Raw genomic sequence first — 72089 nt, 5'->3', positions numbered from 1 at the left:
CCTTAAAACGCTAATTTGTTCTCCTTTTTCTTTATGGTTTTATTATGTATATATGATTGTTGGAAAGCCTGGAAGTTGAACTTACTGGAGATGTGATAGCACCTGAAAGGGGGAGTTTTAAGCAAAAATAAGAAAATTCTAAAATTATGACTAAAGGTACTGTCACACTAAGCGATATCGCTAGCAATATCGCTATAACTTGTGACGTTATAACAAAACCAGGGGAAGAGTCTTGAGGAGATCATTTGCATATTCCCAGTGCCTTCTGGGATAAGTGAAGAGTCTCTGCGAGCTCAACGATCACTGGGTTTTGGCCGTTGCAGCTGAAAAGAGGAAATCGGAAAACCAGGGGAAGAGTCTTGAGGAGATCATTTGCATATTCCCAGTGCCTTCTGGGATAAGTGAAGAGTCTCCGCGAGCTCAACGATCACTGGGTTTTGGCCGTTGCAGCTGAAAAGAGGAAATCGGAAAACCAGGGGAAGAGTCTTGAGGAGATCATTTGCATATTCCCAGTGCCTTCTGGGATAAGTGAAGAGTCTCCGCGAGCTCAACGATCACTGGGTTTTGGCCGTTGCAGCTGAAAAGAGGAAATCGGAAAACCAGGGGAGGAGTCTTGAGGCACTGGGATTTTGGCTCATCTTTCATCGTTTTTAAGAAATCTCAAGATGGAAGAGGCCAGGAGCCATTTGGTGAGCTGCATTTCTTGCTACATGTTCACAGATTTACCAGTGGAAAAGCCAAACTTCACATGCCACAAATGCAAGCTTGTGTCCCTGTTGGAGGAAAAGTTGCAAAATCTCGAAGAGAGGTTAGCTACGTTGAAGATCATTAAGGAAGGTGAAGAGTTCTTGGACAGAGCAGAATTATCTCCTCATGTTACAGAAAGAGAAGAAATTCGAAGTGAACCTGAAGAAATAGAGGAATGGAAACATGTGACCCAGAGAAGCAAGAGGATCAGGAGGCAGTCAGCACCCATACTGCTCAGAAACCAGTACCAGGCTCTCACGCAGGAAAACGATGAAGAAATACATCAGGATAAGACTTTGCCAACAAGCAGCAACCTTGTACGCCTTCAGAGTCCTCCTGGATGGAGAAAGAAAAATGTTGTGAAGAAGAAACGGAGAGTGGTGGTCATGGGGGATTCCCTGTTGAGAGGAACAGAGGCCGCTATCTGCAGACCGGATATAACTTCAAGAGAAATGTGCTGTCTTCCAGGTGCAAAAATTAAAGATGTGTCTGACAGGATATCAGGACTCTTCAGACCTACAGATAACTACCCATTCCTGCTACTACATGTGGGGACAAATGACACCGCAAGAAACGACCTGGAAACCATCTGCAGAGACTTTGAAGACTTAGGCAAGAAAGTGAAAGAACTGGGAGCGATGGTGGTATTCTCTTCCATCCTCCCAGTGGATGGCCATGGAACAAGGAGGTGGAATAAGATTCTGCAGGTGAACAACTGGCTACGTCGATAGTGCCGTCAGCAACGATTTGGATTTCTGGATCACGGCGTGAACTACTTGCTAGAGATGGGGTGCACCTTACGAAGACTGGAAAGCATGTATTTGGAAGTCGCCTTGCTACACTTGTAAGGAGAGCTTTAAACTAGAACATGGGAAGGGAAGCAAAAGACCAGAAAAAGCCATAGACCTGACAAATGCTATTGAGAACTCTGCTATTAGAAGTGGAAAGGAATAACAAAGACGAAAGAATCTAATTAATAAAAATATTGGAGAAAGAGAAACCAATCACAAACTAAAATGTTTCTATACTAATGCACAAAGCATGGGCAACAAACAAGGAGAATTGGAACTACTAACACAGGAAAAGAAATATGATGTCATTGGAATCACTGAAACTTGGTGGGACAATACACATGATTGGAATACAAGACTAGAAGGATACAACTTATTTGCAAGAAACAGACTTGATAAACGAGGAGGGGGTGTCGCATTGTATGTTAGAAACGCGTATATCTGCACAGAGATTGAAGCTTCAGAGACTGGGAGTTCTGTGGAAACTGTTTGGGTAAGAATACAAGGACAGAACAATGGAAAGGACACCATTGTAGGCATTTACTACAGGCCGCCTGTGCAAGCTGAAGATATGGATGAACTCTTTATGCATCAAATGGCCAAGTTCTCCAAAAAATATGACAGTTGTCATGGGAGATTTCAACTATCCAGACATTTGTTGGGAATCTCTCTCAGGCAAAACTAACAGGTCAAGGAAATTCTTATCCTCTCTTGCTGACAACTTTATCTTCCAAAAGGTAGGGGAGAAAACAAGGGGAACTGCTACCTTGGATCTAATCCTTATAAACAGGGAGGAAATGGTTGAGGAGGTAAAAGTGGCTGGGACCCTAGGAGGTAGCGACCATGCTATTTTAGAATTTTGGATAACTAGAGGCGGAAGACCTGTGAAGACTCAGACGTCAAGGTTAGATTTCAGAAAGGCAGATTTTAAGGGATTCAGAAAGAGAATTGGAGGGATCCAATGGCTGGATATCCTTAAAGACAAAAATGTCCAGGAAGGATGGGAAATCTTGAAAAATGAAATTCTCAAAGCACAATAGTTAACAATTCCGAAAAGTGGGAAGAATAGGAAGCATTTAAGGAAACCAGGATGGATGAACACAGAACTTAAGCACATGCTAAAAAGGAAGAAAAAAAATGTTTATAAAATGGAAAGAGGGAGGCATATCTAAAGAAGAATATAATGCTGTCTGCAGAACCTGCAGGGCACAAATCAGATTATCTAAAGCTGAAAATGAATTGAGGCTTGCAAGAGATGTCAAAAGCAATAATAAAGGATTTTGGGGATATGTCAAAAGTAAAAGAAAAGTCAAAGATGCTATAGGATTTTTACAGGATGAAAATGATGAAATGGTAAGACAGGATGTTGAGAAGGCTGAACTTTTAAATTCCTATTTTGCATCTGTTTTCTCTCAGAAAGGAAATGTAACATCAACTGTTATTCACTGTCCTATTAAGGGAATAGAAGAATCCAGGATATCTATAAACAGAAAGATAGTGAGGAAACACTTAGCTAACCTAAATGAATTCAAGTCTCCAGGTCCAGATGAATTACACCCCAGAGTACTGAAGGAGATAGCAGAAGAAATTTTTGAACCCCTCTCCATAATCTTTGAAAATTCTTGGAGAACAGGAGAAGTGCCAGAAGACTGGAGAAGAGCAAATGTTGTTCCTATCTTCAAAAAGGGGAAGAAGGTGGACCCAGGCAACTATAGGCCGGTGAGTCTGACTTCTATACCAGGAAAGATCTTTGAACAAATTATTAAACAACATGTATGTCAATACCTGGATAAGAATGAAGTGATTAAACAGAGTCAGCATGGGTTTGTAAATAATAAGTCATGTCAGACTAACTTAATTTCCTTCTATGACGGTATCACTGATTGGGTAGATCAAGGAAATGCTGTAGATATAGTATATCTTGACTTCAGCAAAGCATTTGACAAAGTCTCTCATACAATCCTTATTGAAAAAATGACTAAGTATGGAATGGACAAGGCAACTGTTAGGTGGATTCATAACTGGCTTAGTGATCGGACCCAAAGAGTGGTCATAAATGGCTGCACATCCAGTTGGAAGAATGTCTCAAGTGGGGTACCACAGGGCTCTGTCCTGGGCCCTGTATTGTTCAACATCTTTATCAACGATTTAGATGAAGGAATTGAGGGTAAACTGATTAAATTTGCTGATGACACAAAGCTAGGAGGGATAGCTAATACTAGAGAAGAGAGAGCGAGGATTCAAAAAGATTTAAATAAACTGGAGAAGTGGGCAGCAACTAACAGAATGGTTTTTAACAAGGAGAAATGGAAAGTACTACATCTGGGCAATAAAAATGAAAAAAGCATATACAGAATGGGAGGAATAGGGCTAAGTGACAGCACATGTGAAAAAGACTTGGGTATACTAATAGATCACAGACTGAATATGAGTCAACAGTGTGATGCAGCAGCAAAAAAGGCAAATGCAATTCTAGGATGTATTAACAGAAGCATACAGTCTAGATCACGTGAAGTCATTATTTCCCTCTACTCCTCTTTGGTCAGACCTCATCTAGAATATTGTGTCCAGTTTTGGGCACCACATTTAAAAAAACACATCAACAAACTGGAGCAAGTTCAGAAAAGAGCGACCAGAATGGTGACCGGTCTGCAAACCCTGTCTTATGAGGAAAGGTTGCAGGATTTGGGAATGTTTAGTTTGCAAAAGAGAAGACTGAGAGGAGACTTAGTAGCTGTCTACAAATATCTAAAGGGCTGTCACATTGTAGAAGGATCAACTTTATTCTCATTTGCACAAGGAAAGACTAGAAGCAATGGGATGAAACTGAATGGGAGGAGACACAGATTAGATATTAGAAAAAACTTCTTGACAGTTAGAGTGATCAATGAGTGGAACAGGCTGCCACGAGAAGTGGAGAGTTCTCCTTCAATGGAAGTCTTCAAACAGAGGCTGGACAGACCTCTGACTGGGATGATTTAGCGAATCCTGCTTTGAGCAGGGGGTTGGACCAGATGGCCCAGGAGGTCCCTTCCAACTCTACGATTCTATGATATCGCTGTGTCTGATACTTACCTACGACCCGCTCCCCCGCTGGTTATCGCTGATCACGCGAGAACGTCCAGGACTGTTTCTCGTCGTCCGCTTCCTGTGGAGAGACGAGCGACAAGCGTGGAGCTGGGCGGGAGGACGCAGGATCGCCTCGTCTGACAGGTAAGTAGCGACTCCCCGTCCCCAGCAATGTAGCTGGTGAGATCTGCCTGTGTGGCAGCTCACTAGCGACCACTTAGCTATGTACCACTTATCCTGACCGCGTCATATCGCTGGTCGGGATCGCTGGTGCATCGCTAAGCGTGACAGTACCTTTAGTCTCAGTATTTTTTTTACTGGTTTTTGCCTTCCACCTTGTTTTCCTGGTTTGAATAGGCCTTTGAGGGGTCCGAAGGTGTAAACTATTTGCTTACCTCCTCCTCCTCTGTATGTGAGCCAAGCCCCAATTAGCACATCAACAATGAGTGTACACATGACTACTATGATGCTAAATGGGCCTGGACTGGTATTCAAGGAGGAGATATGCCAAGCCCAATTTACCACATGAATGGGGACCAGGAGGGAGTCTGAAATACTAAAGTGTAACAAGTCAAGGCCCATAATAAAACTTCTATGATCTCAGGCAATCACTGGCTTCATATAGCAATAATCAATACATACTTTACATTTTTAAGCTATTTATATTTTTTAATTGCTGGAAAAGCCCTTATGTTTAGAGAACTAGGAAAGAATTAACGGGACCTTAGATCTGTGGAGAAAATACATTTCACATAGTACACAATGAAGAGGTCCCCTCCCCCCCATTTAATAAAATATCAGAAATCAATTTCCACGGTTGTTGTTAATTTAACCTTTATTTTTGTTTCTTCCACAACAAACTTTGATGAAAATATCCAAACATAAGCAATTCTCTCGCATTCCTGGAGCAGATTACATTGCACTTCATAAGAACGCACTGTCCAGCGTCAATAAAACAGAACAACTCAAAATCTTCTACTTTTACTCAATGTAGTAATACTGTAAAACCATATGGCAAATGCAATTTTTTGCCTACAGAATTTATTAGGCACAACAGACAAAATGGCTGCTACGTGACCTATAAATCTGAGAATTGTACACCATTTACCCTTTGCAATAAATAGTGTTTTATCACTATATAAAGTTATTAAAAAAAATAAAAATAGCAGATTGCATAAAGTACGGTAAATGGTCAGGTAAATATTCCCCAACAAACCCTCCGTTTGGGAGCCAAAAGGTGAAGGCACCGACTAGCACACAGATGGTATCCGACATCTATGTCACCAACCTAATAAAGGCAAAGCCCGGACTGGATAATATATAATGTAGAAGCCTTCGGTACTTCCACACGGGTTGGTAAATCCACAGTGGTAAAGTCTGGAACAAATAATGGAGATTTTTCAACAGATCACACAGTTTGCATGAGTTTTTCATGGCTTTTTTATAATTGCTTTAGTGACATTTTTTATATTGGTTAAAAAAATCTTAAGTTAATTTATCTGTGCATCATAACTCCGGTATAAAAAAAAAAAAAAAAAAATCATCCCAAAATTCCTAATATTCAGAACAACTTTAGTTAACTGGAGTGATTATATAAAGAAATGCTGGAAGATGGCCAATTACTTGATTACGGTACTTGAAGGATGGTAAGTTGAACATAATTTTTTAATTTATGATACAAGGGTCCTGACCAAATTTGGAGGATGCTGCATATAATGACCAAAAAAAAGAAAACAAACCCTCCAATAGTAAACTCAGATATTATATGGCTAAAAGCAAGTCACATCAAAACAGCCCGTTTTAAGCCTGTACTACAGAGCTAGTTAACCTTTCCAGTCATTCACATGAGCATATACAATACGTGCGTCTTTTAATAATGCAGCTCTACCACTTTGTGCATGAAAAATGCCCATTTATAGATCGGATGTAACACTGATACATAGTCGCTCAGAACGTCAGTGTTAATCATGTTGAAGTCATTTTCCTCCCTAATAGACAGCCCATCTATACAACTAATGTGGAATACTGTTTTAATGACATAGTGATGAAGGATGACTTGATATTGAGGGTCCATGCTACACACGATTAATACATTGCTGTGAAGCTGGCCTAAACTGAACTCCAATCTTCTACATAGATAACACCTCTTAAGAATGAAATTTAAAGCTAACAGTAAATTTACATTTTGGGGTAGAGATTTATTTTTATTGAATTTAATTAATGAAAGTCATACTCCTCTTCCAGCACTCCCTAGGATCCAGCGCATTCCTCTCGAATTCGGAGCTGGATATGGAAGCAGTGTTGGTGATTGTCTGAGGCGGTCAGTTGAGGATCACGTTATCAGAGGTGCGTCTCCAATGCCGCACTCCTGTATTAATCTGACCGCTGCGGCCATTTACAGACTGTCAGGAGTCACACCACTGTTACAGACACTGCTTTCGTAGCTGGTACAGATCTCCGGACCGGCCTGCTCCGGAAAGAGAGTATGCCTCATTTTTTTTTTTTAATCAATTCATGCAAAAAAATAAAATGATTGGCAGGCAACGACATTTAAAGTTTACTTTTAACGTTAGAAACATGACATTGAATGAAACTGAATTCAGACGGCTATGCTTGTGGACCACAATGCCCCATCTGACCACAAAACTCCTAACCTGAACTTCCAGTCTCACCTAGGCTTCGGTAAGTTTGGGTCAGGAGACCTGCTGTCAGTCTAGGCATTGCTGTCTGTGTATGGATCATGAAATTGGACTGTCTGAACCCTGCACCTCAATAGCAATATTTCTCTAAACATAACCATTATTAGGAACTGTCTTCTGAAGAATACAGCAAAGGAATTCTATGCAATACTTGGCCAAGCAGAGTAGGCCGGAGTGAGTGACAATCTTACATAGAAGATGCCTGTTGGCATGTTTATACACAAGAATTTAGTGATATGTCTGTATTGGCCCTGTCCCCCCAAAAAATAATTATTCTTAGAGATTAGATTTACCAGTCATGAGAAATCTAGCATGATGTGTGTATGACTCCTACACTAGAAGTTCACCTGAAGGCAGCAGTCCAAGCACACAAACCGGACACATCCCAAAATGCAGTAACACCTTGATTTGCATATGACTTTTAGGGTATATTTCTCATGACTGGTACATCGGATCACTACAAAAGGTGTTCTTTGTATTGGGAGACGATGCTTTGACCAGGACCTCTTTATGTCCTATAATACACAATAACAAGTTATGCAACTTTCTCAAGCTTTATTTTACTCCTTTTGGTGTAAACCATCACCTCTCAATCTCTGATTTGCCCCTATTTGTTGTTGAGATTGAGCTAGATGCATTTTGATGGAAATCAATGAGTATTCAAACCTCTGGTGTGAGATCCTTACTTAACATTTTAAAGAAATCAGCTTCCAAAAAATTTTGGAAAAACACTGATCAAGGACAAGGCCCTGGCACCTCCCTGTTTTGGCTGATTAGGACAAAGAAAAATTAAACTGTGGCGCAGACAGTACTACAAAGTCAGGCTCCATTTATATCACATACAGGAGAGACATCTCACTTTCCATCCTACTTTTCATTAAAAGGGAGGGGAGAAGGACAAATCCAATAACAACAACCTATGGTCATGTTATAAAATTGCTTTATTAAATGTCAGGGCAAGGAACAAATAAAACATGCTAAAACACTGGTTAATCATTGCCAAAAATAGGGACACAATGGATCATGTTTGCCAATTATATAGGAGTATAATCATGCAAAGACATATGCCACATAAAGGGTATATAATCAGGACCTAATCAGCAGGTGTATATAACAATAGAGGTGCCCAAAGGCCCTATCTTCACACAAGCCGATAGATGAAAAGATCAAAGATCAAAAACAACTAGCACATTTATATTACCTGAAAACCGCAAGTGCAAGCAAACAGAGGGTCCACGTGTCCGCCCCAACGCACGTTTCGGAACACCTTCGTTGTTATATACACCTGCTGATTAGGTCCTGATTATATACCCTTTATGTGGCATATGTCTTTGCATGACTATACTCCTATATAATTGGCAAACATGATCCATTGTGTCCCTATTTTTGGCAATGATTAACCAGCGTTTTAGCATGTTTTATTTGTTCCTTGCCCTGACATTTAATAAAGCAATTTTATAACATAACCATAGGTTGTTGTTTTTGGATTTGTCCTTCTCCCCTCCTTTAATGTGAATTTTGACAACCGGTCATTTACAGTCCATGGTATTTCACTGCGGTGGGACGTATTACAATTTTGGTTTGATATGACAGTTATTATATTGTCCCACATGACCAATATACCTCTTTCCACTACCTTCTTTGTGTTTTGATTAAATGAGACATGTTTCCTTCATGAGCTTTTTACATTCCAGTACAACTGCCTTTTTGGGATAAATGGAGTGTGGAATAGCCCTTTCTGGCCACTACCACTATACAACTTGTAGCATCTAGTGACTGCAGGAATGCAGGATACAGCCATTGCATTTGCCTATAATCTGCCATTTTTTACTGCCAGCTGGTCACCCCTTCCCATTTTCAGGCTTTTACAGTCAGAAGCTGTCATTTGATCTCTCCATAAAGAGACAGAAAATGTAGACAGATTGGAGTTGCTTTTCAGAATGATCGATTGGCACCAGTTCTGGGGGGGGTCGGTGAGGAGAGAAAAAACTGATTAGTGAAAAAAAAGCAGTTTGTCTCTAAGGGCCCCGTCACACATAGATACTCACCAGCGATCCCAACAAAGATATGAACTTGTCAGGATTGCTGGTGTGTCGCTAGTGACCTGCCAAACAGGCAGCTTCACCAGCGATCAGCACCAGTGACGACAGGCGCACGCGTCGTTGTATACCTTAGATACCAGCAGGCTGGTGCAGGGAGCTGGTAACCAAGGTAAACAGCGGTTTTCCAAGCGCCGCACGGCACTTAGAAACCCACTGTTTACCTTGGTTACCAGCTCCCTGGTAACTAAGGTACACAGAGGGTTTCTAAGGGCCGCGCGGCCCTTAAAAATCCGATGTTTACCTTGGATACGAGCTGGGAGCTCGCTGGTCGTTGCACTCCCGCCTGCCACACGCAGCGATGCGTGCTGGCCAGCCGGAGACTAACGACCCAAAAAAAGTCCAGAGCTTTCAAGAACGATCAGCGATACCGGCAGGGGGGCCGGTCGCTGATAGCTGTCACACACAGCGATCTCGCTGGTGAGATCGCTGTTGTGTCACAAAACTTGTGACTCAGCAGCGATCTCGCTATCGAGATCGCTGTGTGTGACGGGGGCTTAATGAGATAGTAAAGATTTCCTTATACTTTTTTTTTTTTTTTAAATTAAGTAACAGTACAAGTAGGTGCACATTTTCCCCACTAATTGATACGAGAAGCATCATTGTTTTTGCACATGAGAAAATGTGATGAAACTGATGGTGAAAAGGTGACACTGATCAAATACTAATGAAAATCTGATCCAAAACACTGATGAAAAAAAAAAGAAAAAAAAAAAAAAAAATTACATCTGAATGAAGCCTTCTTGGTACAAAAATTGGACAGTAATGTACATTTTATTTCATTTTCAACTTTTCTTCTATTAGAAAGTTGCATAACTTATTGTAGAATAGTAAAGCTTAACTAAAATAACAGTGGATAGGTCATCAAATCCTTCTAACTCAGTCATTTACATTTACCAGTATACAGCTCTGGCAAAAATTAAGAGAGAAACCTTGTCATGGGTAGCTCAATCTCCAGACCTGAACCCCATTGAAAACCTCTGGAATGTAATCAAGAGGATGATGGATAGTCACAAGACATCAAACACAGAAGAACTGCTTAAATTTTTGCACCTGGAGCAGTGTGAAAGCTGTGATTAAAAATCGTGGTTATTTCACAAAATATAGATTTCTGAACTCTTCCTGAGTTAAAGCATTAGTATTGTTGTTTCTAAATGATTATGAACTTGTTTTCTTTGCATTATTCGAGGTCTGAAAGCACTGGCTTTTTTTGTAATTTTGACCATTTCTCATTTTCAGAAAAAAATACAAAATTTATTGCTTGGAAATTCAGAGACAGTAGATTATAGAATAAAAGAACAGTTTATATTTTACTCAAAAATATACCTGTAATCAGACAAACTGAACATTTTAAAGTGGTCTTTTAATTTTTGCCAGAGCTGTATTTCCTCCACTGGAAGAGCCCGTGTATATTATAAAAGACCCTTTGGCACAACTGTTACACGAGGCAAACAATCATTTCTTTCCATCGGCTGAAGTTCTTGACACATCTAATACGTTGTCCAACATGGAGACAAGACACAAAAGTATATCTATCCAATTCATTATCAGATCTTTCATCTATCACTTTCAGTGGTCGTGTCCAAGATCCATTAAACTTAAGGTCCTTTTGCACAGACCGACCGGTGGCACGATGCAACCACTAATAAGTGAAATTTTACCGATCAACAGTGGACCAAAGGACATGTTGCGCACTGAGCCATCTAGCCTACAGATCACGCCCAAACTGCCATTGTTCTCAGCAGAGCAACTGCGGTTTACACAGGACAACAATCTTACGCTGCACAAAAGATCAATTCACCCGATGAGCGACAGTTTTGCTCGTCCACTGGGTGATCGCCAGCCTGTTTACACACCAAGATAAATCATAAAGCGATTGTTTAGCAATGCACGCTCACGATTTTCTTGCAGCGTAAATGCCCCCTTAGTTTTTTCACAGTTTGGGATTATTATCTTAAGTCTATAAATTTATTATATAGTCTCTGGATGAAGATGAAAATAGAAATGCTTCATAAAAGATGTAACAAGTAGCAAAAAAGCGACAATCTCTAGTGCAAACATAGTTTGTAACAAGTAGTGGATAATTGTGATAAGTGGTACACAGAACAAAAACATACTGGCAACTCTTAGCAGCCAAACTTCCTTTTTTACAGTACCCCTCTGAGCTCATCATTACAACACAAGGAGATTTGTTCCAGTTTTTATTCAACCTCAATTTATAGCTCAGATATAGAGAATTGGAAGACTCTCAGCCGTGAAGTTTTTCATCCCTAAAAAGTCATCTATGGTTCTGTAGAGTGATCCCGTCAGGACTTGCATGCTGCGGGTGACCAATGGTCCAGAATATAGGTCAAACCTCTGCGTAATCTAGAGTAAGTTTACACTGCAGGTGTGAGGAGAAGGACTATTCAGTCTGAAGAGAAAAAAAAATAAAAATATCTTGTGCTTCCGTTTTATTAACAGTACTCCTATGCAGCTTTCCTTACACCGTTAATCATAAAGGACAGAATTTTACTAAGTGCCAAACAAAACTATTGCATACCATTTTCTCTAGTGCAGTAGCCTCAGATTAGGATCTGGTTTATGTGGTCACAGATAAATGGAGTCTTATAGGGGTACTCAAGTTTGGAGGTTTTCTCCCTATCCATGAGACTAGGAATAACTTCCCATTCGCTGAGGATCAGACAGTTGTGTCCCCCACCCAGCAATCCAGAGGACCGGGGCTCTGAGTGGCTCTATGGGAATGTAGTGGTGGAACATGCCCACTTACGCTCCATTCTTTGTTATGGGAATGCCCAAGATAGCTGAGGCACAGCGCTTGGCCACCTTTGGTGGTCACATTTAAAAAAAAAAATAAACAAAAGAATGGAGTGGAAGTGCGCATAATTGACATCCACTCCATCTACAAGGGCTCTTTAGAGCGCCGGGTCTCAGAATTCATGGGTGGCCCAGCGGTCGGACCCCCAACAGTCAGGAAGTCATTAGTTAGGACACACGTACGCCGATTATATTTTGGTGTAAACATGCCAGCAATCAGATGAATGACCGAAACACTCGTTTATCAGTTGACTGTCGTTCATACCGGTATTAAAAGCCTAAAGATGAGGTCTGCTGCCGACAATATGTTCTACTCAGAAGAACAATCTTGTTGGCAAATAAATGACCGCCGATCGGCTTAAATATATACAATCGGCAATTATTTAAAGAGATATTCTCGAGATTGGAAGTTAACCAGTTTCCAAAGGATAAGGATGACTTCTAGTGAGGAGTGAACGTGCTCGTATGACATCTTATCTGATAACACAAAGTGTGCTTGGATAAAACGTTATACAAGCACGTTCACTCATCACTAAGTCATCCTTATTCTTTGGACACGGGTTAGCTCCCAATCTGGAGAATACCCCTTTAAACAATTGCCGATTGTATATATTTAAGCCGGTAGGCTGTAATTTAATTGCCGACAAGATCGTTCTTCTGAACAGAACATATCATTATCGGCAGCAGACCTCATCTTTAGGATTTTAGTCACCTGATAAACAAGTGTTTTGCTTATTCATCCGATCGCTGGCAAGTTTACACCAAAATGTAATAGACGAAGGTGTGTCCTAACCAACCCTTGTTCTCGATCATCATCTTGAACCCTTCCGTATCCACACGTAACATTCTTCTACCTTACATGTAGCTGGATCCATTTTAGACGCTTTTCCAGCAAGCATATTTTAAAGCACACCCATTACCTACATACAGTTAGGCTGGTAGCATTACTTCCGCAAGCTATAAAAGCATGGCTTAGTGTGGTCTTCATCTGTGTACACAGATCTGAAGACACCAAACATTCTAAGAATGGAGAGGACTTCCATAAGACATCAATGAAATGCGGCAGGCACTGTATTTTTTAATATTAATTAGAAAGCTATGCCAGCTGTCTGTAGGTACAAGTTGCTACACAGAACAGTAACCAAGCCTTACTACTCCAGACTCAGAGCAGTTTTCCCTGCACTTGTCATACAAACAAGCCACCAGAAAGTAACCGGGTTACTAGGTTAATCCTCCATGCAGTGCACAGGCATCCCCGGATTAGGTATAGTTATGGTGCGGTGAAATATTTTCAGGCATGTAACGCAGAACGAAAACTTCAGCGGCTGCGTGTGCTCATGTATGGTCTAGTCACATGTGCTGTAAAGCTTCTTGTCCCTGCTCTGTGTATCCGTCGTCTCTGTTGTAATCTGCCCAGACACCAAAGGATTCCTGAAAGGTGACGTTTTTCTGCGTCATGGGCATCCGCTTCTTATCCCGTGAGAAAAAGCTAAACCTAAAAGAAAAAGGATAAACATGATCACATATACGGACAAGTTCTCAGCGTACTAGGGCAAGTTTACATAAGGCAGATCGGTTAACGAGCGGCTGGAAATTAATTCTATACTTTTGAATGTTTTTCTCCTGCAGCACATGCATGGATTGCTGCAAAACCCCATTCAGATTTATGGGACATGAGCAGCCATTGCTGCAACAAATCTGCCAAGTGTGCATTTACCCTTACACAGAAACATGTTAGTTCAGGTAGTGCGTTGCCAGTTACCGTAGGTTGATTTTCCAAAAAAAAAAAAAAAAAAAAAACACCCCTGGAAAACAATAAGGCAATGTATACAAGAGGCTTTTTTTTGCAGTCTTTTCTGCAGCTAAAACCTTCCCCTTTCCTATTTCATGGAAATTACATGTGACTTGACTACAGTATATGTTTAATAATGTTAGTTTATTACAGTGTTTTTGAACTGTCTAATTGCTTTCTATAGGTGGGAAAAAAAAAAACAAAAAACAAAAAAAAAAAAAAACAGTGCAAGAATGCTGAAAGCGTTGACGTACTGAAGAGATTGAAAGTGCTGCAGTGCCCAAATCAAAAACCAAGTGTGTGCAATTGGTTTCTGAAATATTATTGCTTTTGCTGGTACAAAACAAAAAAACGCAGCTTTGCTGCAGAAAAAAAAAAAAAAAAGCAACAAAAACTATATGCACACAGTCAAAACAAACTAACAAAACATTATAAAAAAAAAAAAAAAATAAAAAATAAAACACACACACACACACACACACACACACACACACACACACACACAGGAAAGGTTCCAAAAAAACGGCGGCGGCCAAAACAATTGGAAAAATGCTTACTAAAACGACCAGAAGAAAAAACAAAAAAAACAAAACAAAAAAAAAACAAAAAAAGCTTCTCACTGAAAAACTTTTAGAGTTCACCCGAGTTTAAAAGGCATCATGTGCACATAACCCAAGATATTTTATGGCTTTTGGAGCAGATTTGCTCCAAAATAACTCCATGTGCATACCTAAAAGGCTTGTGTACACCGTTTGACATGGATTTTTCTGGCTCACAAATCCACATAAAAACTGCTTAAAAACAGTGGAAAAACAAAACATGCATTCTTGCCAAAAAAGCAAGGGTCTATTAGGGTATGTGCAGATGTTCCGTAATTGCCAGCGCTTTGGATGAAGCACATGTCCACTGCGTCCAAAACACTGCAGGCGATTCCTCTGTGATAACTGAACCATGCGGAATCACTGTTTCCTATACATTGTATGGCTGAGATTTTTCTAGCGGAGATTAGTATCTCTGCAAGTTAAATTGACAGGCTGCGGTCTGGAGAGACGTGCTGCATGTCAGACTCGGCGTGTGATCCGCGGGCGCCAGTGCACGCATAGTGGACATGGCATTTCATGAAATCCCATCCACTATGCTGTAACATCTGACGGTGCAGAAGTCCAACCCGCAGCGTTTACTAACGGTGCACCTACGGTGCAAATCACAATGAGGTGATTATTATGGGGGACTTCAACTACCCCGACAGACTGGGAAACTGAAACCTGCGTTTCTCAGAAAGGAAACCAATTTCTGTCAGTGACCAAGGATAATTATCTGTCACAACTTGTGCAGGGCCCAACTAGAGGGACAGCCCTTCTGGACTTAATTTTAAGCAACAGGCCAGATAGAATAACAGAAGTACGAGTCGATGGGCACCTAGGGAACAGTGACCACAATATAATACAATTCCACTTGTCCTTCAGTAAGGTGCCCTGGAAGGGAGTTACAAAAACGCTGAATTTCAGGATAGTAAAGTTTGATCAGCTTAGAGAGGACCTTCACCGAATTGATTGGGACAATGTCCTCAAAAATAGGAGCACAGAAAATAAATGGGAAACCAGTTTTACACACCCACTGCGAGCTAGCCATCCTGTACAGAAATAAAAGGGCTAGGAACAGGAGAACACCAATGTGGCTAAATAAGGATGTAAAAAGGGCAATAAAAAGAACAAGGCACTTAGGAAGCTAAAACAAGAAGGCAATGAAGAAGCGTTAAAAAGTTATAGAGAAAAAAATAAAATGTGTAAAAAACAAATACATTTAGCAAAAGTGGAAACTGAGAGACTCATTGCTAAGGAAAGTAAAACAAACCCCAAACTATTCTTTAATTATATAAATAGTAAAAAGATTCAAATTAATGGTGTCAGCCCTTTAAAGAACAATGAGGGTGAAATCATAGAGAGCGATGTGGGAAAAGCAAATGTTTTAAATACTTTTTTCTCAACAGTGCTCACACAGGAAAAGGATTTGCCAGGGGAAATGCAGAGTGATAATGTAAACTCCCCATTAAGTATTACCTGCCTAACCCAGGAAGAAGTGCAGAGCCGCCTTAGTAAGATTAAAATTGACAAATCACCAGGCCCTGATGGCATTCACCCTCAGGTATTAAGGGAGTTAAGTAATGTGATAGACAGGCCTCTATTCCTTACATTTAAAGACTCTATAGAAACAGGGTCTGTTCCTTTTGATTGGCGGCAAGCAAATGTGGTACCAATATTCAAAAAGGGGTGTAAAAGGGAACCTGGAAACTATAGGTCGGTAAGCTTAACATCTGTTGTGGGTAAAATTTTTGAAGGGTTTCTAAGGGATACCATTATGGAATATCTCAATGTTAATAAATGTTTAACTCCATATCAACATGGACTTATGAAGGATCGCTCCTGTCAAACTAACCTGATCAGCTTCTATGAGGATGTAAGCTCTCAAATGGACCAAGGAGAATCATTGGATGTCATTTATCTCGACTTCTCTAAAGCAGGGTTCCCCAACTCCAGTCCTCAAGGCCCACTAACAGATCATGTTTTCAGGATTTCCCTTGTATTGCACAGGTGAAGCAATTAACACCTGAACAATACTAAGAAAATCCTGAAAACATGATCTCTTGGTGGGCCTTGAGGACTGGAGTTGGGGAACCCTGCTCTAAAGCATTTGACACTGTCCCACAAAAAAGATTGGTAAGTAAGATGAGAAAGCTTGGGCTAGGGGAAAATGTGTGTAGATGGGTAGGTAGCTGGCTTAGTGATAGAAAACAAAGAGTGGTTATTAATGGGGCATACTCAGATTGGGCCAGGGTTACTAGTGGGGTACCACAGGGTTCTGTATTGGGCCCCCTACTATTTAATATATTTATTAATGATCGAGTGGATGGCTTACACAGTAAAATATCAGTATTTGCAGATGATACAAAACTATGTAAGGTAGTTAACACAAAGGAGGACAGTTTGCAACTACAGACAGATTTGAGTAAATTGGAGAATTGGGCTGAAAAATGGCAAATGAGGTTTAACACAGATAAGTGTAAGGTTATGCACATGGGAAGGAGAAACAGATGCTACAATTACTCATTAAACAGGAAACTGCTGGGGAAATCAGACATGGAAAAAGACTTAGGCATCTTAGTCAACAAGAAGCTAAATTGGAGTGCCCAGTGTCAGGCAGCTGCCACCAAAGCAAATAGGGTCATGGGATGCGTTAGAAGAGGTCTGGGGACACGAGATGAAAACATAATTCTCCCTCTCTACAAATCACTTGTCAGACCACACTTTGAGTAGTGTGTGCAATTTTGGACGCCGGTGCTCAAGAAAGACATTACTGAACTTGAAAGGGTTCAAAGGCGGGCTACTAAAATTATAAATGGAGTTGGTTCACTACAATACCCAGAAAAGTTATCAAAATTAGGTCTATTTACTCTAGAAAAGAGAAGACTTAGGGGAGACTTAATATATATGTACAAGTATATCAGAGGGCAATACAGAGATCTCTCCAATGAACTGTGTACCAAGGACTGTGACAAGAACAAGGGGGCATTCTCTTCGTTTGGAGGAAAGACAATTTCTGCACCAGCATAGAAGAGGGTTCTTCACGGTAAGCAGTGAGGCTCTGGAATTCTCTTCCTGAGGAAGTGGTGATGGCCAACTCACTGAATGAATTTAAGAAAGGAATGGATGCTTTTCTTGTGAGTAACAGTATAGAAGGTTACGAATAACAGAATATTATAGGTAGATGGTTGACTCAGCTTAGGGGAAGGAATTTTTTTCCCTATGGAGAAAATTGGCTTCTACTCTTGGGTTTTTTGCCTTCCCCAGGATCAACAATGCAGAACAGCTGCACTAAAAATAGGCTGAACTAGATGGACATAAGGTCTTCCTTCAGCCTTCAAAACTATGTTACCCTTAGAACCTGATTTTAGATGTGTATTTCCAGCATTGTTTGTAATTTTAAAAAAATGTGGGTATAACAATAGCCTGTGTTTATTGGCACATTTCATCTGCAAAAGTCTTAAGCTGCAACAAATATGTTTTTTCCAAAATTTGAACATGAAAAAAGTAACAATGTTTTATAATACATTAAAAATTCAAGTAGTAAAAAGACCCACAGGTGCACTATAGGCATTTTTTTATTATTCAAACAAATGTGAAGCTAGTAGCAAAAATAAATATTATACATACAGTATATATAATTTATTAGTAGAGGTTTTTCTTGCCATAGATTCCATATACCGTATATACTCGCGTATAAGCCGAGATTTTCAGCCCATTTTTTGGGCTGAAAGTCCCCCTCTCGGCTTATACGCGAGTCATATACGCCAGGAGTCGGCAGGGGAGCAGGGGTGTCAGATCATACTTACCCCCCCCCCCCCCCCCCGCTTCTCCCACGGTCTCAGACTCCTTCCTTCAGCGGTCACGTGGTACCGCTCATTAAAGTCATGAATAAGCACATATTCATGACTAATGAGCGGTACTACGTGACCGCTGAAGGCAGGAGCCTGAGACCGTGGGAGAAGCGGGGCTGCAGAGATTGCGCCAGGAGGGGGTAAGTATATTCACCTGTCCCCGGTCCACCGCTGTGTGCCGCTCTGTCCTCCGTGTCCTCTGGCTGTGATGTTCAGGTCAGAGGGCGCGGTGATGTAGTTATTGTGCGCCGCGCCCTCTGCTGCCTGAACGTCACTGACAGAGGACCCGGAAGACAGAGCGGCAGTGGTAGAACGGGGACAGGTGAATATCTAAGGTGCCGGGTCCCTGAGACAGTGGTGACACCGGCACCTGGCCCCCATAGAACGTCGGTGTCCCTGCCTGCTCAGGACACCGGCACCTGGCCCCCAGCGATAAGAGGTGAGATGTCATTTTTTTTTATATGCAGAAGCAGCGGCAGCATATGGGGCCTATTCTATGGAGCATCTTATGGGGGTAAAATCTATAGAGCATCTTATGGGGCAGCATATGGGGCCATAACCTTTATGGAGCAGCATTTGGGGCATATTATTCTATGGAGCATCTTATGGTGCCATTATTAACCTTTGTGCAGCATTATATGGGGTGTAATTTGTATGGAGCATCTTATGGGGCCATCATGAACTGTATGAAGCATTATATGGGGCTCCTGATTCAATATGGATATTCAAAAACATCTAACCTACTGATGTCTCATTTAATTTTACTTTTATTGGTATCTATTTTTATGTTTGAAATTTACCAGTAGCTGCTGCATTTTCCACCCTAGTCAATAAGTTTTCCCAGTTTTTTTGTGGCAAAATTAGGGGGGGGGGGGTCGGCTTATACACAAGTATATACGGTATATTTAGCCCAGAATCCATGCCAAAAAAACTGTACTGAACATAACTAAAAACAGCATCAGGAACAATCAGAGGAAAAGTATAATAGAAACCCGTCACCACTTCTGGATTTATCACCCACTCCTGGTTTTAGCTCAAATCGTGAGGTAAAAACACTCAAATATTGAATGTGAACGTGGCCTAAGTTTGTTCTTTCACATTTAACGAGTATACAATTGATATATTAATACCAAAAGGGGATATATGACCCAATGGCATAAACAGCAAACAAAAAAAACAAACCTTCCATTACCTATATATTGTAATATGGCAACTATAATAACAATCAATTGCAGGGATATTTATAAAACTGTATAGTCGTCTACCCATTGCTAGGTAGACTAGTTGTATATACATATATTTCTACATTTAAATCCCAAGAAAGACACTCCAGATTTTCTGCCTAATATTATTGATTCGCAGCTAGATTACAGTTCATTAAAGAAATCACAGCCTACTAAAGGGAAGACTAGTCCAATGATGTATCACTTAGTTTACTGGGGTGCAGCAGTTGTGCTAAGATCACAGTGCAGATCTAGCAGAGCTCAGGAATGCTGCGCCGTGCATCACACACAGCACTGACCGACAGAACGGTAGGAGCTGGGTTACACAGAGCAGTTGACTAAGAGGCACAAGGCATTTAGTCCTGTAGTGATAATCTCCTGCTGATAAAACACTTATTTTATAGACCCCACAAAGCCCAGTAAGGCTGGTTTCACATTAGCGCTTTTTAAGCGTACGCACGGCCGGGGGTAGCTCCGCCACCGAGCTGGCTCTCTGCCCGGCGTGCCCGCCCCTTGCTTGTAGCGCCGCCTCCTAGCGCACAGCGGCGCCTGCGATCGGCGCACCCTATCTTTAGCATAGGGTGCGCAGATCGTGCGCAGGCCGTGCGCTAGTTGCGCTTTGACCTGCGCTGCGCACTTTTGACGGTGCGCCGTGCGCGCCAAAATCAAACTTTTCGGATTTCGGCGTGCTCGGCGCACCGTCAAAAGTGCGCAGCGCAGGTCAAAGCGCAACTAGCGCACAGCCCGCGCACGATCTGCGCACCCTATGCTAAAGATAGGGTGCGCCGATCGCAGGCGCCGCTGTGCGCTAGGAGGCGGCGCTACAAGCAAGGGGCGGGCACGCCGGGCAGAGAGCCAGCTCGGGGGCGGAGCTACCCCCGGCCGTGCGTGCGCTTAAAAAGCGCTAATGTGAAACCAGCCTAAGTGACACATCAAGGGAATCAGGCTCCCAACACCTACAGAATGCTGCTCTCAAATTATAACCCTAAAATAGCACAAAAAGGGGACTTAAAAATCCTCCAATAATACAAGAACACAGCAAAAAAAAGCAGAGAAGTTTACCCATCTAGGCCTCCAGACAAATTCATCAGGATGCTGTGGACCCATATAATTAAGATAGCAACACAGGTGCAAGAATACCGATAAAACAACCGCCAACCAATACATGGAAGGGGTGGTTGCTTGGTATATTAATGCACAATAAAAACTTGTATGCGGCGCTGTTCACACTATGGCCATGCACAGCATCCAGGTTAACAGCCTAGTAGTGACACCCTTCTATTAGCTCAGGCGGGCTGGCCCAGCACTATCAAAATGCATGCCATGTGAACAGACACCGCAGTCTACAAGACCAAATGGGCCCAACTGCACCCTGAATAAAAAAGTGCAAAAAACCCAAAAAATGTGAGGTATTAGCTGATATTTTGGTCAAAATATGTGAGCCCGTAACCTGCGCCAAAGGTCCCCATGTTTACGGGTCCTAAGTTCCTAACACTAAATCCTAACACTGAAATAGCACAAAGAGAATCCTGGACGGGTAAACGTCTCTGCTTTTTTGCGGTGTTCTTGCTCTCAAATTATATAGTAATGGCCTGTTGACAGATTCCCTTTAAAAGAGAACCTGCAGAACAATTTTGTAATCAAAAGTAAAGACTTGGCTGCAATACCGATTAATTTAATACCTTTGATGAAGAAATCCACTTTGTTGTGGTTCTTTAATCGTCATTTGGAGTTTTTAGCCAATGAGATTAAGGTGCACAGGGGCCGGAATGTATACGGGGTCTTCTCCCTTTGTGACTGCCCGGCACCCCCGCCTGCCTCCTGTCTATGTATAACCTGCCTGCTCTATATGAAATCTCAGCAATATCCTGTCATTCACAGACCGAAGGCCGGCAAAAGAAACTGGGGAAATAGACAGGAGGACAAGACCTCGTGCACAGGCCGGCCCCTGTGCACCGAAATCTCATCAGCAGAAAACATCAAATAGCAATTAAAGAACGATACAGTGGACTTCTTGACCAAAAGGTATCAATTTAATCTAGATTACAGCCATGTCTTTACATAAAATTGTGCTGGCAGGTTCTCTTTAAGGACTACCGTACTGATATAAGTATGCTTAAGATTTTCACAACTTTATGAATATGCATGTCAACGTTTAATTTTATATTTCCAGAAAAAAACAAAACACTCCAACATACTATAAAAAAGAGGTTGTTGACCTTGGAGCACCAACATAGGTTTACTATACAGATATAATAGACATGGATCAGTAGAGTGAAGAAGGGACATTTTATATGTTACAAATAACTGGCTGTACTAGAACAGAGGAAAATATTGGTTAAATGGCATCTGTAAAGTTCTTTAAAGCACGGCATCAATCCAGGCACGGTGTAAAGCATGCAGTCAGTGCCACACTACAGCATAGTGCACATATTAGCACCGCACAGCATGCAAGGCAGTAGCAATTTTTACATAAGTCTACCTAAAATCTTAATGTCCAAAAATATCCCTTCCCTAAACTCAACTAGCCACCATTTTATTCAATGTCCCTTTTTGATTTGTTTATTGTAGCCTAAAAAAAATATGTAATTTTGTACTTGTGGGCTTCATAGCAGGAAGAGGCACCAAACAAGAGGAAGAACTGTTGCTACTATCATTTATCCATGTCTGGGCGTAAAAAAAGGCCACTAAACACCATATACAAAATGTTTGAATTCCGGAGATTTTTTTTTTTTTTATAAGCATTTACAATGTGCCTTATGCTGAAGAATAAAGAGATGATACTTTGTATGTAACCCCCTTCTCATGTACAGCACCATGGAATTAATGGCGCTATATAAATTAATAATTGTAAATGATTTTCTGTTCACATCATGTATAGGCCTATAGTGGAAACATCACAGAAAGGCTTTTGTTGTGAAGAAAAAAAAAAAAAAAAAAAAAAAGTATAACTTGCCCCTTGAAGAAGCTGGGGTGAAACACTTTGCGTTCAAATGAAGGCAATACCTTTCATTGGCCCATATTTCCTACTGAATGGGCTGTGTCTATATAGGCCCTTCATGTTTTTGGGTTTACTTTCCCCACCACCTAATTTTTTTTTTTTACATGGATTACTGTCCAGATTCTATGAAGCCAATGTGTTTTTTCCTCACTTATTTTTTTTCCTATTGGTGGAACACAGTGGATTTTTTTTTAGCAAAATGATCCTACTGTGTAAGGTGGGGGAGGGTGGAAAGGTATACCACTCTTTTGGCCTCTGTATTCTGAATAAAGCCTTCCGAATGTGTTCTGTATGTGAACCCTGCATAACCTGGATGTCCATTCTAATGCTCCGATTTATTCGATACCTTCATATTCTTGTTAACTGTTATACGGTAATCTAGACATGTTTAATGGCCGACCTCATCATGAATCTGCGTGAAGACACTGAATGGCCATTCTGATTGGCAGCCGGATGCACGATTTTCATTTCAACAATCCCACAATCAGCCAGTCAGAACGGCAGCAGATTAGACACACGATGGCAGCACACAACCACTCCATGCACAAAAGTGACAAGCGCAATACAAAGGCAATGAAAATGGGTCCTACAAGAGAGATAAGCCTGCTGATTGGCTGCAATGTGGGATCATCTGCAATCAATCCTGCTGCTACCATGGGCATTATGGCCGTAAACATCCTGATGAAAACAGACACAACAGACAGCAAAAACATTATGTAAGGTCAGTATAGTATGTGAAACATAATATACAATATGCACTACAAATGGTATAACATGTATGATAGCTAAGGAAATACTACTCACAAAAGGTGAATTAGACCATCAGATGCATATACACATTCATATCAGGTTTGGGATCCAGACAGATCGAGAAATAGGAGTATTTTTCGGACTATAAGATGCACTTTTTTCTGCCACAATTTTGGAGGAAAATGGTGGGTGCATCTTATAGTCTGGATGTACCTGCTATGGCTAGGTGTGTGGGGGAAGAGGGAGTTCGGCAACGGCCAATAATAATGTTTATATAGCGCCAATATATTCCATAATGCTTCACAGTTTACCAATGAGCCGGCTGATGAGGCTAAAGCCTGTGCCCACGGCAACGGCCAATAATAATGTTTATATAGCGCCAACATATTCCATAATGCTTCACAGTTTACCAATGAGCCGGCTGATGAGGCTAAAGCCTGTGCCCACTGTTAGAAGAGAAATGAATAGTCGCTCCCCATGCCCTTAATCCCTCCCATCTGTATGCACTGAAGCCAGCGCTGAGGGGTGGGAGGGACTATGGGCGCGGGGAACAGTGACTATTCATTTCTCCTTTATAGTGGGCACCGTGTGCCCGCTAAGAAAGAAGATGAATATTCACTGCTACCCACGCCCATAGTCCTGGGAGTGGGGAGCGGTGAGTATTCTGGCAGCTGACCTCACTGCCATGTGCTGCTGACAAGTATAAATCAGCTGCTGACATCAGAACAGGACGCTGCGAGCGAGCGCATGTGAATGCAAGTAGAATAGTTTATGGGAAATTTTTTTTTTCTATTGGTGGAACACATAATGAGAAGAAAACCATTTCAAGCATTCAAAATTTGCATGTGGCTGAGCCATTCATTCCTAAATGTATAGTCTGGCATTTATTTATGTAACAGATTCATCATTGGATCAGAATTTAGTCTAGAACTGACCAGCACCAAGACCTCTGATTAAATAAATCACATATCATTGCCTGTCCATTATGGCAGCATTGAAATGTCTTGGAGCGGACAGAAGTGGTCCAGCATGTGTAGCCACACGATGGCTCAAGAGGTATAGGGGCCACATTTAGCTCCAAGGCAGGTGGAATTGTGCGTTATGAGCAGGGCTGTGGAGTCGGAGTCGGAGTCGGTGCTCATTTTGGTGGAGTTGGAGTCGGAGTTGGAGTCGGTATAAAATGGACCGACTCCTAAAATATATAATAAATTGGGTACAGTAATTCAATGCAGGATGTGCTGAATATTTTTTCATAGGAGTTTGGGAAAGTTATGAAATGTCCTATAAATGGCTGTTCTATTCCTGATCTAAGGCTACATTCACACACAGCGTTTTTCCTGTGTTTTTTGAGGATACGTTTTTCAGCTGCAAAAGTTGATCATCTTTTTAAAAAACTGCATCACCTGAAAGGTTTTTGAGCTCATAGATAATGTTACTCAATAGCAAAAGCAGATTAGAAATCTGCTCTATCTATCCATATCTGTCTATCCATATCGTATCTGTACCAAAAAGAATGAAAACCGGGTAGTACACCAATATATATTCTGTTCTATCTAAATATCTTGATTATTGGATCATAAAAATGATTAAATGTCTGAGGTTCACATTGTACTACAATAAATTTTTCACTTAAATATAAGCAATATGTGTGGGAGTCGGAGTCGTGGAGTCGGAGTCGGAGTAAGGGAAATTGAGGAGTCGGAGTCGCAGGTTTGGTTTACCGACTCCACAGCCCTGGTTATGAGGAGCTGTTGGACTGTAAAGGGCTCATATGTTATTTTTGCACAGGGGCCCTCTTCAGTTTGGGTCCACTCCTGCTTTTTGGGTAGGTGTACATGAGCATTTTATTTTAGAATTCTGACAAAATCTGCCACGTGTAACCCGGACGTGGTTGCAATTTTGACCAATGCGTCACTGAAAGGGTGAAAGCCTCATTAAGGGCATGTTTACACGTAGCAGATTTGGTTACCTTTTTTCCATTCTTTTTATGTGCAGAACATCAGCGTTTAAGTAGTAGCTAAATAAGATTTCTAAAACCTCATTCACGCGATGTGCTGTGCACTCTCATTTTTTAACTGATGTGCATTGTTTTATTTTTTTTGTTTTTTTTAGCACATCAATTCTTTCAGCATTTTTTTTTTTTTTTTAAAGGGTTTCTCACCCATTCAAAATGAATGGCTAAAAAACAAAAAACGTGTAATGGACTGTTTTTACTGCCAACAGTTACGTTGTAAATGTAGATTTCAGCCCAAAAGAGGATCCATATCAGATAGGTTCCCAGCAACGAGAATCGACTTATCATGGCTGCCGGGTACACATTGTAAGGTAGCGCTGTCATTCAGATAGGGGACACTCGCTTGGCAGTCACATCCGGCACAGGTTTTCCATAAAACAATCACAGTCCATGCGGTTTATTTAGGCATCAAACCATGAACCAGCAACATAAAGTTCATATAAGCAGCATAGCGTCCATGACAGAGCTTCCCTTTGTTATCCCTGTGGTCACACAGGTTTTTGCAATGTTCCATACGCAAGCTCTTCAGCCTCACAGATATATCCCCTCTCCTGGTTTACCTCATGACCGCTACAGCTTACTGCAGACGTCCATTCCCTCCAGGGAACTATCAGGCACGTGCAGCCATTAAACACAGCGTTCACTTGCTCTTAGGAAGACAGCCCCATCTGGGACCTTCCAAAATGGACCAACCAGGTCCAAGCATTCACTCACGTGACCTACCCTGGCCACCTTATATGGTCCGTAGCCACGCCCACCGGGTCACATGGCTATGACCTCATCACAGGTCCTTCAACCACTCATACACACTTTACAATAGTGTTCTTAAACACACCCCTGGGTGGGTTTGTAGGTAACTGGTCCAGCCCATCTCACCAGTTACCAGAAGACTTCCCAAAGACATTGAGACAGCACCTCAGCAGTATCACTGCTGATCCACACACGTCTCCATCCCAAGGCCACCCACCTTGAGATACATAACGGTCATTCAGTATTCTGCCACTCATCCTCTCTCCTGGGACATCCACACAGCGCCCCCTAGCGGACACAGTGGTCACTACACCACAACATGTACACAATTTTTCAGATTTTCTACAGCAGTAATGCAATTCAATTTTCATATTTCATCTTTGCATGCTATAGCACTACAGAGTGCAGCTTTATTTGTTGGTAACACTTGTGTTTGAAGAAAAAGTGTGGTTGGCAGTATGAGGGCAAGGTGTGAGGAGGCACAACATGGATATAGAGAGTGGGGCACAGTATGGAGCGTTAGCATCGTGAAGGACACTGTAGAGATATATTTGGTACTTTTGGAGATTGCCAGGTATTGAAGTCTATCGCCTCATGCAATCCAGAGGTCCCATTTTTGGCATGAAACTATAGATATCTGTTATTCTGACGCATGGTTTTGAATGCCCATGTTTTCTTCTGTTGGGGTAAAAACAGTCACCATCTCATCTCCCATACTGCTGGACATATACAGTAGAAGCTAGAAGTGCTCCTCAATGTTCCAGGACCACCACCAATTTAGGTTGCTCTCCCTCTCCTATGTATGGGCAATGACTTTGGGACCTACATGGTTATTGGACAAGTGATAAGTTGCAGATGAACAACACTTTTACACATTATCGTGTAAAACTGTTAAGAGAACGTGACGAAAAGGATGACACTGATGAGACATCAGGATCGTGGAGTTGTTCACTACATGCTCAATTACTTTGGAAACCATGAGGAAGTAATGGATGGACTGGTTACCTGGAAAATGCGATCAGAGAGAGGAAACAGACAAGCCATGATGTGAAAATAAGCAAATAACTGTACATTGTGTGGAACTCATCACTACAAAAAACGAAAACAACTTCACATTATAATCGGACATATGTTAAGTCGTTCAAGCTTAAAAGGAAAAAAATAAAGTTTGCTAGGTTCAGTGGTATGGAACATTAGAAAAGGAAAGGGGGCCAAAGCAACAGCATATGGATCCATACATAATCTTGCCAAAGTAACGGATTACCAGGATAATATCTCTTGCTTCTTCTCAAATATTGTAGCTATATGGTGACCTGGTCATCCTCATGTTCTGACCTATAGTGTGATGCAATGGATGGGTATGGTTACTTAAAGATCTCACAAAGGGCAGCATAGTGACTCCGAGTTTACAATCGAGTTTTTTTTTACTCAAATCCCACCAGAGACCACATCAGCATGGAGTCTGTATGTTTTCCACATGTTTTCATAGGTTTCCTCCAGGTACTCCAGTTTCCTCCCACAAGCCAAAAGAGAAATTAGATTGTGAGCCCCAATAGGGACAGTGATGATGGATGTCTGTAAAGTGCAGTGGAATTAATGGACTTCTATAAAAGTGAGAAAATAAATCTCAACAAAAAAAATTGCTTTCCTTTACACATGGTAATACTTCTAACAAACACATACTGAACGTAGCAAATCATATACATCAACTTAAAGGGAATAAATGAACCACTGTGGGGGGAGAGGGAAGGGACATTTATTAAGCCCCCTTCACACATAGCGAGATCGCTAGCGATATCGCTAAAGTGTCACCGACTTTGTGACGCAACAGCGATATCGCTACATGTGACACTTACCTCCGACCCGGCTCCCCACTGGATATCGCTGATCACATGAGAACGGGATGGTCCATTTCTCGTCGTCGGCTTCCTGCTGGCGCCGGCGAGCGACTCCATGGACGCCGGCGGAAGAAGTCACCCTCGCTGCATGTGACAGGTAACTGACGACCGTCGCATCGCTCGGGAGATCTGCCTGTTTGGCAGCTCACTAGCAACCATTTAGCAATGCACCAGCGATCCTGACCGGGTCGTATCGTTGTCGGGATCGCTGGTGCATCGCTAAATGTAACGGGACCTTTAGAAGGTGACTGGCAGACCATTCGGAATAGAACTGAAAACCCAAAAGGAGAACACAACATATGGTAAAAGAAAGATCTGGAACACAAGTCAGAAGGAGAAAAAAAGAATTAGAGTTACCGGTAATTCGGTTTCTAGGAACCTTCCACGACAGCTACATCGGAGGATGTCTTCCCCGCCCTAATAGGGGACAGGAACACCTTAGAGGTTAAATACCCCTCCCCTTCCTGCAACCACCAGTGTTTTCCTGGACACCAGTATGAATAGTTACCACCAAAGTGCAGGAATCATCCAATAGGAATATCAGATAGGGAGGGAAATTAGTGCTGTTGTGGAAGGTTCCTAGAAACTGAATTACCAGTAAGTCTAATTCTATTTTCTCCAGTCACCTTCCACGACAGCTAAATCGGAGTAATACCAACAGCTAATTTCTCTGGGGGGGGGGGGGGGTAGATCACGGCCTGCAGCACTCGTCTGCCAAATGTTAAATCCCCATTGAAATTTAGCCTGTAACGCCTGGTGAACGTGTGGATGGATGACCAGGTGGCGGTTCTGCATATCCGCTCTGACGAAGCATTCCCCTTTTCTGTCCATGATGTTGCTATCGCATGGGTAGAATGTGCCCTCAGTGAGGCGGGTGGGGCCAGCTTCTGTGATACGTAGGTCAGGCAGATAGATTGAGTGATCCAATTCGCGATAGTGTTCTTTGACGCCTTCTTGCCCTTATTTCGTCCCAAGAACTGGATGAATAAATTCTGGTGAATCCGCTAGGCTTCACTCTATTGTCGGTAGACAGGACCACTCTGCAAATGTCGAGAGTGTGGAAGGTTTCTTCCTTAGGGTTGGAAGAGCTTGGGCCGAATGAGGACTGTACAATGTCCTGATCCCTATGAAAGTTTGAGTAGAAAGGCGTGAGCTAATCTCAAGATAATATTATCTGTAATGATTACAAGGTAAGCTTCTTGAATTGACAGGGCCTGCAATTCTCCTATACGTCTAGCCTCAGTAATTGCAACTAAGGACGGTTAAAGGGTTAGGATTTCATGGTCATGGAATCTAGAGGCTCAAATGGATCTTAGGTTAGGGTGTTGAGCATGGTGTTGAGATCCCAAGGAGGCCCCTGACTGCGGAGTTTAGGACGAATCCTGGCTGCTGAAGCCATAAAATAGTTTGATCCAGCAGTGGCTGGCCAGGTCAAGATCAAAAAAGGTGCTAAGAGCTGATATTTATACCTTTAGTGTGCTGGGGATAAGGCCCTGTTCTAGACCTTTTGTAAACATCTAGGGTCTGTGCTGCACTGGTATGGAAGGGATCAGGGGTGCCTGGAGAGCACCAGAGCATAAACCTTTTCCAAGACCTTGGCACAGATGGCCTTGGTTATTGGTTTTTAGCTTTCCTGAAGGGTTTGGATTACCCTATCCGAGAGCCATTTTGCTCTTAAGCCTCAATAACCATGCTGTCAGGTTCCATTTGCCTACATCCGGGTGTAGCAGAGGACCTTGGTGAAGGAGGTCGCCCTTTTTGGGGTAGAAGCCAGGGACTTCCTGGGCCATGGCAAGTAGGGCACTGTACCAACTTCTTCCGGGCCACAGAGGGGCGATTAGTATTGTGGGAACTCGGTCCGTCTGGATTTCCTGAGATGTTTTTTGCCCGCATCGGTATGGGTGGGCAGGTATATGCGAGGTTGGAATCCCACCATTGGGTGAAGGGCATCTATTCCTTGCACTCCGTCCATGTGGTTGAGGGAGACGAATACCCTTGTCTTCGCATTTTGCCTGTTGGCGACTAGGTCCACCTCCGCCCCATCTTGAGGCTAGGGACACGAATACCGTCTGGTCCAGGCGCCACTCCTTCGCATGAACGTCTTCTCGACTGAGGAAAATCTGCCTGGGTGTTGTCTGATCCTTTCAGATGCACTGACCAGGAGAAGATCCTTGCTGCTATTGCCTTCAGGCTGGCGTACTTCGTACCCCCTTGGCTGGAGATAGGCCACTGTGGTCATGTTGTCCGAGTAGATGCAGACGTGGCGATTTTAGATTACCGATGACGTCTTTTAGCGCTTTTCCTACCGCCTTCAGTTCTCTCAGATTTGAGGAACTGGTGCTGATGATCGGCAGCCATCGCCCCTGAAAATAGGATCTCTCTACTACTGCGCCCCAGCATCGTTGGCTGGCATCTGAGCGGAGTGTTTTCAGGGTTAGATGAATCCGGCTGACTCCCTTCAGAAGATTTCGGTAGTTCAACCACCACCTTAGGGCCGGTTTAACCTGACCAGGGAGGGGAATCCGTAAGGACAATGGCGTAGGCCAGGCAGATCCTGGAATGTAAAAGCACGTGGCTTTGTAGAATTTGGGTGTGGGCCTGAGCCCAAGAAACCGCCTGGGTGCATGTGGTCAGAGATCCTAGAGCATACGTTGACTCTGAGGGTCGGTGCCCGCTAGTCCTGAACCAGGTTCTTTTGTGGACAAGGTTGACCTGACAAACCTGAGGTAGGAAGGATGTCTTTCTCCTTGAGTCCGAGAGAACTCCCAGAAGCTTTCTTCACGTGGAGGGATAGACCAGGTTCGGTATCCAACCCAGGGATCTTAATATCCCAGGGGTCTTTCCCACGTCCATCTCCTGACATGAGATAGATGGTACAGAGAGGAGGAAGTTGTCCAGATATGGGATAACGCCTATCCCCTGGCGCCGGATGAAAATCACTGCTTCCGCCATGATCTTGGAGAGATACATGGTCGGATGGATTGGCACATGGTAATATGCACCCTTCAGATCTACAGTTGCCATTACCCAGTTCTGTCCGATGAGCGGGACTGCCCCTGATTGACTCCATTTTGAATTGCCTGTACCGGACCGATTTGTTTAATGGCTTCAGGTTTATGATGATTCGGTTTTTCTCTGATGGCTTCGTCACCAGGAAGGGACGTGCGTAATGGCCGTGTCCTTCTCCCGCTTTGGCACCCGCGCGTTCTACTGGAGCAGATCTCTTGTAAGGAGCCCTGAAGGTGTGGAGGCTGTAGGGAGGTTACCCCTAAGCATTACGGGGAAGGACTCCCGAACCCAATTTTTAGTCCATCTTGTATGGTACGGTGGACCCACTGATATGTGGAGATGGACTGCCAGCGGGTGAAAAAAAGAGCGAGACACGACCCCCAACCGGGCGTCACTGCTTATCTGGGGTCTGTTGATGGTTAGGGACAAGGATGTTCCTGCCCTTGCCCCCCTATACTCTTCCTGAGTATGTCAACAGGACCAGGGATTCCCAGCCAGTCTCTCATGCCAGTACTGGCCCAGCCTCAAGCTGCTTAGCGGCTGTGATCTGACCATGGCATGCAAATTCAGCTTAGGATAGCTGTTGACAGAGGTTTGGAGACGGGAAGGACGAAAAATCCGTCTCCTAGGATTTCTATGTTCCGGAAGAGATCCTTTTGTCTGAAGCTTTGTCCAGGATGTTATCCAGGACAAGCTTGAACACATAGTGGCCCTGGAAGGGGATGGTGCACCATTTGGAGATAAGTCGCCTCCCTTAGGATTTTAACCAGGGCACTCCTCTAGAGGAGTTAGAAAGGACGGCCGCTTTTGTGGCTACCCGGACCTGGCGAGAGCAGTCACGCTCAGCCTAGAAGAGCCGGTGCATTAAAGAATTACCTGAGACCTGCGAATTACTGGTCCCGGCCTGGTCTCAAGTTGCTTAGCGACAGCCAGCGGAAGCATCGGCTAGGATCCTCATTGCTTTCTGCAGTAGGGGTAGGGCGTCAGGCATCTTTTCCCCTGAGGTGCCCTGAGTCTGTGCGTAATCATAGAGACAGGGCATGTGGAAGCTATATTAGCTTCTAGCAGATTTGTAGAGGTGTCCCAGGACTTCCCTGATAAGCTCAAAAAAATAAATATATATATATTTAGATATATATATATATATATTCTATTATATATATATATATATATATATATATATATATATATATATATATATATTTATTTATTTTTTTTTTTTTTTTTCTCAATCCATTGGATCTTTGAGCTGGGAGGAGCCCTCAAAAGGGATAGGCGCTTTTTTTTTTTTTCAGGGAGGCCTCCTTTTATGGAGGATCAGATTCTGTACCGTGTATTTAACTTCTTCCTCCTCCACCCCTATGGTGCTCTTAACCATACTGATTAGCTCACCCATATTCTCGGAACCAAGTGATATTTTTTGTTCCCTGGTTTTAGGGGTGGACGTGGAAGAGGAACCCTCAATCTCCCGAGCGTCCTCTGAATCCGAGGACTGAATTTCGCCTGAGTCAGATTCTATCGGAGCTTTCTTTCGCCTCCTAGAGGGAGGCGGTCTGGAAGAAGGGAGCCATGGAGGAGTGAACCTCCTGTATTATTAGGGATTTGATGCTATCCAGGAAAGAGGGCTGCTCAGCGCGAAGGACCGCCCCGTACAGGACGGGCAGAGCTTTCCCCATATGTCGAGGGAGTCTGGCAGCACACATTTTACACTTGTGGCTGGTCCTCTTGGGGTCAGAGACCTTTTCTCCCCATATTAGAGAGGTATGCTACGCCATTTTAGTAAATAAATGCTGGGTAGCCAGGGCCGACGCCTGCTACTTACAGTAGGAGGAGGTACGCTGGGCTCCGCCAACGCAGAGAGAGAGGGCTTGTCACTGTCCATGTCGTCTACAGTCAGTGTCAGACAGGTGTCTTACCTGGTGATCCCCTCACCCGGACCTTGAAAGATCGAGGGTCCAGTGTTGTTTGTGCACCTCCTCCTCCCTTTGGCCCAATGGGGGAGAACCACATGAGGACGCCCCAGAATGTGACCACCGGTCCCAGGAGTAACGTGCCCCTCTGCGCGCGTGTGTGCTCCACCGTGGAACGCATAGGGACAGACCGGAAGTGACGCGCGGCCCTAAGCGACGCGCGCCCCAGTGGAAAGCCCAGTAACTCCCGAAATGGAGGAACGCCACCCCCGGCCAGTGCGAGCCCCCAGGAACCGGCGAGCTATCTGGAGGACCCCGGCGTGCACACCACCGCCTCGCTTTACCCCCGAAGGAGGCGCAGGAGAGGCAGGAGAGTCCCGAGTCCCACCATGCAGGAGGAGACGGGAGCAGCCACCGGAGGAGGAGAGCAAGGCCCCCGACCTCGGCTGCCCGGCATCTGACAGGTATCCCAGCTGGTACTGGACGTGTGGTGCTCCCGATCGCCGGCCACGGCAGCACCATCGTAGACCTCTTCATGCCCCATAGAGGACAGGAAAACAATGGTGGTTGCAGGAAGGGGAGGGGTATTTAACCTCTTTGTGTTCCTGTCCCCTATTAGGGCGGGGAAGACATCCTCCGATGTAGCTGTTGTGGAAGGTGACTGGAGAAATATCCTTATTAGGCCGGGGTCACACTTGGGTGTGCAATGCGAGAAACTCGCGCGTGTCTCTCGCCTTAATACGTCAGCGGTTCGGACCGGAGCGTTCAGCTGCATAGAAAGACATGCAGCCGCACAGTCCGGTCCAGAGTGCTGGCAGCAGTGCCGGGTATCGAGGCGAGAGACACGCGCGAGTTTCTCTCATTGCACATGCAAGAGTGAACCCGGCCTTAGACAGTATATGGCGGCACTAGAAAAAAAAAGTGGCTGCACTTGCATAAAAAAAAAAAAAATAATAATTTATACAGACATTATAAGTCAGTCAAAGATCACATAAGAAAAATCCATATACATAGTAATTCATATATCCTGTAATGGCTTGGAGGGTCCACAATATAATGAATCCATCAGGGGAACAGTGAGAGGGATGGCTGTATAGATAACAGTTATCCTCCATGACAGATCCCACTATGAGGTAGATAACAAAAAGAGCCATCAAGGCTAAAAAACTGGGGAATTCCACAAAATAGACATAAGGTTGGATAGCAACCACAATAGTGTGCCTGATAGTACCAGCGCAACCACACCAAAGGGGAACTCCGACAACAGTCACATGCCTGTACTTGGAAAGCTATAATAAAGTGGACAGTGCCAGATAATATAATTAGCAAGATAGGCAGAAAATACAAATTTCCATGCGCTATAGGAGATGGTAGCCCCCCACATGAGCTCCTAGTTGGTGGAAAGAGCCATCTATACAGTGAAGCTACCAGAAATTCCACAAAATGGTAGTGGAATATGTGTAATAAAGATATATACAGCTCTGGCAAAAATTAAGAGACCACCACATCAAAACCCTGTCATGGGCAGCCCATTCTCCAGTCCCATTGAAAACCTCTGGAATGTAATCAAGAGGATGATGGATAGTCACAAGCCATCAAACAAAGAAGAACTGCTTACATTTTTGGGCCAGAAGCAGTGTGAGACTAGTGGAAAGCATGCCAAGATGCATGAAAGCTGTAATTAAAAATCATGGTTATTCCACAAAATATTGATTTCTGAACTCTCCCTGAGTTAAAACATTAGTATTGTTTCTAAACGATTATGAACTTGTTTACTTTGCATTATGTGAGGTCTGAAAGCACCGTTTTGTCTTTGTTTTTTTAATTTGGACCACTTTTCAGAATAAAAAAAAAACAAAACAATTAAGGCTGGTTTCAGACTAGCGCATTTTACATGCAGCGCACGGCGCCGCTAAGCCCCGCCCCGTCCGGTCATTTCCTCCTACTATCGCACACGGCTGCATGCGATCTGCGCACCCTATCTTTAGCATAGGGTGCGTAGACTGTGCGCTAGTAGGATTTTTGCGTGCGCTGGTTGTATATGCTGTGTTTGGCAGTATGTTACCATGACGCTGATGATGTAACTTCCGGGGGGCGTTACCGGTATGCGCTGTGACTTGCTTTAGGTTACTGTGACGCTGATGATGTAACTTCCGGGGGGGCGTTACTGGTGGTATGTGCTGTGACTGGCATTATGTTACTATGACGATTGTGATGTAGCTTCCGGGGCTTTACTGGTTGTATGGTTGTGACTGGCATGTTGCCATGACGCTGATGATGTAACTTCCGGGGGGCGTGACTGATTGTATGCGCTGTGTCTGGCATTCTGTCATTATGATGCTGATGATGTAACTTCCGGGGGGCGTTACCATTGACATACGCTGTGATTCGTAGATTGTGAAATGGAGGGATATAAAAATCGGCCTGGTGTGACACAGTACGGCACCTTGAAAAAGAGCAGCGAAACGCGCGTCGGTGGCGTGGGGCTTTGGTCTTGATTCATATCGCTTATGGGTAAGCACTTGGGGCATTTATTTATGATGCATATTTAATTGTATTTTGGCCGGTTCCAACAGTGGGGGATTTAGTACATATACTGGCCAGTACTTTTATAATCTATTCCCATGGTGGTATAATGCACTTTGGCATTTTTTACATGGTATTTAATCTGTGACCTTGCCTTCATTACCTGATCCTTTTGTATGTATTCATGTTTGTGACAATTATGTCTAATAAAATTATATATATTTTATATTCTTTGGACTTTGTACTCCTTATGGTGTCTTTGGTTATCAAGTTCTAATGTGGAGTGTCCTGTGGAAGCCCTCTATTACCTATCACTGATATGGGTCAAGTGAGTGTTCTATCATACATTGTGCTTTGGATGGTTTGTTAGAAAGTAGTCCAGTAAGTGACACATCAGGGGAATCAGAGGCTCTATCTCTACGTTATGCTGCTCTCAGATTGGGTGGCAAAAACCTGGTGACAGACTCCCTTACACTGATTAGCAAAAACAGGATATTTTATGTCAGAATGCCATCAGTTCAGCCTTAGCCTTGTCACAGGTATAGCTAAAATATCAAAGGTCTTTAAAAAAAAAATTAAAAAAGAAAAAAAGAATCTCATGTCTTATAAAGCACATTGACCATTCTCCAGCCAGTATATGGATTCATTCTCATGGCCATTCACTGCTGCCAAGGACTAAGGACAAGCACCACTGCCATCCTGATCTAAACAATATACTATACAATATAGTCCATTAAATAAGTTTCCGGTAGGTTTTTTTTTTTAGCACAAACCATGGTTTAAAACTTTAAATATTGTTAGATCTTGGTGATCACAGTAATAAACTACTGCAAAGATTGTTAACAAAATAACATATCAACTAACTCACAAGAGCTTTACTTACAGCCTTTTGATACCAGACTCCTGAGGGTTGGGAGGTTTGGGGTTGATTACAGGGGATGACTGCGGAAGCTTGTTTTCCTCATCGGCTTCCTCGCTAGAGACAGACACAAAATTAAGTGATAATAATTTATCAGACTATGAAAACATAATTTAAATTCTAAAGAAAAAGCATAAAAAACCTCTGCTCTTAACAATACAAACATGTGGCAAGTACTAATAAAAAATATAATTTTGGTTGTTATAGGGGTTGATCAGTTTAGAAAATCCGTTTAATGTATACCCTACTAGAGAGTTGTGACAGTGGTGCTGATCAAAAAAAAAAAAAAAAAAATCCCAGACAACACCTTTCAAAATGTTAAGTGAGTAAATTGTTGATATAAATTGCAAAAAAGAAATAATGCAAATAAAATGCGTATAGAAGCATCTCTGGTCACGTGGAGCTGGAACGTTCGTTGCCCAGAACTCAATCATTAATCCTATTAATTTTACCTTACCTTTTATAATATGCAAGTTCTTCCTGCAGCATAAAGACTTTGGCTTTCAGCTCGTTCCTTTCATGCAAGACGTCCCTCAGTTCTTGCAATGTGAATCTGGGCCGATTGGCGTCTTTAAGGTCCATAGATAATTTCTCTGAGTCAAAAATACAATCTTCATTTATGGCTTCAGTCTAAAAAAAAAAAGATCAAAACGCTCAAGTTTATAACTTTAATTGGACTTTCCCTTGTCCTGTCTTGCAGGTGTGCTCTGATCATCCTGTGCAGACACGTTACATCCCCCCTCCTTTCTGCATTACTGTTGTCACCCTTTCCTGCTAGAACAGGGAACCTGTGGCCCCCATAACACCTCCAGGAGAGAAAAGGAGCAGCCGGCTGTTCATGCGCCACTCCAGACTGACTTTGCTGAAGAAATCAGAGTGCAATTATTGGCTATCCTCAGCTCTCTTCAGCGTGAGACTTGATTGGTGCATTCGGGAACATGCTCGACAGGCCAGCCCTTTCAACTCTTTCTGGCATTCATGAGTGAATCTGGGAGTGAAAGGGGTGGGGGCACAACAAGTTTACCCTTCTGAAGACTGGGGAGTCTGAACTGTGAATGGAACCACCCCAATATAAGTCAGCTCCCATGCACAATATAAGAACAAACAAAACAAAGCCCACCACACATTTTAGCGACAGATGCTCTGGACAGTATTTCCAGGAAATAAGCCGGATTACTTACCGGTAATGCTCTTTTAATGAGTCCACGACAGCACCCACTTGGAGAGAGGGATCCGCCCATAGGAACAGGAAACCTACAGAGATAAAAGAGGGCGGTCCACCTCTCCCCCTCAGTTGGATTTCAGAGTACCCGGAGGACCGCCAATTATTAGGCCATTATATTATCAAATATTCTAAATTTATTAACTTTACAACTAAGGTGTATATACATTATGTTAACTTCTAGGGAGGGTTAGTGAACGGGTGCTGTCGTGGACTCATTAAAAGAGCATTACCGGTAAGTAATCCGGCTTTTTACTCTTCGCCACGACAGCACCCACTTGGAGAGACTTACAGAGACCTTCACCTGGGAGGGACCACCGTGCCGAGGACCGCTCTACCAAAGGCTAGGTCGGATGAGCATGATAAATCAAGTCTATAGTGGTTATAAAAGGTAGAGGGCGTAGACCAAGTTGCAGCCTTACATATAGACTCGATTGCGACGTCTCCCCTTTCTGCCCAAGAGGAAGCCATAGATCTGGCGGAATGTGCTTTGATACCCTCCGGAGGATTCTCATTGCTCTGAGTATGCCAGCCTAATCGCGTCTCTGATCCATCGAGACAGGGTACCCAGTGTGACTTCACATCCCTTCTTTTGGCCCTGAAAGGAAACAAATAGAGCCCTACTCTTCCTCCAGCTGCTAGACCTCTCAATGTATTGGAATACTGCTCTTCTAACGTCTAGTGTATGGAATCTTTCTTCCTCTGGAGTAGAAGGGTTACTAAAGAAAGAAGGGAGATGGATTTCTTGTAACCTATGAAATTTCCCTGCTACTTTTGGTAAGTATGAGGGATCTGGTTTTAGTATTAGCTGATCCTGGAATGTCACTAGAAAAGGGGGTTCTATTGAAAGTGCTTGTATGTCGCTAACTCTTCTGGCTGAGGTTAGTGCAACTAGCAGTGCTGTTTTGAAGGATAGGTGTTTAAGGGATATTGAATCTAAGGGTTCAAAGGGCGGATGTGTTAAGGCCTCCAGAACCAGGTTCAGATCCCAAGGAGGAACTCTAGGTATGTGTACTGGCTCGGTCCGCTCACAGGCCGAGATGAATCTGCTTATCCATTTATTGCCTGCCACATTATAGCTATAGAGGGCCCCTAGAGCTGACACCTGGACTTTTAGTGTGTTGACAGCTAGCCCTAATTCCTTTCCTTTCTGTAGGAATTCTAGGATCGCCGTAATCGGGATTTCTCCAGACTCAGGGCCTGTGTGGGACTCTAGGAATTTTCTCCATACTCTGGTGTAAATTCTTGTCGTTATTTTCCGACTTTGTAGGAGTGTATTGACTAGTCCCTCCGAGAATCCTCTTGATCTCAACATTTCCCTTTCAAGTTCCAGGCCGTCAAGTGGAGACTGTCCACTTGAGGACGGAAGAAAGGCCCCTGTGAGAGAAGCCTGGGGGTTGAGGGAAGCACCCACGGGTCTGTCACTGACATCGCTTGTAGGCATGAAAACCACGGCCTCCTGGGCCAGAATGGTGCTATTAGGATTATCCGTGCTTCTTCAGCTCTGATTTTCCTGATCACCTGCGGTAGTAGTATGATTGGTGGGAACGCATATGCCAGTTTGAATTGCCACGGGGCCTGGAGGGCATCCAGAATTTCCGGACTGTCTGACATATTTAGAGAGGCGAACCTTCGCACTTGCCTGTTTTTTTTGGTGGCGAAGAGATCTATTTGGGGAAGACCCCAAAGTGACACGATGTGTGTGAATATTTCCCGGTTTAGACACCACTCCCCTTGCCGTAGTGTATGGCGGCTTAGGAAATCTGCCTCTACATTGTCTCTTCCCCTTATGTGGAGGGCTGAGAGAGACAACAAATGTTCTTCTGCTAGGGATAAAATTCTTCTTGCGGAAGACATTAAGGTGACCGATCTAGTTCCGCCTTGTCTGTTCAGATATGCGACAACGGTGGTGTTGTCCGAAAGGATTCGCACGTCCTCCCCTTGTAACTGTGGAAGAAAGTGAAATAATGCATGATAGACTGCCTTTAGTTCTTTTAAATTTGACGAATCCTTATCTTCACCTACACTCACTGGCCACTTTATTAGGTACACCATGCTAGTAACGGGTTGGACCCCCTTTTGCCTTCAGAACTGCCTCAATTCTTCGTGGCAGAGATTCAACAAGGTGCTGGAAGCATTCCTCAGAGATTTTGGACCATATTGACATGATGGCATCACACAGTTGGCGCAGATTTGTCGGCTGCACATCCCTGATGCGAATCTCCCGTTCCACCACATCCCAAAGATGCTCTATTGGATTGAGATCTGGTGACTGAGGAGGCCATTTGAGTACAGTGAACTCATTGTCATGTTCAAGAAACCAATCTGAGATGATTCGAGCTTTATGACATGGCGCATTATCCTGCTGAAAGTAGCCATCAGATGCCTGTTCTTAGCTGAGAGGAGTGGTACCCAGTGTGGTCTTCTGCTGCTGTAGCCCATCTGCCTCAAAGTTCGACGCACTGTGCGTTCAGAGATGCTCTTCTGCCTACCTTGGTTGTAACGGGTGGCAATTTGAGTCACTGTTGCCTTTCTATCAGCTCGAACCAGTATGCCCATTCTCCTCTGACCTCTGGCATCAACAAGGCATTTCCGGCCACAGAACTGCCGCTCACTGGATTTTTTTTCTTTTTCGGACCATTCTCTGTAAACCCTAGAGATGGTTGTGCGTGAAAATCCCAGTAGATCAGCAGTTTCTGAAATACTCAGACCAGCCCTTCTGGCACCAACAATCATGCCACGTTCAAAGGCACTCAAATCACCTTTCTTCCCCATACTGATGCTCGGTTTGAACTGCAGGAGATTGTCTTGACCATGTCTACATGCCTAAATGCACTGAGTTGCCGCCATGTGATTGGCTGATTAGAAATTAAGTCTTAACACACAGTTGGACAGGTGTACCTAATAAAGTGGCCAGTGAGTGTATATCCCATAGGCCTTGGGCAAAATTATTCCCCATATGGGCTCCCCATCCTGTGGGGCTAGCGTCCGTGATAATTATACGGGAGGGTGTTATAACCCAAGGTACTCCTGCCGTTAGGTTATCGTCCTTTAGCCACCACGCAAGGGAGGTTAGGACCTCCTGGGACAGCGTGATTTTCTTTGTCAGATTCCCTCGATCACGGGACTCCTCTAAAAGAATTTGGTATTGTAGCGTCCTCGTGTGGAACTGGGCCCACTGAACTGCCGGGATGCAGGCAGTAAGGGATCCCAGGAGGGACATTGCTTCCCTTAAAGATATATGTGGCCGACGTATCGCCCTCCTAACCTTTTTAATTGCTGAAATTTTTACCTGCGACAGACACCTTTGGCTTATGGAGTCTAGCTCGAGGCCCAAGAAGGACTGAACAGACTGCGGCTCGATTCTGGACTTTTTGAAGTTCATTATCCACCCTAGGGCCTGTAAGGACAAGATTGTATCAGCAACTCGATCACTACATTGTCGGATTGAATTTCCCACTATCAGAAAATCATCCAGATAGGGTACCATTAGTGTGTCCTTCTGGCGTAAAAAAGCCATCACTTCCAGCATCACCTTTGTAAATACTCGTGGTGCGATGGAAATGCCGAATGGCATGGCCGTGAACTGGAGATGCTGTATCTTGCCATCGAGGAGGACCGCCACTCTGAGGTATTTCTGATATCTGGAATGGATGGGAATATGATAATAAGCATCCTTCAGATCCAAGACTGCCATCATACAATTGGGGAAGAGGAGCTTCGTGGATCTTATGGATTCCATCTTAAATTTATGATTTATTAAAGGAATTTAATTTCTTCAAGTTGATTATCGTCCGGAATGATCCGTCTGGTTTGGAGGGTTAGGGAATCCTTTTTTCCTTTCTTTTGCCTTCGTAAGGATTTCATCTAAGGCTCTTCCAAATAAGAACTCACCCTCGCAAGGAATGGTACACAGCTTTGCTTTGGACTGGGTGTCACCTCTCCAGCTTTTAAGCCACAGGCTACGCCTGGCGTTATTAGCCAACCCCGCTGTTCTGGCTGCCATACGTAAGGAATCAGCCGAAGCATCCGCTATATATGCTGCTGCGCCACGGATTAGTGGTATGGCGGCTCGCAGTTTGTCTCTGGAGATCTTCTGGTCTATTTGCTGGTCTAGTTGATCAATCCAGACCAGCATAGAACGAGCTGTGCAAGTACTAGCTATTGCCGGTTTAAATCTGCCGGTAGCTGCTTCCCATGCCCTCTTCAAAGAGGCGTCAGCTTTGCGGTCAAGTGGGTCTTTTAAACTGCCCGTGTCCTCCACTGGTAAGATCATTTGCTTTGAGGCGGAGGCCACTGCCGCATCTACCTTCGGGACCTTACCTCATGTCGACAACTCTTCGTCGTCAAAGGGGTACCTTCTTTTTGAGGTTGAGGGAAGATACCCTCTCTGGTCCTGTCTCTCCCATTCTTTCTTAACCAGCGCTCTTATTGCTGGAATAACTGGAAAAACTCTCCTCTTTTTGTCTGTCAGACCTGCAAACATGATTTCTCGAGTCGTTTGCGGCTCCTTTGTGTCTGTGCATCCCATTGTATTCCTCACAGATTTAACTAGATTATCCATATGATCTAAAGGAAAACAGCAACGGCCCTCCATATCTGAGGAGGATGCTGATGTGGATGCGTTGGAACTATCTGAGACTACTTCGCCTTCATCGGTTTCTACAACCGCTGGTTTGGTAGTTTCGATATCAGAGGGCCGGAAGTTCTTCCCTAATTATGGCCCTTATATCTACGGCTGATGTTGATGCCTGTTTTGCCGTTTCATTAATGCATCTTTTACGAGAGAGAGAGAGAGAGAGAGAGAGAGAGAGAGAGAGAGAGAGAGAGAGAGAGAGAGAGAGAGAGAGAGAGAGAGAGAGAGAGAGAGAGAGAGAGAGAGAGAGAGAGAGAGAGAGAGAGAGAGACACATTTTAACAGCTTAATAGGCAGAGCGTCGTCCACTCACCCAGTGAAGCTGTAGGTACCGGCTCAGGAGGCTGAGGAGGAGGCTTGTTGGCGTGGCTTCTGTGGCTGCGGTCCGAGGAACCCCGTCTTGCGTGGTCCTTGGCTGCTGCTGTATCGCTTGCCTGGGGATGCGTGTCCTGCCTTGGTGAAGACATGATTGCACGCCAAATTCCTTTGCCCCATGCCTTTTGTAAGCTCCTTCATACCTGGTACCTCCCCCCTCCAGGTTCGCCTATTTGCGGCTATTAGCAAGCGCTTCAGCGCTGATTCCAGCTGCCCGTGCTCTGCAGGCGTTCATTTTTTTTTTTTTTTTCCTGGAGGGGGCGGGGAGCGCCTCTTACTCTGTGGTGCCGCCCAGCTGCGCGTGCGCTGTGAGCCGAGGAACCTCCGGTAACCCGGAAGTTCCTTCTTACCACTTCCTGCTGCTGAATGTGCGTCCTCCTAGACGCTGAAGCCCCATAGGAACGCCGGAGGTTGCCGTTTCTCTCCGGTTCCTGCGCCCCCACATGGACCGGAATGGATTCCCCGCCGGTGTCATGTTCTACGCAGAGGAACTCCCGGTCGGTGCCACCCGGTACCGGCGTTTCTGCATCTCCGCTCCCGCCAGCCGAGGAGGGAGCCGGATTCCAGCACTCCCCCGTCGCTGCTTCTGAAGCCGGAACCCCTGCCGTTCTCGCAGATACTGCACAGGCGGTTCCTTGGCCCAGGTAAGTCTGTAGCGTATCCTGCGGTTCCGTTTAGGAACAGGAAACCAACTGAGGGGGAGAGTTGGACCGCCCTCTTTTATCTCTGTAGGTTTCCTGTTCCTATGGGCGGATCCCTCTCTCCAAGTGGGTGCTGTCGTGGCGAAGAGTAAAATATACTTTTAAAGTGCTTGTCCATTATTTATTCCTCATGTTTGGCCCCATTAAAAAAAAACAACTTACTCACCCTCAGTGCTCTTCCAGCAGTGTCGGCACTCGCGTTCCCCGTTCCCGAGGCTCATGTGAGGTATAGGTCACACAAGCCCTATGGCCAAAATTGGTTATATTTAACATTTAGTGCCCACCTCTCTGCCTGCTGTCCCTCTCTCTCTGCAGAGACATCAGCGTACTCAAAGCCAAGGCTCCTGTCCTGCTCCTTCAGTGTTTGCGGCTGCCTGGGGTGTGTGCACTCCTAGCAGGTGTCCAGGCACTGTGCTTAGAGTGTGCGCACGTGCACACACTTCCTCTTTCTTAAAGGGGCCGCGAGCGTTCCTCTAAAGTGTCTCCAGCCAATAGCTGGAGGTCTCTTACTATGTAAACCACTGCCTCCTCCAACATGGAGGTGCCTGTGCAATGTATGGAGTTTGTTTCTAACACGCTTGCCAGTTCTCAGGTCCCTGTACTTGTGTCCGAGCCAGCTGCACCCGCCAGTGCTCACCTCGACGGCAGCAGAGCCAGCTGCACCCGCCAGTGCTCACCTCGACGGCAGCAGAGCCAGTTGCACCCGCCAGTGCTTATCTCTACGTTAGACTGTCCTGTCTGCACCTGCGGTTCCTCTCATCTTATCCGCCTGTCTGCATCTGTTGGACATTCCCCTGGGCCATTCCAGCTGTCCACTCTTTGGGGGTCAGCCGCCATCTACCCAAAAATCAGTCCTGAAGTAGCACCTGGATCACCTCCTTTGTCTCTCCACAGACTGCGGTGTCGTTAGCTGCTGTGTGTCAGTGGTTGGATTGGGTGAGGCTCCTAGTCACGCCCCTCCAGGTCTTACTTGGGCTTTGTCACAGTGGTTCCACCACCCAGCCCGTTACATAACATCAACAGGAAGCTGGGCCTGCGCCTGCTCTCTGACTTCCTCTTGATGGTCTATTTGTCTGATGGTGGGGACAGGGATGCCAGCGCTGATTGGGTGCAGGGCTCATGTGACCCCCAGAAACGAGAGTGCCAACACCGCAGGAACAGCACCGGCACGGGAGGAGATGTATAGGGGTTTGTATTTTAACAAGGCCAAACATGAGGGGGTTGTCCAATTAGTGGACAACCCATTTAACAACTAGTAACTCGACCCACTTAGCGTTCAGTTTAGGTCACCTACCTGTTCCTTTTTCTCATCACCATTTTGCACTGGTTCTCCCTTCAACCTCTCTCTCAGCTTAGCAATTTCCATCCTCATATTACCAGACTCCTGCTCCTTGGCTTGCAGATATGCCTCCAGCTCCACTTTCTGCTCAATCAGGGATTTGCCCTGTGCCTCTACCACTGTAATGCGATGTCGAAGGTCATGATTAATCTTCATGAGGCGATTCTGCTGCTGCTGCAACTGTAGTTGGCCCAGAAACACATTAGATTGGTATAATCTAGTCACATTTAAAAAGGAGAAGCTAAATTCATTATTTTAATATGCCAAGAGTTAATATATTTGTTAACTGTCACTGACGTGTGAAACCGGCATTATAGGTATCTGCAGCTATGACATGCCATAATGTACCAATTTCCATTTCCTAGAATGAGAATATCTAGATACCCATTGATAGAAGTATTAACTCAAGGACCCACAGGTGTGATTTTCTCCCTTTATACCTTTTTGTTAAATTCTAAAATTGAAACTACTCAGCTCGCGGTAGAAAGTAAATGGCAGCATTTAATCCCCTCTCTCACTGATGACCAATGGCAGGATGCCCTAGAGGCATATACAATGGTATCACCAGCTGCAAATAACAAGCTGATCCACTTGTTCTTCACCAATCTTATTCAACCCAAAGTAGATTACATACTACTGATGAATGTCATAGGTATGGGGAATCGGGAGCGGATTTCTGGCACCTTATTTGGAACTGCAGGGTAATACAAAAGATATTGGAGTGATGTCATGTCTACATTAGCACGGATAATTGGAATACCAATCGAATGTAGTCCGGAGTTGTGTGTTCTGGGTGCCGTGGATGAAGAGATGTGGGTCCACCATGATAGAACTTCCCCAAGAAATATCCCATTTATAGCTAGGAAGGTGACAGCGTTGAGGTGGATGGGGGGGGGGGGGGGGGGGAAATCTCCTTCGATTAATCAATGGAAAAAAATTAGTAAACATAATTCCTTATGAAAATATATTACCGTATATAAAAACAGAAGATGCCCCCAGAAGTTTCATAAGATTTGTGAAAAGTGGTGCAATTCACCCTTAACACACTTGGCTCCAAATGTTATGGTTTCCTGTGATCTTGTGTTGCAGTCCCTGATGTATATCTTTTCCAGATTATGAAGGTGATGATTTGTATAGACTTAAAGGGAATCTGTATTTTACTGTGTTCCGGGATATAGTTAACCAACGCATGCGCAGTAATGCTTTTAGGCTTTGCCCGCAGTTGGGCAAAGCATACTGCGCGTGCGCGAGGCAAGATTGCATTGCGCACGCGTGGACTATGGCGGACACCTACTCCAATTCCAGAAAATATTGCGGATGGTAGCCAAGGATGGGGAGGAGGAATGGATAGGAAACACCGCCCATCGGACCGGACTGAAGTGATTTAAATAGCCCGCCAAATTTAGGTGACAGATTCCCTTTAAGAATATGTGCTTAGTACAAGTTGATCTGGTGTGTGCTCAACACTCTGTTGGGTAGAAGGTGCAATGCTTTGCAGGGTATATTATGCTGAATGCCATGTTTTATTTGTTTTGTTTGTTTACTTTATTATTGAAAGTGTTATGTCATAGCTATATCACTGTAGACTGATTATATGGATCATCTTGACTTTATACTGTATCATCATATGTCTGCTTTTTATTCTGTGGAATCTTTCAATAATAAAAAAAAAAAAATTCAGTATTTTAACATATAAAGTAGACATCACGGCTCTGTTCACACAGACATCATGTGTTCTGAGTTTACTGGATAATGACGGACTGTTTGGGAGGTCCATCACAATATTGTCCATTGTTACTCCGCACTCTCAGAGGTAATGACAGACACATTTTAGCATGGCGTATGTTAGGTCTACTGATGATGTAGTGCGGTTACAAAAAAGACCAAATCTCCAGAAGAGATACAACTTTGATAGTTGGTATGTGGATCACATCCTTTTAAAGGTCACCTTTTTGGGCCACTTTTTGCAATTTGCACAAGGACTAAAGGTACTGTCACACTTAGCGATGCACCAGCGATCCCGACCAGCGATATGACTCGGTCAGGATCGCTGGTGCATCGCTAAGTGGTCGCTAGTGAGCTGCCACACAGGCAGATCTCACCAGCGACACAGCAGGGGTCAGGAGTCGCTACTTACCTGTCAGACGAGGCGATCCTGACGTCCTCCCGCCCGCGTCCACGCGTCGCTCGTCGGCGCCACAGGAAGCCCAGCAGGAAGCTGACGACGAGAAACGGCCCAGGATATTCTCGCGCGATCAGCGATAACCAGCGGGGGAGCCGGTCGGAGGCAAGTATCAGACATACCGATATCGCTAGCAATAATCGCTGCTACGTCACAAAAACCAGTGACGTTATAACGATATCGCTTAGTGTGACAGGCCCTTAAGGGAGGGAGAAGCAGCCAATATGTTATATATCAAGGCTATTTCAGCTTGTGCAGGAGCTTAACACTATGTGTCAAACAATTAACAAAAAGAAAAAAAAAAATCACTCCAAAGCCCATGGTTTACAGACTCAAACATATCAACAATCATTTATTACCAACAGCTTAACCCCTTAATGACCAGAGGTACTTTTGGTTTTGCATTTTCATTTTTTGCTCCCTTCTTCCCAGAGTCATCTTTTGAACGACACCATTGGTTTTACCATGTCGTGTACTAGAGACTGGGAAAAAAATTTCAAGTGAAGTGAAATTGCAAACAAAGTGCAATCCCACAACTGTTTTTTGTTTTGCTTTTTACAAGGTTCACTAAATGCTAAAACTGACCAGCCATTATGATTCTCCAGGTCGTTACAAGTTCATAGACACCAAACATGTCTAGGTTCTTTTCTATCTAAATGGTGGAAAAAATTTCCAAAGATTGTGAAAAAAAATTTTTTTGACATTTTCCAAGACTCGTAGTGTCTTGATTTTTCAGGATCTGGGGCTGGGTGATGGCTATTTTTTGCACGTTGATCTGATGTTTTTATTGATACATGATATTGACACAACCTTTTGATCGCCCGTTATTGCAATGTTGCAGCGACCCAAAAAAAAAAAAAAAAAAATGTAATTCTGGCATTTTGATTTTTTTCCTCGCTACGCCATTTACCAATTGAATTAATTCTATTTTTATATTGATAGACCGGGCAATTCTGAAAGCGGCGATACCAAATATGTGTATGTTTGACTTTATTGTTTTATTTTGAATGGGGTGAAAGGGGGGTGATTTGAACTTTTATATCTTTATTTTTTTAATATTTACATTTTTTTTTTATTTTGCTTTTTACTTGCTTCAATAGTCTCCATGGGAAACTAGAAGCTGCGATCACTTGCGCTACATAGAGCTGGGATGCAGCCTTGCTCTATGTAGCAGATATGCTAACTTGCTATGAACGCCGACCACCAGGCGGCACTCATAGCAATCCAGCAATGACAACAACAAGGGTCTCCTGCTGACCCCGGGTTGTCATGCCAACCCATCGGCAACCCGCGGTCCTGTCACAGGTGCCGATGGGAGGAGGTAATGACGCGCTTTCTGCGCATGCATGTTAAATGCCGCTGTCAGAGTTTGAAAGCAGCATATAACATCATGTTAACAGCCGCAGTTAGATCGTGATTCCACCCGCAGCTGTTCCGGGCACATGTCAGCTGATCAGGCGGAGCTTCTTAAAGAATGACAAATCTATTGCTATAGATTAGTATGGTCAATAGGTTAATATTGAAATAAACTTGATTTACTTAGGAATTGTAAAAGGTTTCACTATTCAGTCAAGATTTTAATCGTTTACACTTATTATTACTAGATAGACCAAGTCCCAAAAATAAACCTCTTAAGTTCATGTGTCCAAGATGTCAATTAATGAGTATTTCACAGAATTGACTAAATTTAACACAGACGACTGAATAATTTTACTAAATAAACAGAAATCTGAAATAAAAAAGAAAAGAAAATGAAATGAAAAATCGTCCCAATACTCACAGCTTCTACGTCTTCATTCTTCAGAACAAGTTCTCGGTCTTTGGCTCTTATTTCATCCCTTTGTTTGTCCACCACTTCCTTCAGCTTTTTCATCACTTGCCTTTCTCTTTCTGACATGCCTAGAATTGCCGAAGACAACAATAGTAAAAGAGGATGACTTAGGAACTGCCATGTTTAAAGAAAATCCCTTTAAAATGAAATATAGACATGGTGTTAAAGAACAACTGCAGTCCATATGTACCTCTCCCTTTTATGTGCCAAAAAAGTCAACGCCTTTAACATATATTCCATACTTTTTCAATATGAAAGCTTTTTACTACCTGCATACTGTATAGCCCACATTGTATCATTTGTCTGTTACATGCACATCAAATTTTTCCTGGCCAGTGACCGTGTCAGTCATAGGTGTTCTCCCTCGATTGTACTGGGATATTTATCTTGCGAGTGTCTCCGCAAGATAAATTGACATGCTGCGGTCTGGAAAGACGCTCCACATGTGCGTATAAGCAGGGAAGCCGTGGGTGCCACAGCACGCATAGTGGAGATGGGATTTCTTCAAATTGCATTCACTATGCTGTAACATCTGGCTGCTGCAGATGTACGCAGCGTTCAACCTGCAGCGTTTACTGACCGTGGGAACATATGCGTTTTTTTTTTTTTTTTTTTTATTGAGAAAAAAATAAAATGAAATTATCCAAAATCACGTCTGTGTGAAGGAAAAAAAAAAAAAAAAAAAAAAAAGGGATTTGTGTACTTACTGTAAAATCCTTTTCTCCGAGCCAATCATTGGGGGACACAGAGATCGTGGGTGTTATGCTGCTGGCCACTAAGAGGACACTAAGTAAACCAGAAAAAAAAAAGTTAGCTCCTCCCCTGCAGCATACACCCTCTCGCTGGCTGAGATTCTCCAGGTCGGTGAAAAAAGCAGTAGGAGCATAAACAGTTAACAATAACCATAACAATATCAACGTCTAAGAATGCTACAGTGAGCCAATAGGCTAAAAAGGGTGGATGCTGTGTCCTCCAATGACTGGCTCGGAGAAAAGGATTTTACGGTGAGTACACAAAAATCCCTATTTCTCCTACGCCTCATTGGGGGACACAGACCGTGGGACGTCCTAAAGCAGTCCCTGGGTGGGGAGCATATATATATGCTAAAACCCCATGTACCACTGAGTGAACACCGTGGTACTGCCGATTGCAGGCAGCGTCTGCCGAGAGCTGCATCCGCAGAAGCCTGATAATGAATTAGGCACTGTTTGTAAAGATACGCAAGCTGGATTAAGTCGCAGCCTTGCGGAGAGGCCTGAGAATGAATTTGGTAACTTTTTGTAAAAGTATGCAGACTGGACAAAAGTTGCAGCCTTGCAGACCTGTTCTGCCGAGGCCTGGTGCCGAAAGATCGAAGAGGCGCTCACTGACCGGGTAGAGCGCGCCTTAATCCCCGCTGGGACAGGCGCGTTCCTGACACGGTAGGATACCCGAATCGCCAAGCGAATCAAACTGGCTAGACCCTTCCTATGCCCGTCTGAAGTATGAACAGGGCATCTGACTGGTGGAAAGGAGCCATCCGCGAGATGTACCGTCTCAGCACCCTAACCACATCCAGGGTGTGGAGGGCCTTCTCAATGCGATGGACTAGCGCTGGAACAAAGGGAAGGCAAACTAATTTCCCCGTTGAGATGGCAAGAGGAAGGACGGAAACGTCCTGAGAACTACCTTTTCCTGATGAAAATTCAGAAACGGAGAACGGCAGGAAAAGGCTGCCAATTCCAAAACTCGTCTGATTGACGTAGTTGCCACTAGAGAGACCACCTTCCAAGAGAGGACGGTCAGAGACACCTCCTGCAGCAGTTCGAAAAGGAACCTCCTGAAAGGCCCCGAGAACTGGGTTAAGGCCCCATGAGTCAAATGGTCTTCTATAAGGAGATGCCACATGGGAAACTCCCTGAATGAACGTCTTGAGCTGAAGCTTGGTGGCAATTTGTGTTGGAAAAGCACTGACAAGGCCGAAATTTTGCCGTTGAGCGAGCTAAGCGCAAGGCCTGATATTAATCCGGATTGAAGGAATTCCAATATGGCCAGAATGGAAAATACCGGAGGTGATAGACCATGAACCTTGCACCACAAAAAAAAGAAGGTTGTCTAGGTGTGATGATAGATGCGCATGGACACAGGCTTCCTGGTACTAATCATGGTGGAAGTCATCATGAGGGAAACCAGCCTGAGCTAAAAACCAGGATTCAAATGGCCACGCCGTCAAAGACAGGACCCCGGAGTTCTGGTGGTAAATCGGGCCCTGCGAGAGTAGATCCATATGATATGAAAGGCGCCAGGAGACGTCGGCGACTAGTTGTATTAGTTCTGCATACCATGCTCAGCGCGGTCAGTCTGGCGCGACTAGGATCACTGGCACTACCTTCACTCTGATCCTCGGAAACAAGGGAAGAGGGGGGGGGGTGGGTGGGAATAAGATGTACAGGAGCCGGAACTATGGCGGAGCTAGAGACCGCACCCCAACTGAGGACACTTGTGTCGGAGGTAACTACCAACCATTTTACTGTGGATAAAGACCTCCCTTGATTCAGGGAGGACCTCGGTGTCTACTCCCTGGCGGCTTGCCTGTCCCGCGAGAACGGGTTCTCGTCCCAAGCTAACAACAATGCATGTTGTAAGGGACGGAGGTGGAACTGTGCAAATGAAACTGCTTCCATCGCTGCCACCATCCTTCCAAGAACTCTCATACTGAAACGAATGGAGAGAGAAACTGGTCGAGAAAGAGGCCGCTCTGCTTGTTGTAAGGCTTGGGTCTCTCCTGGAGGGAGAGTGGTGAATCCGCAGGAAGTGTGAGCCGGTCCTGGGAGAGACTTTTCGCAGTCTATCTTCCGCCCTAGGCGGGAAAGAGTATTTACGGTTATCCACAGATTCCTTGCAGACTGGAAGAGACGGACCCTTGGTGAGCAGGTCGTCCAGATACGGTAACAGTACCAATCCCCGAGGGGAAGAAGGGGCATGACAGCCGCCATGACCTTGGTAAAGACCCTGGGAGCGGTGGTGAGTCTGAAGGGCAAGGCCACGAACTGGAAGTGTTCCTCGTGAGTTGCAAAATGCAGGAACTACTGGAGGGACGGGCAGATCGGAATGTGAAGGCAAGCGTTCTTGACATCGATGGATGCTAGGAACTGTCCCTTTTCCATGGAAGCGACAACTGATCAGAGTTTCCATTTGGAATCGCCGTACCGTGACAAGGTGATTAACAATTGAGATCCAGAGATGGGTTGCATGGACCCGTCCTCTTTTAGAACCACAAAAGGACTGAATAAAATCTCCTGAACCCTTCATGAAGGGGGACCGGAATGATGACTCCGTCCCTTAGAAGAGGCTGAACAGCCCAAAGGAAGGCTCTTGTCTTTCTCTTGGAGGAAGAGGAAAGGAAAACTCAAGTTGGAGGGGGGGGGGGAGAATTGTATATTATATCCGAAGAATACCAGCTTCCTGACCCATTTGTCGTCATTAGGTAGATCTATGAGATCTGGCTCCCCTAGATCCAGAAAGCCCAGGCCTGGGTTTCCAAGAACGGTTAGATCTGTATGAGATCTGGGAGCCTCTGTCTCCACGCGGGGACAGACCTGATCCGGAAGAGAAGGTAGAGGAGGTCCAACTAGAATTGTTGCGAGAAAATCGAAACACGTCGGCTGTTAGAGCGAAAACGGCTGAACAGCCCTCTGTTGAGGAAGGAATTTACTCGTCTTCTCCACCAGTAGTATCAGAAATGAGCTGGTCCAGTCTCTCTCCAAAAAGATGACCCGCTTGAAAAGGAGGGAAAAGTCAACAAACTTTTAGATGTGGCATCCGCCCACCAGCCGCAGAGCCCTGGGGCTCTTCTAATGGAGATCGCATTAGCGGCAGTATGAGCCGCGCAATTGGCGGCCTGAAAAGAAGCGTCTACTACAAAGTTCGCTGCGTGAATCATCTGGCTGGCGACAGAGGTTGTCTCCGGAGGAAGATTGATGCCATGGAAGGCAGTAATCAGGACTTCTGCCCAAGCAGCCATACCTTAGTGACCTAAACTGCGGTCAAGGCTGGGACAAACGCCGTTCCTGAAGCATCCAAAAAAATTGTACGGGCAAGGTAGTCAATTTGATGATCGGAGGGGGGTTTCTGACAGTGGAACCCTCAGAAACAGATAGGCGCGTTGTGGAAGCAAGACGCGGTACAGGAGGGTCCACCGGAAGGATCTGTAATCGATCCTTCATTAGGTCTGGATCAAAAGGGTATTTAACCAGAGTTAAACTTTTGCCCAGTGAACCACTTATGGCTGATCCCTATGATACTGGACGGCTGGTAAATAACCAGCGCACACGCTTATTCCTTAAATGAGGCGTGCTGGAGCGGGAATATTTTCCTCATTCAACCTCGGAATCCTGTTGACTGAATCTATAAGAGAATCAAACAACTCTTGATCAGTTGGGGGATTCTTAGGGGCTGACGTGACAGATACAAAATCAGAGTTATGCTCGCTGTGAACCTCAGCAGAGGGCGAGTGAGAGACAGGAGTCGCTGATGCTGAGGCGCGAACGCGACTAGGGGACGCGGCATGAGCCCGCTTTGGCAGAGACAGTCCTCCCGGAGGGGAAATATAGCCTTGGTCAGAGGCTCCACCGACCGTGACAGGGGCAAAGCCCACTCAGGGGTACCAGAAGCAGGAGGCCAGTGAGCAGCGGCTGCGAGGGGCGCTGGAGCAGGTCGGGGCGCGGTTCGGGCGCAGGCCGGGTCACGGTCCGTGCATAATGGATTAACTTGAGCACTGGAGAGTCATGCTCGCTGTGGTAAGGCCGACTTGCAGATAGTACACACAGTAGGAAAGCGCAGTGTGCATCTTAGCGGCCCGTTAAGCCTCCTGTGAGTGAGGCATAGCGCTCCAGAAAGGGTTAACGGCAGAGTCTGTCTGCAGCTGCAGGGAATGTGCCGTGAAAGGGTTAATGCTTTAATCTGAGGGCAGATGCAGCTTACCCACGGTCCTGTGTTATGTCCCGTGGGAGGAAAACGGTGGCCCTGTGGCGTCACCCGGAATTCGGCTGCTCCTGAAAGGGTTAACTGCATTAGAGGTAACAGACATGGCCCCCGAGATTAGAATTGCGCATCTCGTTTGGAATGAGAGGCGCCAAGAGGAGGGAGCGGTGACGATAGCACGAGCGGCGCTTTTCAAATTGCGGCCTAGCAGGCCGGAAAAGCCAGGGGCTAAATTTCTGGCCTCCACACGGTAAGCGCCGGCCGGGAGTCGCAACCGGGCACCAGTGTACCGGCTAAGTCAGCGCTTATCCGGGCCACAAGGACCCGACCCCATACCTCCACTCCTGTGCTCAGTCAGGTTGTCGCTGTCAAGGGTTCTTCAGTCTCATTCTCCAGGCGATGTAGCAGAGCTGGAGGAGGTTTTACAATTGCACAATCGATCCACCCTCTGGGTAGGGGGACGGAGAGCTCTGGGGCTGATTCAGGGCATTTGCAAAAGCGCTGTTCAAGTCTGCTCCATGCACTCCTGTGCCATGTCCCGTTGCGCTTGCCTTCGTATCCGTGGAGTACCGACCATAAGGGAACCATCGTCAGAGGAATCAGCCCCATTCGTCGCAGGAAAGTGTACGTGAAGGGCTACTCCACGCGCTTGCCTGTTTTTGGTTCGGGGGAGAGCAGGCCGTAGAAAGGAACCGTCGCCCCCTTCACTCCGTTAACCCCATTCACTACCAAGGGTGGTTTGCACGTTAACTCCCGGGCCAATTTTTACAATTCTGACCACTGTCCCTTTATGAGGTAATAACTCTGAAATGCTTCCATGGATCCCGGTGATTCTGACATTGTTTTCTTGTGACATGTTAGTGGTAAAATTTCATCCATATAACTTGCATTTATTTGTGAAAAAAAAAAACGAAATTTGGCAAAAATTTTGAAAATTTCGCAATTTTCCAACTTTGAATTTTTATGCCCTTAAATCACAGAGATATGGCACACAAAAAACTTGATAAGTAACATTTCCCACATGTTTACTTTACATCAGCACAATTTTGGAACCAAAATTTTTTTTGGTTAGGAAGTTATAAGGGTTAAAAGTTGACCAGCGATTTCTCATTTTTGCAACACAATTTTATTTTTATGGACCACGTCACATTTGAAGCCACTTTGAGGGGTCTATATGATAGAAAAATACCTAAAAGTGACACCATTCTAAAAACTGCACCCCTTAAGGTGCTCAAAACCACATTCAAGAAGTTTATTAACCCTTCAGGTGCGTCACAGGAATTTTTTTTGAATATTTAAAAAAAAAAAAAAAATAATGAACATTTAACTTTTTTTCACAAAAAAAATACTTCAGGTTCAATTTTTTTATTTCACCAAGGGTAACAGGAGAAATTGGACGCAAAAGCTATTGTGCAGTTTGTCCTGAGTACGCCGATACCTGATATGTGGGGGGGAACCACTGTTTCGGCGCATGGCAGACCTCAGAAGGGAAGGAGCGCCGTTTGACTTTTTCAATGCAAAATTGGCTGGAATTCAGATCGGGCGCCGTGTCACGTTTGGAGAGCCCCTGATGTACCTAAACAGTGGAAACCCCCCACAAGTGACCCCATTTTGGAAACTAGACCCCCCCAAGAACTTATCTAGATATGTGGTGAGAACTTTGAACCCACAAGGGCTTCACAGAAGTTTATAACGTACAGCGGTACAATTAAAAAAAATCATATTTTTTCCACAAAAATGATCTTTCAACCCCAATTTTTATTTTCCCAAGGGTAACAGGACTCTAAAAGTTATTGTGCAATTTGTCCTGAGTACACTGATACCCCATATGTGGGTATAAACGACTATTTGGGCACATGGCAGAGCTCAAAGGGAAGCAGCGCCATTTGACTTTTTTGGCTGGAATTGAGATCGGACACCATGTCGCGATTGGAAAACCCCTGATGTACCAAAACAGTGAAAACCCCCACATATGACACCATTTTGGAAACTAGACCTCCCAAGGAACTTATCTAGATGTGTGGTGAGCACTTTGAACCCCCCAGTGCTTCACAGAAGTTTATAACGCCCGGGCGTGAAAATAAAAAAAATCGTATTTTTTCCACAAACATGATCTTTTAGTCACCAATTTTTTTTATTTTCCCAAGGGTACCAGGAGAAATTGGACCCCAAAAGTTGTTGTCCAATTTGTCCTGAGTACGCTGATACCCCATATGTGGGAGAAAACTACTGTATGGGCACACGCCGGGGCTCAGAAGGGAACTAGTTACGTTTTGGAATGCAGACTCTGATGGAATGGTCTGCGGGTGTCATGTACGTTTGGAGAGCCCCTGACGTACCTAAACTATTGAAACTCCCCACAAGTGACCCCATTTTGGTAACTAGACCCCCCCATGGAACTTATCTAGATGTGTGGTGAGCACTTTGAACCCCCAAGTGCTTCACAGAAGTTTATAACGCCCGGGCGTGAAAATAAAAAAAATCATTTTTTTCCACAAAAATGATATTTTTGCCCCCAATTTTTTATTTTCCTAAGGGTAACAGGAGAAGTTGGACCCCAAAAGTTGTTTTGCAATTTGTCCCGAGTATGCTGATACCCTACATGTGGGGGTAAAACACTGTTTGGGCACATGGCAGAGCTTGGAAGGGAAGGAGCACCATTTGACTTTTTCAATGCAGAATTGGCTGGAATTGAGATCAGACGCCATGTTGCATTTGGAGAGCACCTGATGTGCCCAAACAGTGGAATCCCCTAACTCCAACCCTAACCCCAATCTCAGCACTAACCCTAAAAGGAAAATGGAAATAAATACATTTTCTTTTAATTTTATTATTTTTCCCTAACTAAGGGGGTGATAACGGGGGGTTTGATTTATTATTTATGGCGGTTTTTATGTTTGGCAGCTGTCGCACGCTAAAAGACGCTTTTTAATTGTAAAAATAGTTTTTGCATCACCACATATTGAGAGCTATAATTTTTCCATATTTTGACCCACCGAGTCATGTGAGGTCTTATTTTTTGCGGGACTAGTTGGCGTTTTTATTGGTATCATTTTTGGGCACGTGAAATCTTTTGATAGCTTTTTATTCCGATTTTTGGGACGCAGAATGAACAAAAACCAGCGTTTCATGAATTTCTTTTGGAGGGTGCGTTTACACCGTTCCATGTGCGGTAAAACTGATAAAGCGGTTTTATTCTTCGGGTCAGTACGGTTACAGCGATACCTCATTTATGTCTTTTTTTATGTTTTAGCACTTTTATGCAATGAAAACAATTTTATATAAAAAAATTATTATTTTTGCATTGCTTTATTCAGCGAGTTATAACTTTATTTTTTTGCTGATGATGCTGTATGACGGCTCGTTTTTGCGGGACAAGATGACATTTTCAGCGGTACCATGGATATTTAAATGCGTCTTTTTGATCGCGCGTTATTGCACTTTTTGTTCAGCGGTATGATAAATCATTATTTTTTGCTTCGTTTTTTATTTTTTAAGGGGTTCGCTAAAGGGGTCAACTAATGGGACAGTCTTATAGGGCGGGTCGTTACGGATGTGGCGATACCAAATATATGTACTTTTATTGTTTGTTTTATTTCCAAAAAATGAATTTATTAGGGAATATTTTTATTTTTTTTTTTCTTTTAATTTATTTAGCGATTTTTTTAAAATTTTTACACTTTTTTTCACTTTATTACATTGTCCCAGGGGGGACATAACTGTCATGTGATTGCTGATCTGTCACATCACAGATCACTGTGACAGATCAGCAATCTGTCACAGGCAGTGTACTTGGCTTCCTGGTGCCTGCGCTTTGCAGGCACTGAGGAAGCCAGCTCCCTGCAGGCCCCCAAAGGTCCCCGTTTCCATCTTGGATCCGGGGACCTGCAGGGTTAGAGACCCCCGGAGCAGCGCTGCACATTGCGCTGCTGTGGGGGGCTCAGGGAAGCACGGAGGGAGCCCCCTCCCTGCCGATGCTCCCTTTAACCCCCGGTACACCGTGATCGTGTTTGATCGCTGTGTGCAAGGGGTTAACTTGTCGGGGGCGGTCCATGACCGCCCCTGACACATTATCACAGCTGACACCCGGCCCCGATCAGCGGCGCTCACCATGTGGGCGCCGCTGATCGCTATGACGTAATATGCCGTCCATGGGAATTAGGTCCAGGGTCACATGGACGGAATATTACGTCCATTGTAGGTAAGGGGTCAATTAAAAAATAAAAATTTACAGAAAGTTCAAAAATAAAATAAAAACGGTGGGATCTGAAACCAGACTCAAGTGCCTCCTATAGACACTAAGTAAGAACTGGAGAATCTCAGCCAGCGAGAGGGTGTATACTGCAGGGGAGGAGCTAACTTTTTTTCTGGTTTACTTAGTGTTCTCCTAGTGGCCAGCAGCATAATACCCACAGTCTCTGTGTCCCCCAATGAGGCGTAGGAGAAAATATATATGTGAACCTCTAGGGTTAGCAGAAAAAATAAAAATAAAAAAACACTCCAAGAATAGGGCATATAATAGTCTGTGAGGTCACAAAGTAACCCAAGATAATCTCTAAGCAACTAAAGGCCTCTGACACATCAGCTAATTGTTATAATTATTATGAGTCCATAATAGGGAGGACAGGGACCAACAATGGTGAGCATGGAAGGTTTGCAAGGAGAAAGCCACAGTTCCAATGTCCTTTTGTATGTAATTATATATGATGTGGGCATGGTTTTCAGTGATTGGACTAGCATTGTAAACCACACTCTTTTAACCTGCTCATCCTGTTTGGATAAAGGCTTCCCTACTGGATAAATACCCATTTCAGGTCAAAATGTCACTGAGGTTCTTAGCAGAATAAACCACATTTGATAGCTTCACCTGGGATTTGGACGCCGTCTATGTTGCATGCATTGGATTTCTTCGAGTGGCATCCTTGGATATTTGGACTTTACGTCACTATGGAGACTGCTGCCAACCGATTGCCTTTATTTGCTTCATAGTTTCACCACTGCCAGCCAATAGACGCAGACAAGTTTGTCTGGAGCCACATGGAACAGCATCAAGGGCCGCAGGTTATACACCCCCGCTCTAAGAAGATCTCCCAAACTACGCTCATTCATAGTTCAGGAAAAATCGTTTTGAGACCTATGAGATAAATGGTGCAGCTCTCGTACATTTCTACATGGATCTGGCCCAATAAAAGCCAAGTCTCAGAAAAAAAAAAATCCATTTGGAAGGTGATGGACATTTATACCATTTTGTTTTGTTTAGATTATTGGTGGACAGCCTGACAAAAAAATGGATTGGAAGATATGCCAGTTAGATGGGGCAATCAATCCAACACGCCGATGACCGATATCAGCAGGGTCATCAGCGCTGCGGAAACACATTTTGTTGATGCTTTAGGGCTCAGCAGGTTGTCACAATGATACAATAAAGAATAAACAATCAAGTTCCAAAAAAGTTGCTCTACATCCGAGATGTGTGGTGTCGGTCATTTACATTTTCAGAAATAGATTTCATGGACACATTTCTTGGCACTGTGGTGTGGCTGGGAATGCAGCATTGAGAATAACTACACTGTACACTTTCACGTCAAGAACAACTTTCAAATGAATAATCCACATCTTACCTAAAAGAAATAATTAAGGAAAAGATTGGTGCCCCCACCCCATACAAGCTCAGCATGCATGTATAGTACTCCAAATGGGGAGAGGAGAGCAAGGCCTCATTCACACGTCAGTATTTGTCCAGCATGCCATCAGTTTTATGTACTAAAGCCAGGAGTGGAACCTGTTTTGGAGACACTTCTGGTTTTGGCATACAAATACTAATGAAATTGTGACGTGTGAATGAGGCCCAAGTGCTGCCAGACCCTTAAGGTCACGTTCAGTATTTTACATCAGTATCTGTAAAATCGCTAAAAAAAAAAAAAAAAAAAAGACACTTGACCAAACTGATGGAAGTCACTGATGAGACTTGGTCAGATTTCTAGCACAAACAGAAAAAAAACCCTGATATCTGAACTAGTTGGTGACAATAAAAGGATCAGATGGACATGAGCAGACCTGGACGCTGGACCAAGTCCAACAAATCGATCAACTCATCTTTAGGATCAGACATGTTAAAATCTAACATGCCGATACTAGATGGTTGGTGGGTTCAGCCACAAATCACCTAATGTATATGGCCACCTAAAGCCTTGTTCACACCTTGCGTTACTACATTTTTTTTTTTTTTATTTAACCACAGGAAAAAAAAAATAAAACACAGCTTTTTACAGACTCTGCAGTGTGAGATTTCTAAAATCTCATGCACACGCCGCTTTTTTTTTTTTTTCCTTCTCCTTTTGAATATGTGAACCTTCAGGCCATGTGCACACGATGCAGATATCCAGCGGATTTTACTGCGCAGAAACGCTGCATATCCGCATTGTGATGTACAGTAGCATGTTAATCAATTGAAAAAAAAACAAAAAAAAAAAAAAAAAAAAAACGCTGTGCAGACACTGCGGATTTTTCTGCGCGGTTTTCTTTTGGTTCAAAATATGCAGCATGTCACTTCTTTTGTGCGGTTTTCCACCTGCTCCATTCTCCAAATCCGCAGGGGAAAACCGCACAAGGAAAAAATCCGCAGGAAAAATGCAGGTCATTTGATCTGCGGATTTCTTAAATTCTGTGTGGAAAAATCCGCAGGGCTAAAAAGTACGTGTGCACTTAGCCTCAAAGCGTTTTTCCAAATCTGCAGCAGGTCAGTCCTTCCAGAGTTTTTTTTTTTGGTGTTTTTCACCTATACAAAATGAATGAATAAATAAAATTAATAATTGTGTCAAAAATGTGCGTATTTTAAGCAACTTTTTTCCTTCCAACACTCGGGGTTTTACAGCAGAAAAATCTGCTGCAAGTACCAAAATGAGCAGGAAGTGTTATAGGGAGGGAAAAAAAAAAAAAAAAAAAAAAAAAAAAGGAGGGATTTTTGGTACTTACCGTAAAATCTTTCTTGGAGCCTTCATTGGGGGACACAGGTTACCATGGTGTATGCTGCTGTCGCTAGGAGGCTGACACTATGCAAATAAGAAAAAAGTTAGCTCCTCCCCAGCAGTATACACCTACCGACAGGCCCAATTTACCTCAGTTGGTGCAAAAACAGTATAAGGAGCTACTATAAGAACTCTTATGAATGGGTCACCGAGGAGGAAAAAAAAAGCAACACAAGTCTCAGAGAACCAGAGAGGTTAGTAACTATGCAGACTGCAGAGCCCTGATCTTAACACACAACTAGAAGCAGTCGTGGAGCGTGCCTACGGTGGTCCTGGACGCCTCGTCACAACCGGAGAGCTAAATAAGCCTAAAAGTAAGAAAAGAGAAAAACTAACTCCCCAGAGCAGACCACAAAGGAAAGACAGCCCCCCACATGTATTGACAGTGAAGCAAGATGAAACTTGAAAACACAAACAAAGGCAGAAAAATAGGCTGAGCAAACGATGGGGCCAAACTAACTTGAAAAGGACAGGAAAGGAAAGATACTGTCTGCAATCTGCCAAAAAACCCTACCAAAAATAATGTCCAACGCTTCTGATAACAAAATTAACCCTGAAGTCACTAGACTTCCCCCACTATATCAGCACTCTGGAATATTATAAGACAGAGCAAAAAGAGGCTAATCTAATAAAGGACAAAAAGGCAAATTGGCAAATACAGATAAATAAGAGTGGAAATTCAGCACAGCCCAGCCAGGCTGACTGACCACACAAAAACTGAGTTGACCAACAAGAGCAAGTGTGAACATTAGCAAAAAACAAAAAACTTAACTTGAGATGACTGGAGCAGAGCTGAAGTCCAAGACCTGAGAAACAGACTGAATCACCAGCAACAGGATAGGGCGTTGGCTGTCTTATATCCAGTCTGATACTCCAGAGATCCAATCACTATCCTCCTCGTCAGGTGGCAGACCATTACCAATTAAACTAACCTCACTACCTCCTGTGACTACCAGAGGGAGAACGGAAGGAGAACTCCCAGATGGTGGAGCAGAAAATGAGCTCATAACAGAAATCATCCATAAGAATTCAACCTATGGTCCAACCAAAACAACGGCACATTGGCCAACACGGTACAACATTAAGGGAGGGTGCTGTGTCCCCCAATGAAGGCTCCAAGAAAGATTTTACGGTAAGTACCAAAAATCCCTCTTTAATCGCTTCATTGGGGGTAACCTGTGTCCATGGGACGTCCAAAAGCAGTCCCAAGCGTGGGAAATAAATGCTCAGAGAAGGGTACTTAGGTCGGCCGGTGAGAGAGACCGCAGTATCTTCCTACCCAAGCCTGCATCAGCAGAGGCGTGAGTATCTACCTTGTAAAATCTCAAGAAGGTATGGAGGGACGACCAGGTAGCAGCCTTGCAAGGCCGAAGCCTGGTGACAAACGGCCCACGAAGCTCCCACAGCCCGGGTAGAGTGAGCCCTCACCCCCGGAGGAGGCAGTTTGTCCTGGACGCGGTATGCCTCCAGAACCGCTGAACGAAGCCAACAAGCAATGGTGGATTTGGAGGCTGGAAATCCTTTCCGACGACAAACAGGGAATCGGACTGACTGAAGGGAGCAGTCCTAGCAAGGTAGATTCGAATAGCCCTGACCAAGTCCGACTTGTGAAGGGATCTCTCCAAGGGATGAGCTGGAGAGGGACACAGAGGGGAGGACGATGTCCTCATTGATGCGAAAGGCGGAGACTACCTTTGGCAGAAAAGCAGGAACCGGTCTGAGGACAACCTTGTCCTGGGTGTAAAACTAGGAAAGGGGAACGGCAGGACAGATGCCAACTCTGAGACCCTCCTAATTGAGGTAATGGCGACAAGGAAGGCGATCTTCCACGAGAGGAGAGAAAAAGAAATTTCCTGAATCGGCTCAAAAGACGCACGCTGGAGGGCGCCCAAAACAAGAATCAGATCCCATGGGTCAACCAGAGACTGGTAAGGAGGCACTATGAGCGACACCCTGAAGAAGAGTCTTCACCTGGGGTAGAGAAGCCAGAGCGGACACCTGACCCTTAAAAAAAAGGTATTGAGGGAAAGGCCGGAGTCGAGACCCGTCTGCAGAAAACCCTGAACGGAGTGGAGCGAAAAGGTCATAGGAAACAAACTGTTGACCTCTCACCACCGAAAGAAGGCTTTCCAACATCTGTGATAGATGCGTGATGATGCTGGCTTCCTTGCCTTAATCATGGTCTGGATGACCTTGTGGGAAAAACCTGCGTCCCTCAGTACCGCAGCCTCAACGGCCATGCCATTAAATTCAGAGACAGAATTCGGGTGAAAGAGGGGCCCTTGCGATAGGAGGTCTGGACGGTCTTTTAGCCTCCAGGGAACGTCAGAGAGCATGTTCACTAGCTCCGCATACCAGGCCCTCCATGGCCAGTCCGGAGCTACTAACAGAACGGGGACCCCTTCTGCCTTTATCTTCTTTAAGATTCTTGGGATCAGGGGAAGGGGTGGGAACAAATAAAGGCAAGCAAAACTGGGACCACACGAGAATTGCAACTGACAGCCATCGGATCCCGAGACCTGGCTACCTACCGGGGAACCTTGGTTTGTTTGAGACACCATGAGGTCGACATCCGGAATGCCCCACCTCAGACAGATTTGGTGAAAGATGGCGGGGTTGAGAGCCCACTCGCCTGACACGAGCCCTTGACTGCTCAGGAAATCGGCTTCCCAGTTGTCCACTCCTGGAATGTGGACGGCTGATATGGCGGGGACATGGCTTTCCGTCCAACACAAAATCCTCGCCACTTCCAGCATGATCTGCTTTCTGCGAGTTCCGCCTTGGTGATTTATGTACGCCACGGCTGAGGCGTTGTCCGACTGGCTGCGGAACGGCTTCCCCGCGAGGATGGACTGCCAGTGGATGAGGGCAAGAAAGATTGCCCTGATTTCCAAAAGGTTGATTGGGAGGAGAGCTTCCTGAGCATCCCAGTGGCCCTGTGCTTTCAGATGGAGAAAACCGCTCCCCAACCTAGGAGACTGGCATTGGTGGTGATGACCTGCCATCGAATGTGAAGGAAGGATCTCCCGAGTAGGACCGAGTTGGGAAGCGTCCACCAAGTTAGGGATTGCCTCACGTTGAGAGGCAGAAGCACTGGACCGTCCAGGGAAATCATTGGCTTGTCTCAAGCAGACAGGACAGCCAGCTGGAGGGCGGGAGTAGAACTGGGCATACGGCACTGCTTCCATGGAGGCAATCATCTTCCCCAGGACTCTCATGCAGGGCCGAAGGGGAAGAGGGACTGGGCGCTTTAGAGCTTTGATCCCCTGTCGAAGGGACAAAAATTTCTTCTTTGTAAGGAAGACTTGAGCTTGGCTGGTATCGAATTCCATGCCCCGGAATACGAGACGCTGAGTTGGGATCAGGGTCGATTTCTCTTTGTTGGATTATCCAGCCGAGACGACGCAGCGTGTCCAGAGTGATCTGGAGGCTGTGATCGCAGTCCCAGCGAGATGGACCCTTGACCAGGAGATCGGCGAAATAAGGGATTATAAGAATCCCCTTTGAACGAAGAATGGCCATGACCGCCGCCATGATCTTCGTGAAGACCCTGGGGGCAGACGCCAGACCGAATGGGAGAGCTGTGAACTGATAATGGCACTCCTGTATGGCAAACCTGAGGAACCTGTGATGCTGCACACAAACAGGAACATGCAAATAAGCGTCCTGAATGTCCAGAGCAAAGGTATTCCCCTGGCTCCATGGATGTGATCACCAAGCGCAAGGACTCCATTCGAAAGTGGCGGACCCGAAGGTGACGATTCAACTGTTTGAGGACCAAGATCGGGCGAAGCGAACCGTTCTTTTTTGGGACTACGAACAGGTTTGAGTAAAGCCCGGAAAACAGTTTGTGCCAAGGAACGGGTACGATAACTCCTGAGTTTAGGAGGGAAGAGACAGCCTGGGAAAGCCCTGGGGCATGAGAGGGCTGTTTGGGTGGACCAGAGAGGAAGAAACGTCCTTTTGGGGGCAAAGAAAATTCTATTTTGCAGCCTGATGTGACAATCTCCCTGACCCAGGAGTCGACCACCGCCAACCAAGGTTCCTTGAAAAGAAGCCTGCCTCCCACCCTGGAAAGATTCCAAGGTGGGGGGGTGACCCGTCATTTAGAGGAAAATCTGTGGCCGCGAGAACTGGAGGACTTAGAGGGGCGGCTTCTAAACCTTCAACGAGGGGCAGGTTTGAAGGAAGGTTTCCTTCTTTCTCCCTGTGCGGAAGAACGGTCCTGCTGAGAGGATCCGCCTGAGGAAGAGAAAGGCCGAAAAGGCTGGGGGCCCCCCTTCTATTGAAAGGGCGTCTTGGCCTGGATTGGGGCAGAGAAGTACTCTTGCCTCCGGTAGCATCCGAGATGATCTGGTGTAGCTTAGTCCCAAAGAGCCTGGCGCCCTGTAAAGGTAGGCCAGTAAGATTTTTTGGAGGCCGGATCTGCATTCCACGCCTTCAACCAAAGGATGCGGCGAATAGCAACAATATTGCTGTTTGCTCTTGCTGAGCAAGCAGCAGCATCCAGAGAGGCATTCAACAAGCATTTACCCGCAAGGGCAATTTGGTATGCCAAATCTGCTAGCTCGTGTGGGAGCTGCCGCCACAAAGTATCTTGGCCCAGGCGGATATTGCTTTCGCCACCCATGAGGAGGCAAAGTTTGGGCGAAAAGCAGCGCCTGACGTCTCAAAGGCTGATTTGGCTAGAGACTCGATCTGTCTGTCCGTAGCGTCCTTAAGGGACGCCGCATCGGGAATGGACAGATCTGTGCGAGATGCTAAGCGTGAAACCGGCGGGTCCACCTTAGGAGACTCATTTGCTGACAAGGTCAGGACTAAAGGATGTCCAAACGTTTCCTTCCCGGGAAGCACTTCCCGTGATGTTCCCAGTGTCTAGAGGTAGTGACCTCAAACTCGTCGTGATTGGGAAAAAGATTTGAAGGACGTTTTACCCGTTTGAATGAAACGGATTGATCTTGAGCAGTAGCATTTTCCGCCTTTGAGTGTTTGAACAATAGCCGAAATAAGGCTACCTACCATGTCCTGCGTTCTAGAGGGGTGATCTGCATCAGAATCAGACTCTGACAGAGAGGCTATGTCTGACCCGATGTCCGCCTCCGAGGAGGAGGAAAGGGGCACCCGTGGTGCTGGTGAATCTGAGGAGGAGCTAGACAGAGTCCGCTTCCTAGACCTTTCTCCTGATCTGTCCCTGTGGAGGTCGTGGTCAGGTGCGTGCGAATGCCCATGAGAGGTGTTCGGAGCACTAGTGGCGGTAGAGAGATGCGGCATACGTTCCAGGGTCTGTACCAGGGATTGTGATATTTTGGTGAGGTCTGATATGGACTGAGACATGGAAACGGACAGACCTGATACCGACTGGGACATGGCAACAGCCCACTCCGGAGGTGGGGGGGGGGGGGGAAGCGCTTTCATCCAGGACTTTAGAGGTGTCCTGAGGGGCAGACATGGTGCAAGGACTGCAGGACAGGCAGAAAGGAGACGGGTGGCCTGAAGCCCACTTTCTCTTACAGCAGGCACAAGCATAGTGAACTACGGTATGGATATAGCCAGAGGCCCCTGCAGGGTTGGGCATAGATAGAGCGTATGTGAAGACTGCAGCAGGACGTTATGGAGGCGATACTGCTGAGGGGGGCTAACCGATGGCCAGGGGAAAGGAAAGCAGAGCCTACCAGACACCCAGTGATGCAGCAGCAGTAGCGCAGGTAGCTGTGTCCACCACCGGAACTCTGAACAGGAGGCTGGTATTAAGTCACCCCGGGAGAGAGAAGACGCTGCAGGAGCACAAGATGGAGGCTGTGCACTCTGAGCCACGAGACACGCTGAACGGTGGGCGGCGTTAACAACTTAGGGACCCCCTGTAATTGGCCAGCCAGGCCGAGCGTGCCAAAAAAGAAGGAAGGGAGCGTGCCTGGCAGAAGAAACTGAAAGCGGCGTCCTGATAGGCTGTCACGCCTGTGGGGGCGTGACCAGCCTGCCATGAGCATAATGTCAGTGTTGGGACCTACAAACAGGCAGGGGGCGTGTACGGCTCTGTAAACTAAAAGAAGGGTACTGATTGGCCGACGCCGGTGAGGGGGGCATGGCCTAAACAGAGAACAGCCCGGGGAAGAAGGCTGTAAAAATGCCGGACAGGGCGCAATAAGAAAAAAAGGGTGCAGAATTTGAAAGTGAGGGAGAAGCAAGAGCATACCGGTGGCTGCAGGGGATTAGCTTCGGGGGGGGGGGGGTTACCTACTACCTGCTTCTTGATCCGGCTACTCTTCATGGCTGAGGATGAAATCAGGAGCCCTTGGGATGGAGGGGGTCCTGGGAGTAAGATCCTCCTTCCCGCACCGTATCCTGACGGTGCAGAAGACGGTATCACCCCTTAGGAATAAGGGGGAAGGCCACCACCGGTGACCACCGTCTTCCTCTCAGGAAGGGGATAAGGCAAGGACTGGCCACCGAGAGTCACCATGAAAACACCCCAAAAGGGGGACAGGGGACAAAGCCCTGCCAGCGGGTTCGAGAGTGGGCGATGTGGGTGACACCACACTGCTCTCTCGGTTGCTTAATGTGGGAAGACAGGGTGAGAAATCTGCACCCTGTAACCCGAAGAGCTGTAGGTGAAAAATAAAGGTGAAATGATTAATAAACAAAACCTGTAAGGAAAAACAACTGCGGATCTGGTGTTAGATCCAGGTCCGCCTCCTTCAGACGAAGCAAAAACTGAGGTAATTTGGGCCTGTCGGTGGGTGTATACTGCTGGGGAGGAGCCAACATTTTCTTATTTGCATAGTGTCAGCCTCCTAGCGACAGCAGCATACACCATGGTAACTCGTGTCACCCAATGAAGCGAGAAAGAAAAAAAGTTTTGCAATTTGTGATAGCTGTGAAAATAGAGCTTAAAAAAAAAAAAAAAATAGAAAAAAAAAAAATTCGGATAACCGATTTTCTGCTTTACTACAGTACTTGAGCTCCACTCTCTGGACAGTCAGTATTTGTAAGAACACATGAATTATGTAATAAAATATGTTCCATTGTCCCTGTACACACTGTCGGACCTGCACAGCCGTGACAGGTCTACAGCCGATAGCACGGACTCATCGCTTCACTATTTCCAGCACAGGCCGTTCTATTCTAAGTGGACACGAGAGATATTTCTGTCTGCAACACGAGCGTATGAAGCCGCTAGAAGGGACTCGGCGGTAGAAACAAAATCTGAAAGTTTAACTATTGTTTTAAATTCAGGAAATAGTTGATTTTTTTTTTAGTTAATTTTGCAGCAGTGGGAAGTTTACAAGAGTGACGTTGAGGCACATTGGTTGTCAACTGTCAAAGGGGTTGTCCAGTCTTAAGCTACAAGTCCGCACTCACCGACTGCAGACTTGTCAATCCTCACATCGCAAGCTCTGTGCGTTGTGAGAATGCTCTACGATTTGTATACACACGGTCACGTGCAGACTAGACGTGGCAGCCTCGTTCAATGCAAGTGTATTGAATGAGGCCGAACACAGTCTAGTTGGAATGTGGCCGGGAGTATGCTAATCACACCCTCACAGTGCGCGCAACTTGAGGATTAACAAGTCTGCAGTCTTGTACCTCAAGGCCGGATAAACCCTTTTAATTATCTTTATGTAGCCGGTGTATGCCAACAGCAAACTAAAACATGACAAATTATGGGGAAAGCTAGCAAATCATATGGCTTAAGATTCCTTTTATACATCAGAAAAATAGCACAAAACGCCACTTTTTTGAGCAACACAAATATAATTAGTAAACTTGGATTTACCCATATGCAGCCATTTTTTATTTTTGAAATTCATTTTTAAGCACCACTTCAGAGTGTTTTTTTTATTTCAGCGCTGGAGTGGTGTTACTATTCCAAGTTCCCGGACACCAATATTATACTCAGCAACTGTCATCCTCAGCTCTTCCCGGCGGCGCTCCGGTCCTGCACCGCCATCTTGTGATCGCAACCGCTGCCTGACCAGAAGTCAGGAGGTGACGGTCACAAGTTCGCAATGAGAGTCTCGTTCTGGCTCTCAGACTTATATTGAGAAGGGAAAACCAGATCTGCCAGCAAACACTGGAGCGAACAACCATAAACTGTTGGAGACTGACTGGAGCAGCGCCGATAGCAGAATACTAGGAGCAGGGAACTTAAATTAGTGGCGCCTTAATAAAAAAGAATAAAAAAAATAAAAATCAAGACACCCTGCTGGAATGGTGCATTAATAGTGGACTTACCGGCTCTAATGGTTTTCCTTATAAAATAACCACTCTATAAAATGGTTTCCTACAACTCTGCATTGTGCTGTTCCTCCATTCCTCCAAGAAACATACGTGCACTGACATCTGGGTGTCACCATCTCCATAGTCAATGGGGCGTGTACCTAAGCAGTCTGTTATTGCTATTTCGGATCATGCTCTTAGCTAAGGAATACTAAATTCTCAGTATAAAAATATGTTCAAATCCCACCAAGGCCAACATGTGCAAGGAGCTGGTATGTTCTCCCCGTGGTTGCGTGCGTTTCCTCCCAACCTCCAAAGACATAATCAGACAGTCTACGGGAGTTTGTAAGCCCCTTTGGGCACAGTTATGATGGCGTCTGTAAAGTGATGTGTAATTAATGGCACTAAGAGAGTAAAAATAAGGAGTCTAATAGATAATCATTAGAAGTCTTTACTGAAACCGACATGTCAGGAGAGCAAACTGATCTCCTGGAACAGTTGGAGCCAGTGTCATCTAGCTTACCTTCATGCTTCTGGAAGTCCTCCTCCGTCAAATTGACATCCTTTAGGGACAGATTGGAAAGCAGCTGTTTGTTCTCCTCCTGTAATTGAGCGATTTGGCCGAGAAGGTCCTGTGCTTCCCCCCTCCAGACATCCTCCACCAGTTCAAGTTCCTGAAAGATCAAAGCCTTATTAGCGATGCATTCGTTGACTTTATGGTGATGATGTCTGTAAAGCGTCTGGAATTAATGGCGCTATACAAGTGAGTAAAATAAGGAGGTGTAATTCCCGGATGATCTAAAAAAATAAAAGTTATGCTAAAAACACACCTCTTGTCTGAGACCAAGGTGACCCCTTTTGGTCTTTGTCTGGTGAATCAAGCTCTTCAGATATTTTAGCCCATAAAGTACAAAGAGCACCACATTTATAATCTGGTTACAGAGGCATCAGTCATGGAGTGGGAGATAAAAGGAGAAACTGGGGAGCAGATCTTGACGCTGATGTCTTGGAAGGGAAAAAACCCAAACACAACAAGACGTATAAGGTTCTCAAGGACTTTAACAGCTTTTCCAAGGGATCAGGTCTTGTAAGGTGTTCCTGGTACGCTGTGGTTAGTGCCCACTAAAAGCGGTCCACAGAAGGACAACTGCTCAACCTACCAGTGTCACGGGAGCCCAAGGCTCAGAGCAAAATATTATTCGGTTCTAGCCATCAGGAGAGGGCGCGGACAGAATGTGAGGCGATGGCCATTTTGCACTTTTTCGGGCATGAACAACAGAGATGCCACCTCAGATGCTGTCTTTGCCATCCTGCTAGACAGCAGGACATACACAGCTCTTGCAAGCACTGGTCTGAGGCTGGCTGGGACCGCGGAGGCTACTTCCCAATACCGGCCAGCTTCAGCGCAGTTCTTACATCCATTGGTGGTCGGTCTCCTAGGCAACGAGCTTTAAACAAGAGAGGGAAAAAAAAGCGGTAATATCTTAAGAACTGCTGTAAATTTAATAAGTGGTAAATTGCTTGTTTTTACAATTACTAGGTGGCAATATCCATCTATGAAGTTGGGGATTAACCCTTTAAATTATAAGCGACATTTGGCATCAACACCTGACTCCCCTAATCAAATGGAGTGTGTCTGATCTAATTCCCCTCCTCATCTGTAGTGGACGGGGTGCCACGACATGGTACGGGGTGGGGGTTGTGCTATGACAGGGGACCACTCTGCACCCTTCTCTGTAGGCTCCCGCAGGCACAGACCGTGTTGGTAAATGCCGCACATAGTAGGGTCTTCATGGACGTTGGGACCATATCTGGTGGTCTGGGTCAGGAGGCCCACGCTTCCATCTGGGGGACCCGTGGCTGGTCAGCATGTTTTATTTCCACATCTAGGGGACAATGAAGGGACTCATAATTGGGTGCAGGGACGGCGTGGCACCGATCTGAGCCACAGAGGGAACGCGGAGCACCACAATAAAGACGCCTCTGTGGTGACAGCAGAAACTTCCTGTGACTGCGGGGTGGTGGCCCCTAGAATAGGTGTAGGACATCACCCCCTGGATACACACGTCTGTGGGTCATGTCCCTCACCTTCTGGTGCTTCTTCTCCTTCTCTATCCGGTCCATCCGCTCCAGCCTCAGCCTGTCCAGCTCCAGCCTCAGCTCCTCCATCTCTGGGTTCATGCTGTTCCTGCTCACCAGCACCTCCAGGATCTCCAGCACCCGCACAACTTTGGGCATGAGCCGGCTGATCGCCTCGCAGCCATAGTGGTCAATGACTCGCTCAAACTCCTGCCCCACGGCTGATGCGATGTCATAGACATCCATGACCGTCAGCTCGGCCACATTCTTCTCCAGGGCTGAGATCCCCTCCATGACTTCTCGCCTCCTCCCAGCCCGCACACAGCCGCCTCCCGATGAGCAGCCGGGGGCTGGCGACCTCCTCCCGCAGACGGCGCTCAGATCCTGTGCGGCTGCCGGGAGGGCGACATCGTCTGCAGCCTCGGTCCCGGCCTTGTGATCGGCGGAGGGAAGCGGCCAGCGCCAAACAACTCAGCGGAGCCGCCGACACGCCGCGATCTGGATATATGACACCAGAGGGCGCTACTACGCATGTCCGAGCTGCCTGCTCCATTAACCCATTCACTGACCAGTGAGCGCTCCATTTCCAGGGCTGGAAAATCCACGTTGTACAAAGCAGATGACTGACAGCTCTAATGCATTTGTAACAAATCAGCAACAGATAAGCGTTTCCATAAGTGACTGCAATGTGTTTGCTACTTTCATCTCAATGCATTCAGTTTGTTAGTCCGATCACTTATAGTAGAATAGAAATGTGCCCCCTACTGGGGAATGTCCGAATAATAGTGAATCGGGCTCAACAAAATAAATAAATATGTAGTTAACTATCTTTCTACATGTAAATAGTGGCCGGTAATATTTCCTGGTAATAGCTATGGATGCGTCAAACCGGGCAAAATGAGGGTAAGGCCACGGTCACACAGCGCATGGCATGGGGTGCGGCATGGAGCGTGATCCGAGTGTCAGTGCTCCGTGCTCCCGTCCTCTCATACCAGAGAATCGGAGCACAGGTGCGGAGGAGACAGTAATCTCTCCATCTCCCCCATGGCCTGCCTCCTCACTTGTCAGG

General features: G+C 45.1%; 1 protein-coding gene across 2 annotated transcripts; it reads right to left on the bottom strand.

Moving 5' to 3' along the window:
* Nucleotides 1-13280: 13280 nt before the first annotated feature.
* RILPL1 (Rab interacting lysosomal protein like 1) lies at nucleotides 13281-71514 on the bottom strand. 2 transcript variants are annotated; one of them, XM_073586106.1, is made up of 7 exons: nucleotides 71030-71514; nucleotides 69465-69615; nucleotides 48684-48802; nucleotides 44677-44901; nucleotides 36907-37079; nucleotides 36414-36506; nucleotides 13281-13717 (listed from the first exon to the last, which is right to left on the bottom strand). In XM_073586106.1, exons 1-7 carry the CDS (start codon nucleotides 71312-71314, stop codon nucleotides 13573-13575), a joined length of 1191 nt encoding a protein of 396 aa, XP_073442207.1. In that variant the 5' UTR covers nucleotides 71315-71514; the 3' UTR covers nucleotides 13281-13572. The 2 variants fall into 2 exon arrangements, with proteins under 2 accessions (XP_073442207.1, XP_073442209.1); XM_073586108.1 differs by lacking the exons at nucleotides 69465-69615; nucleotides 71030-71514 and adding exons at nucleotides 60672-60748; nucleotides 66397-66557.
* Nucleotides 71515-72089: the final 575 nt, after the last annotated feature.

This window comes from Dendrobates tinctorius, unplaced genomic scaffold, assembly GCF_039654945.1.
Source record: "Dendrobates tinctorius isolate UK_male_01 unplaced genomic scaffold, ASM3965494v1 ptg000090l, whole genome shotgun sequence".
NCBI lineage: Eukaryota > Metazoa > Chordata > Amphibia > Anura > Dendrobatidae > Dendrobates > Dendrobates tinctorius.
This window is presented reverse-complemented; position numbering and strand designations above follow the sequence as displayed.

Bases quoted from the DNA above. Each gene is read 5' to 3' on its own strand.
- RILPL1 (XM_073586106.1), bottom strand. From the start codon at position 71,314: ATGGAGGGGATCTCAGCCCTGGAGAAGAATGTGGCCGAGCTGACGGTC. The intron at 48,803-69,464 runs GTAAGCTAGATG...CGGCAATTCTAG, and splicing joins GGACTTCCAGAAGCATGAAG to GCATGTCAGAAAGAGAAAGG. The intron at 13,718-36,413 runs GTAAGTAAAGCT...TTTTTCTTTTAG, and splicing joins GAGTCTGGTATCAAAAGGCT to GTTTAGCTTTTTCTCACGGG.